The sequence below is a fragment of the Electrona antarctica genome (genome assembly GCF_951216825.1).
Source record: "Electrona antarctica genome assembly, chromosome: 6".
NCBI lineage: Eukaryota > Metazoa > Chordata > Actinopteri > Myctophiformes > Myctophidae > Electrona > Electrona antarctica.
In genome coordinates, this window is record NC_136811.1 from 48,853,619 (window position 1) to 48,914,566 (window position 60,948).

At 42.4% G+C, this 60,948-nt stretch overlaps 1 protein-coding gene and 1 long non-coding RNA gene across 2 annotated transcripts in view; both read left to right on the plus strand.

Annotated features, from left to right (window-relative positions):
• Positions 1-1,935, plus strand: part of LOC306924510 — an 8,385-nt gene extending 6,450 nt beyond the window's left edge. Inside the window, exon 2 of the long non-coding RNA XR_013790173.1 lies at positions 1-1,935. This exon is cut by the window's left edge and continues 4,360 nt beyond it. This is a non-coding gene — a long non-coding RNA (uncharacterized lncRNA).
• Positions 1,936-5,968: 4,033 nt separating this feature from the next.
• On the plus strand, positions 5,969-60,103 carry cep162 (centrosomal protein 162). Its single transcript, XM_079502662.1, is given in 30 exon segments — positions 5,969-6,106; positions 7,138-7,226; positions 8,665-8,827; positions 12,452-12,607; positions 14,619-14,802; positions 15,437-15,504; positions 15,985-16,046; positions 16,310-16,340; positions 16,573-16,665; positions 17,529-17,741; positions 18,103-18,184; positions 18,297-18,564; positions 18,789-19,005; positions 19,148-19,287; positions 20,626-20,796; positions 22,489-22,617; positions 25,682-25,788; positions 29,122-29,230; positions 29,746-29,872; positions 30,183-30,391; positions 32,052-32,156; positions 35,248-35,496; positions 46,220-46,426; positions 46,968-47,117; positions 47,965-48,107; positions 48,109-48,312; positions 49,765-49,906; positions 51,924-52,022; positions 54,783-54,917; positions 59,438-60,103. Coding segments are annotated over 29 exon segments (4,257 nt in total). The 5' UTR covers positions 5,969-6,106; positions 7,138-7,157; the 3' UTR covers positions 59,663-60,103.
• The last annotated feature ends 845 nt before the right edge of the window (positions 60,104-60,948 follow it).

Sequence of the window (60,948 nt, forward strand, 5' to 3'; positions counted from 1 at the left end):
ACACTGGCGAAGCTAGACGATACTGGCGCTCCCTTCTCCCACCCCCTCTGCAGCTGGTACCCTCGAATCACTGGCTGGCTGGCTCTGGGACAACTGGACTGCTCCACTGGTGGCCATGCTGTGCTGCTACGGACAACTGGACTGCTCCACTGGTGGCCATGCTGTGCTGCTACCCTGCCCTGCGACTCTGGCTCCTTCTGCGGTACCCCCGGCTGATTCTTCCCGCTCATCTGGATCCCCTCTGGTCCTGCCCGGCAAAGCGCCTTCCCCGATCCCCTCTGGTCCTGCCCGCTTCCTATGGCCTCGTTGCCCACTGGTCCTGTGATGATCTTCTAATGACTAAGTCCATTTTCCTCAAATGACAACTCAGTCCTTCTCTCCCCGGGAAAAAAAAAAATCTTCTGTCTTCGCTAAAGCAAGTGTAAAAAAAAAATATACCAATAACCCAAAGCAAAAGTCCACATGGGTTAAACTGAGCATGTGGGCTTCTAGAGCTACCACTAAAGGCTCTTAGTTAACAAGTTTACATGAGATAAATGCAGATATCTAATGGCTTGTTTTACATTTGACTGAAACATGACAAAATCTTCTGTCTTCGCTAAAGCAAGTGTAAGAAAAAAAAATACCAATAACCCAAAGCAAAAGTCCACATGGGTTAAACTGAGCATGTGGGCTTCTAGAGCTACCACTAAAGGCTCTTAGTTAACAAGTTTACATGAGATAAATGCAGATATCTAATGGCTTGTTTTACATTTGACTGAAACATGACAATTTCAACATGACAGTTAGAAAACTTGTATTCTGAAACCGCTGCATAGGGAAGCAACTTTTCATTTTTTTTTTGTTCTCTTGGAATCTTTTTTTTTTTTTTATAATCTTTTTCTCCTTCAAACAATACTTCAATTTTGAGATTCTTTTGTTTAATATCTTTTGGTAATATGTTGCTTCTTTTTTCTTCAATTTTTTTTTTTTTAATATGTTGCTTCTTTTTTTTTTTTATATATATATATATATATATTTTGGCAATATGTTGCTTCTTTTTTTTGTAATCTTTTGGCAATATGTTGCTTCTTTTTTCTTCATTTTTTTTTTTTTTTTTTAATATGTTGCTTCTTTTTTTTTTTTTTTTTTTTTTTTTTTAAATCTTTTGGCAATATGTTGCTTCTTTTTCTTTCATCCTTTTTTTTTTGGAGTCCATAAGATGTTCCTCGACCGCACACTACCACGACCCACAGCACACACCACAGCAGACACCACGACCACACTCACGTCAGCACACAACAGGAGGGGTGACCCAGTAGGCCGAACGCTATACCCGCCTCGCCTGGAAAAGGAAGAGAGAGCTTGTGCAAGAAATGGTGTTCTACAAAAACGTTTCTGGAAAGTTGGATAAATTATTATACAGAGATACCGCTACCCGACATACAAACCCAATATGCTTTTTTTCTACCACTGGCGAAGCTAGACGATACTGGTGTTCCCTTCTCCCACCCCCTCTGTAGCTGGCCTGGTACCCTCCCATCACTGGCTGGCTCTGGGACAGGACGACTGCTCCACTGGTCTGGTGGCCATGCTGTGCTGCTACCCTGCCCTGCGGCTCTGGCTCCTTCTGGTGTCCCTCTGCTCCTTCCCCGATCCCCTCTGGTCCTGCCTGGCAACGCCACTGGTCATTCCCGCTTCCTATGGTCTCGCTGCACCCTGGTCCTGTGATCTTCCTCTAACGACTAAGTCCATTTTCCCCTCAATAACACAGTCCTCTCACCGGGAAAAATAAATAAAAAAATCTTCCATCTTCGCTAAAGCAATAGTGTACAAAAAAAAGTAAAAGTCCACATAGGTTGAGCTGAGCTTGTGACTCCTAGAGGTACTACTAAGTTTCATGTTTACGAGAGATATCCAATTTCAGGTACACAAAACTTGAGAATGTATGTGTAATGTAGTACAAAAAATAATAATTTAGCTCTTGAATCTCTTGTACAGCTTGACAATAGATGCCATTTTGTATTCAAACATCTTGGCTAATCAGAGCAAAAATCTTGAATCTTACAGATTGTTACAAGCAAAAAAATAAATAATAATCTTGCTTAATCTTGATCTTACAACTTGAGAATGATTGCTTCAAGTAATTCAGTTGAACTTTGCGCATAGCTTTAAAAACGTTTGTCTTGATAGATGCCATTTTGTTTCAAGTATTAATTTCAACCAATAATCTTGACTATTTTCTTTGTCTTGAATCTTGATCTCATAGCTTGACAATAGAATAGGCTGCTCAGAGCAAAACAAAACGTTGAATGGTTTATTTTTCTTACTGATAGATGCTATTGTTACAACTGTCTTGAATCTTGATCTCATAGCTTGACAATTATATTTCATTTGATAAAAGAAAAAAGAAAGAAAACTTGAACCTTACAGCTTGATGGATGCTATGGTTAAGATGCTAAGTGTAATTCGCAAAATAAAAGAGATAATCTTGAAATCTTGCTTATGCTCTTTTTTTAATGCTTCTTGGTCTTGTTTTCTTTTTCTTGACCGTAAAACTTGATAGATGCCTTCTTTGTTTAATGCGTCTTGGTCTTTTGTCTTGGCCTTAAAATTAGATTTAGGTTACATAATTCATTTAAGGAATGGCGTTAGATTGTTGAAGCTTTTTCCTCTTTATCGTGAATGATATTATAGAGCGTTGCTACAATGGAAGCCATTTTAAATTGTTTGCCTGTCACCATCTTGCTGAAAAATAAATTGTCCTCCGTCGCTACATGTCTAACCTAGTGAGTTGACCAAGTTGATCTTCTCTTCACGGTTCAAACGTAGATAACCTAGTCAGTTGAATAAATTAATCTACGGTTTAAACATGTCTATTGTCTAACCTAGTCAGTTGACCAAGTGAATCTACTAGTCACGATTTAAACAAGTCTAACATAGTCAGTTGACTAAGTTAATCATCTCGTCGGTGTTAAAAAAAAAAAGTATAGGCATCCATTTCTGAATGAACTGCAACTTGCAGTGTTAAGAGTGTGCAATGCCTTACATTTGGTTAGCGTTTGGTTCACTATAATTCTTATAATGAATCAAAAGTTTGATTTACTGTTCTTATTATCGTGAATTAAATGCCATGTATGTTCAAATCTATAACAGCTGCTAACAGCTGGCATCATGCCTCCCTGGACGCTCCCTAATCGACGCCTGGGCGCCATTTTGATTTGACTCGATAAGAGAACAATCTAGCAACTTCGACACTTTCTAGCCCGAATCATCGATAATGTCTCAAACAAATAACTGCAACGTCATCTATCCACAATAGACACATGACTAGTCCTTTTCATAACCGGATAGTATCAACAATCTATTGTTTGCTGCATGAACACGCATAGATAAGATATATAGCCTACACACATCTGTATTTAAGCCATTTACAGTAAATAATAAAGAAGCCTCACTTACTGTACGACATTTGTAGGTAAGTGCAATAATAAACCTTCCACTACTTACGACACGTCAGCAAACTTTAGTGGCCTACTCGCCTTACGCCCTGGTACTGCGCAGCAACCATTATGTAAAGCTACTGCCAGTCAAAAGAAAAGACAAAACTGTGCCTGTGGCTTCAAATTCAGTGAAATAAAATGAAAAGAAATGCATATCTTTCGGTTACAGCTGCTAAAGATACGATACCCGACCACATAAAGAAAGAATTAAAAAAGAACGCTATGACCCGCGTGAAGAGCTCGCATCACGCAGTGTATGGTGAGTGTAGTGTAATGAAAAACGAGTCACATACGGAATTTATACCAAAGCGGTGGTGAGGCCACGTATACATCCGCCAAGAAAGTAGATCCATGCCAGAATGTTCTTTTCCTTCTCGGCTTCCAGCGGACAGGTGCCCGTTGGCATATTGCTGCCTCCCACTGTTGGCGGCCTGGTACTGCCCATTGTTGATGCGGTAAATGCGCCACAAAACTTTTTTTTAACCAAAATGACGAGACCAAGTATTAATGCGCCAAGAAAGAAGACCCATTTCGACAATCTTCCTTTTCCAGACGTGTCATGCCTGTTGGCAAATTTCTGCCCCCCACTGTTGGGTAAGAGTAGATGTAGGCTAGTTATCAATACTCACTACTAGTAATAAGTCTGATGTCTCTGCAGACAAAAGCAGTGTTTTAGCTGAGAACTCAACTGTTGTGGGACTAGTTCCTGTATCCAGTGTAGGCTAATTTAGTCTCTCTTTCACTAGTATTGATTTATTGGATACTTTATTGATTGTTAACAGCCTGCATTAGCACATTCAAAAGTCGTGGGATGACACAAAAGGTCATGGGAGCTTGTTTCCATTGTGGTCCATGGTCCATTACTCAATGTATCACGCACTATTCATATAATATAGTCTACATTACATATCAGTAAAAGCTCCAGTAGCAGAAACATGCCTATTTGCAGAGAAGGGAAGGGGCAAGATGGGGGTAGCACTCTAAAAAGACCAGTTGTAATTTGAGCCTGAGTGCTAAACCTGTATGTCTCTTCTTTAAACCAATACTCCTCGTCTCCCTGTCCCCAAATTCAAAGAGCCTTTTTCTTTTGTCCTGGGATACATTTACATTGTTGCCAAAGCAAAGTGTGAAATGGAATTATACATACTGTAAGTAACCCAGGGAGGGGGTGACTCACTCAACTAGGCCTATTCACACACACACACACACACACACACACACACACACAGACACACACACACGCGAGCGCACGCACACACATAGACACACACAGAAACACACACACACACACACACACACACACACACACACACACACACACATGCATTGACTGCACACTTCCAATGTGACGCAGGCAGCTGTTTGAATTAACACATTTTATTCATTTTAATTGCACATTCATTACATTGTATCAATTTCCTGAAATGTAACAGTTTTGGACAAACAAGTTTTCCCATTAATCCACATGCCATACAGTACAACATATCTTTCAAATGCACAATTATTTTGCGAACTCGCTTTTTTCCACAATGACTGCACAATTGCAATGTGACACATGGGCAGCTCTGTTTACACATTTCATTCCTTTTAATTGTACATACATTTTAGTTTTGATTGTTTTATTTCACACTTTCACACTCGCTTTGGCAATACTTATGTTTCTCATGCCAATAAAGGCCCTTTGAACAGAACAGACTGAAATAGAATATAGAGAGACCCACAACAGACAACCCCCACACTGGATTTCGTGTTTGTGGCTTTGTGTGTGTGTGCTAAATTCCTCAGATGGGGGATGTGTAGTCAGTCAGTGGTGGGAAAAGCTACTTCCTTAAAATGGACGGTTATGCAGAATGTAGGCTTATCATTTGTCAAGTTTTCAAAAATAATAAAATGTATACAAATCTAAATAGCAGATCTACAAGCTCACAATACATCACAATATAACATAGCCTATTGTGAGGTTAGTTAGGTTGTAGATCGTCTATTTTCAAATGGCTCACATGTATAGGCCTATAGGGCTGTAGGCCTATAAATGGTTAATTACTAAAGTTGTCAAATTATTGTATTATTTTCCTTTGAGATGTAGTAGAAGAAGTAGAAGTACAGAAATTGGAAATAATCCAGTAAAGTAAAAAAAAACATCTCAAAATTGTAGTAAATACAGTACTTGAGGAGGGTAGGCCTACATGCCTACTTTACACCATTGTGTAGCATAGCATCCCAGGGTGTATCATGAGTGAATCAAGTCAATTCAATTCAAAGGGCTTTATTGGCACAATGAGCTATAGAAAACATTATGCATACATTGACAACGCAAACATGAAACATTATGTTACAGTTTTTGAAAATAAACAAGTGAATCACTGAATCACTGCAGTCTGTTGGTCATGTGACTGGTGTTAGTCACGTGACTGATGGTGGTCACGTGACTTGCCTCCGAGGCAAATGTTTCTAACCAATCAGCTTGCTTATCTCACCCGGCTGTTGTCGCGGGAACACGCAAGCCAGCCCAGAGCCCACCTAACAATAATAACAAACAAACTGCTGTATGCATTGCTAACCGTAACACTCAAACAAGTTGGACAGTTTATGTGAGGTTCACTGACTTGTTTTTGTATCAACCGGTACGTATGCGTGATGAAAAGCATCTAGAGTGAAGTTGAATGATTGTTGTACTTGTTAGCTTCTCTTGCTAAGTGGTCTTGGGCTACAGTAGATTAGCTGCTGTAGCTAAGCCACTTTGCTTGTGAACAGATGACTGTTGGCTGTCGACAGCAGTTGTCACTGTCAGTCTCAACAACCTAATATGGTCAGTGGTTATGGTTCTCAAACGTTTCAGGCCGCCAAACGTTTCAGACCCCCCAAATAATCATAATTCGAACTGGGGGGTCCCCACCCTGTCAGTCATTCGAATTGTAGGAGTTTAGACATTACATTTTGTTTGGGGACCCCCGAAAATAATTTGGGGACCCGCAGTTTGAGAAACTCTAAACATGCATCGAAACTATGAGTCAAGTCTGATGTGTGACGTACTTTTGATCATGTGATCTTTCTGGTACTGAGTCTGACTGATAGCAAATTGTCCATTACTAATAGTTTAATCTTAATCAGATTTCCTCTGTGGGTGATCTGTTTAGAGACAGTGATTTATCTGGTGCTAATCAGGCCGGCAGGGTAATCAAAACCCAGCATGTGTTCTTACATTAACAGGGTTATTGGTGGTTAAAAGTTATTTCCTGTATCATCAATACTTGTATCGCTACTGCCATACTGGCACTATGAAATATGAAACTTTCCTCTTCTACACCGGATTTGAACCCGGTTTCCTGTGCCGACATTTTTACCATTGAGCTAATAGAGCCGGCCTGCTTGCTCAGACGTTAAATTGAATCTTGATCATCATCAGATCCTGTCTAGATGACATAATCTAAATGTCCCAATAGAAGAGCATGGAGCCAAAATACAACCACCCCAATTGTATGAGTTATATTATATTAACATACTCTACCATACAGATTGGGCAAAATGTAATTTTATGAATAAATAAAAAAAGCTACATAGTGTGGCTGTAGCTACAGATCCACTGGACAAGCTGTAGCTGCCTGGATTATGAATGACTAAATTGATTGTCTCTGCATAATGTTACATCACATAGATGGTGCACTCGTGATCACCATGTCTCGTCGGAGTCGTCGACACACCAAAGCGGAGCTTGATGAGCAGTTTGAGCAGTTCTTGAAGGAGGTGAGATGGGTTTTATGACACCGGTTTCATCACACTTTGAGTTTCTATTCTCAGGGCGACCTTGGAGGATCACAGATAAGAGTGGCTATGAGCCTGGAACCTCTGTGTTTATGTTGATTGCATTGAGATAATGTGGGTAAAATGTACATAAAATACTTGGTATGATAATGTAACTAGCATCTAAATGCTGTTATATATAGCTTTTTATTGCACAGTATGCACAGCACATTTTGTTCACAAATTCATATAGCAAGAACTAACGAGAGCCATGTACTAGGAAGGGCTAGACAGAATATATACTGATTGATTGATTGAAATATTTATTAACAGTTTGCAGAATTACAGTACATTTCAAGCACAAACTCAATACAAAGACTGTTAACTGTGAGTGGACGACCCAATTAAGCATTACACTTGTTTACAAGAGGGTCCACCATGTTCAATTCATCAAAACATTTAGAGACGTACAAATAGACACTTCTATATAGTCAAAGAACAGAACAGGAATTCATCATAAAGGAGGTACAAAGGGAAAAGAAACATATACAGTGAGGGGAAACATTCAGATTTTACGGGGGCCAGTTTCGAATTGCAGCCATCAAGAGATTTGCATGTCTTAATGACTGTCGGTAGGGCTTTCCACATTTTGATGGCATAGGAGCGAAAAGATAGTAACTATGAAGTATGTATTCTGTATAACCCATCCATATATATTTGCATTCCGTCACTGTCGGCCAGAAACATTGTATTTCTTTTAATTTTGTAAATAACTACTTCATTGTACAAGAGTGTCACACAAACGTAGGAAGATTTGCTTATCTACATTAAGATCATAATTGACACAGCATCACATCACTTGAGCTTGTAGACCGGCAATTGTTCTTTTTTTGAGAGATTTATAACTATTTAACCACTGAAAAGGATTAAATAAAAACTACATTGGATTGAAATATAACAGTTTTGAACAAACAAGGTTTCCCATTACAATGATGCAAATATTACAGTATATCTTTGAAATGCACAATTATTATGTGAACTCGCCTTTTTCACATTGACTGCACAATTGCATTGTGACACAGGCTCTGTTTACACATTTCATCTCTTTTTAGTTTTAATTGTACATACATTTTAGTTTTGATGGTTTTATTTCACACATGCTTTGGCAATGTAAACATGTTTCTCATGCCAACAAAGCCCATTTGAATAGAAGAATAGAATAGAATAAAGAGAGACCATCTTGCCAGACGACCCCCTTGCTGGATTTCGTGGTGGATGCGTGACCTAAATTCCTCAGATGCTATGTGTAACATAGCATCTTCAGGGTGTGTCAAACTATAGTATATAAGAAGTGTGAGTGAATCAATTAAATTCAAATCAATTCAAAGGGGCTTTTTTGGCACGATGATAAAACATGGCATAACTTACGTCATGCTATCAGTCTATTTCAGATGACTCTGTGGACCTGGGTGCCATTCCTAAGAGGCCCAGTGTCCTGGAAAGCCTTGGAAGAGCCAATCAGAAGCCAGCCAAGAAGCCAGCTGTCAGCGTTTCACCATGGTGGCAACATGATGATGATGACAGTGACCAAGGACAAGGGAGAGGTACTAATTAGAGCCCTGACCGATGCCCAGTTTTTGGGTCGAATCTTGATTGTGGAGAGTCCTAACGATGGTAACCCATTAAGACCTGAGGCCGATACGAATGCCTTCTAAATCAGTACTTCTCACACTTGACTTTAACGATAAAAATACTACATTTAAATTAGTATATGTGCTGTAAACTTGTACATCTGCTATTTTTAACTTGCCAACGCTAAAATCTTTAATAATTTTTATCCCACGATTTTGCAACCCATTTTTTTCACCCAGTGTCAATTATCTAATGTAATCCTGGGCGCTACACTTCCTCTGCCAACCTGGGGGGGCAGCGGACTGACCTCATGCTTCCTTCTATACATGAGGAGTCCAAGCTGCTTCTTTTCACCTGACAGTGAGGAATTTCCCCAGCCAGACATAGCGCGAGGAAGGAACACGTTATTCCGACCAGTTCCTTTCCCCTCCATCGGGCTGGCCAGGAGGAGGTAGTTTAGAGACCATGATTACTGCATGTTTTTTGTGAGGGTACCTACCCTAGGGGACACAGGGAGAACATGCAAACTCCACACAGAAAGGCCCTTTCGCCAAGCCCGCCTCGGGTATGGGCACTGGTGACGCGGAGGAGAGAACACAGCGTCCCCAGCGGGAATCGAACCCAGGACCTTCTAGCTGTGAGGCGACAGCACTACCGTCTGTGACACCGTGCCCCTCGCTTTCCTGGTTTTAATGGGTGTTGACATTTTTTTTTAAATGTTTTTTTTTGTGGCTTTCGCCTTTATTTTATATTTTTTATGGAGGGACAGACAGTGGGCTGACAGGAAATGGGGAGAGAGATGGGGGGGGGGGGTGACATGCAGTAAAGGCCGTCGGGAGTCGAGCCCGCGGCACACTGCCAGACTGGATTACCAGCCAAGGTGCCTGTACCGCTGAGCCACGGCACAGGCGGTGTTGACAATTTTAAGTGCAATGTGTTGAGAGCTTGTATGAACTTTGGAAAATGTTTCAAAAGGTTCAACTTTGGGACTCATCGGCTGCATCATTTCCCAAAACCAAAAATCTCTGTACAGTATATGGAGTATGGTCAGTATGACATCATATAGCCTCCTCCTGGTTATGCCTGACACCGAACTCTATATACAGTCAGATACAGAAATCCCCATATATGACCATTCCAATTTCCAAGGCATGGAGTCAAGGAGTGTTCTCAAATTGCCCCTTTATATCAATTATATAACATGCCCTTTACCCATTTGAGAACAAATGTTATATAATGCATGACTGACTTTAGAACTTCACAGAGAATCAAGTTAGATAATGGCTCGACTGGTTGGTTGGAAGTGCTGTTATGGCCCGAGGAGGTTGGAGTGATCAGATGGAATATGTTGTGATATGATTAACTGGTGTCAGGTCAGGACAGTGCTTTAGTTAAAAAATGAAACTAAGATACTCATTATTTATCAGGAATAATATTAAAGTTCCAACCACGCCAGACTCCTCAGTACTTGGAAACCCTCTTGGAATCTGAAACTGAGTTTCACAACAATGACTGACTACTTTTTCAAAAAGGCTATAAGCAACATTGACTTTTCAATACCTGGATTTTATTACGTCTCTTTTAATGAATTTTCCACATTAATTCACATTTTTATATGTGGATATGAAAGTTTGTTCTAGAGGTTTCATAACATTCCCTGATATTAATGCACTGAGTCTGTGTAGCCAGCAGAGGGTGGTGTAGGTCTCTCAAACGCCATGTTTGCCAGCATGTATTCAGACTGCTTTTAATGAGAATTTCCTGCTACTACCTTTACATTTCTGCTTGTTTGTGTTTACACTTCTTTTCTCCATCTTTTTCCAGCACGCAAACGCAGATTTATTAAAGTAAAAAAGTTACAGGCTGGGGACACTGAGGAGGATGAGCGCAAGCCAAGGAAAAGCACACCTACACAGGGTATCGGCACCACTGTGCTCCATTAGAACCGTAGTGCTAACCGTTTAAAGTACAGCCTAGATTAGGTTTAAGTAGTTAAGCTGTCCAATTAAACCCCTGTGGTGTGCTTTATTTCTAATGTGTGTTCACACAGGCGGCAAGGATACCCCCCAAATTACATGCAAAGTCAATGAAAAGATACAAAATGACGCACCGCATCGGAAATATCCCACCTTGAGCCAAGTTTGCTTTACCATCTTTTTAGATCCAGTGAATATTCATTGATTTTGACACACCAATAATGAAACGGTCTGCACCTCAACCGAAACATATAGGCACGTGGCCCCCAGCTTGGTTAGAGCTCCCACTAAACAAAATAAGAGGTCGGGCTCGGGAGTAAATAGAAAGCAGTTTATTGAGTCAAAGGCCAGACCAGCTGCTCGCACATTAAAGCAGTAAGAGACTTGTTGGGACTTGTTTATTTAGCATTACCAATGTGTCAATTTAACTCGGGAGTGTATTGGTATTCACTATTCAGAACTGTTTCCAGTGATTGAGAGCATTTGCGTCAATTGTGCTAATAGGCAAACTATTAACGCATTTGCCTCAGGGGCCAAAATCACGCAACACGACAAATATCTTCGCCTGCTGTGTGAGAACCGTCTGTCTTTCAACTCCCATCTTAGCCAGCCTTTTCTCTTTAACGTTTCCTCTCACTAATGAACTGCCTCTCTTATCATGGTCTTTCTTCTGTCCTCCTTTCACGGCGCTGTCGCTTTTTGGCTTTCTATCAGCTGTCAGTGCGGAGCTCCCTCACAAGCCTAGCCCCACGCCTCGTAGCAAAGCTCCAGAGAGGCATGTTAAATCGGACAACAGCCGGACATGCAATCTAGAAGCTTATTCTCAAGCAGCTGATGACTCCCAAAGTCCCCACAGTACGTCAGGGTGTAGGAGGACCCCTGATGACTCTTCTGTCACGCCATCGGCCGGCAGCGATACCGGTTCCCAGTACAGCAGTGGAGATGGTAGAAGTCTCCCTTTCATACTCACTTTCTGCCCCTCTATGACTGTTGGTATGGCTACCAGTGGCAGGCTAATGCCAGGCAACCCTTTCATTAATTTAATATTTTTTGTTTAATAATGTTTTTCACTGCTTCCTTTTCACTGGGAGATATGAACTATGGAAATCTGTAAAGGGAGGATAATACATTTTATAATAATTATAAAACACTAAAAACATGTATTTCTCTGACAAAGCTTTGAATTCTTGTGCTGCTTTCTGTTAAGCTTTCTCCCCTGAATGATATTTTAAACAAGGTTTCTTTGTTGTGAGACTGAGGACATAGAAGGTAATTCTGCGACAGTTGGATAATTTTAAGATGAAAGCACCTTAAAAAAACACCTTTTCTTGAACTGTGCCTAATAACAATGTAGCCCTCGCTGTGCCAGAGATGAGACATTACTGGAATTGGTCCTCCTCTTTGAAGTTTTTTCCTTCCCTTCCTCCAGCTACATTTACCAGACTGGACCTCCATGTAGTGCTGCAACTATCCATTATTTCCTTATTCCATCAATTGCTTTTTTTTATTGAAAAAACGAAATTCCCCAAAAAACTTGATAAACTTTTGCAGCTCTGCAACAGTTGCATAAATCTACATAATTAGTTTCATCTAAAATAAATAATGCTCTGATTTGTCCAGGGCTGCTGGGATCTGGTAAGACGTTCATGAAGTCTCTAAGAAAATCCCAATCGATCCAAGAGGAGGCAGAGGAACAGCGGCCAGGAGACCAGGCCTTCAGACGAGAAGAAAGGACAGAGCCGGCCCTTATCAGCAGGGACAGTCTAGAGGCTGAGGGTAAAGTCTGAGTCATGCTTTTTTTGTGCGCCATGTTCATGCACCGAAAATAGCCAATCAACAAGCTCACAAGGCTTCCATTTGTGGGACATGTACAGGAAACAAAGCTAAAGTAAATACAATGACATATTCGTATGCAGTCTCCTGTGGCTGGCATATCTCATTTTGCAGCTGTCACTTTCAACACTGGGACCTAAAACGATACATAAGAGACTCTATAGTGTGTACCAAAATCTCCTGGAGGGGGCGTCAACATATGTGTCACGGGGTAGCGGCCGCCATACTTGTTGGCTTGTCTGGTTTGTTTACATTGAGCGACTATCCGGTGTGCTTGTATACGTTCTTTTTTTAAACTGACCTCACAATGGTGCAGACTTGCTCAGTAAATAAGTGCCACAGCAGGTCACGTCGAGGGAATGAGCCAGAAAACGGAATTAGATTTTCAGCTTTCCAGCATGGAGACAGCAACAAGGAACCCAGATTGACGAGTTTACAAAAAGACGTAGAATGGCTTGGATCTCGGCTGTACGGCGCACGGGCGCAGAGACATAACGTTCAACAAAGTATCTAAGCACAGCCGTGTTTGTTCACAACATTTTCCTTGTCCTTGTAATGTATTTGGGCCCGACGTTCTTTCTATCCATCCTGGTGTTGGTTCAGGTTCACTATGTTGTCGCCAAGAACGAGCTCACTCTATTCTGAGTGATGTGGGCTAGAATTGAATGCCCACAAGAGGGCCGTCCCTAGCTTTTCAGACGCCGCCCCCCCTCTTGGTGACCTATAAGCACTTATGTGATAATGCCTTTATTGAAGACTTGCAGAACATAAAGTGGGACAGCTTATTTGAGTCTACGCATACTGAAGCTGCTCTGCATGAATTCACAAAGTTATTTTCCTTTTGTCTGTGATAAAGCATGCACCCATCAAGAAGCTCACGGTCAGATCTGTCAAAGCCCCTTGGCTAGACTGACCTGAGAAGCTTGATGAAAGATAGAGATCAACTGAAAAGAGTTGCTGTAGATTCAGGTAGCTCAGAGGACTGGCTAATATATCACTCTTTAAGAAACAAAGTGACCAAATTAAATACACAAAAAAGGCTATAGGGGGGGGGGCAGCAGACTCCGCCAGATGGGGCAGCAGAGAGTACACTGGGTTCCCAGGAGGGGGAACCCAGTGTACTCTCTGCTGCCAGGTTAGGCTTCATCACCAAGCCCCAAGAAATTGCTGATTATTTCAACAATTATTTCATAAGTATAGTTGATAATATACGAAATGGCATGTTGCCTGCAAAGGGCCATCTATCGGAATAAATTATTCAAAATGATATAATGCAGGACAAAGTATGCACATTTGAATTTTCAGTCACTAATGTATCTGAAATTGAAAATCTATTGTCTGAATTGAAATCTGACAAACCCTGTGGTCATGATATTCTAGACAGTAGACTCTTAAAGCTGTCAGATTTTCAACACGCATATAAAACTGGTTATTCGACATGCACAGCTCTCACAATTGACAGATGACACAGTTATTTTTTAAATGTTGTTTTTTTTGTGGCTTTCGCCTTTATTTTATATTTTTTTATGGAGGGACAGACAGTAGGCTGACAGGAAATGGGGAGAGAGTTGGGGGGAAGACATGCAGTAAAGGCCGTCGGGATCGGGAGTCGAACCCGCGGCACACTGCCAGACTGGATTACCAGCCAAGGTGCCTGGACCACTGAGCCATGGCCCAGGCCAACATATGACAAAGTTAAAACAAATTGACAGTAAATTATTGGTTGGAACTTGGAACAGAGCTATTGTATTTTAGTGCAGCTTTTGATATTATTGACCATAGACCATTTACCATTTATCGTTGGTTACCTACCAATGTGGCTAGTAGCTCCAACAAAAATGTACCCTGGGGAGCTTGATGCTTCGATGATCATTGTCCTCTTCTGATTGGTTCCTGTGACTCCCGGACAGTACTAGATACACTTGTTCCTTTGTTTCTCCCTTTGTGTGTGAAGAGTCGGTGATGGCATCGGGTCCAGTTGTGGTCACGGCGAGCGTTTGCATGGACACCCTGGAAGAAGAAGAGGAGAAAGCCAGGTTCTTTGCACAGCTAGAAGCGGGGGCAACCTCTAGCATCGATTACTCCAAGCTAAACAGAGAGCTGGACTCTCCAGGCACCAACACCGGCCTCACACTCGGGTATGGCTTAGGGCGATTGTATTATATTTGTATTTATTTATTCAGCACAGTATAAACAACAACACAGTGAACATATAAATATAAGAAGGGTAAAGCTCTAGGCTGAGGCAAAAAAGCCCAAGGGGCTTATACGAGGCCTCTAGCTATGTAAATCAAAATGAAACTTTGTACAAGAGATATAGAATATCCAGAAGACATAATTGCAGTATATAAAACAGTATATGTCTTTCACTGACTGTGACTGTGGCTCAGGAGGTAGAGCAGGTCGTCCAATGATCCATGGGTCGGCGGTTCGAATCCCGGCTCCTCCTGTCTACATGTCAAAGTGTCCTTGGGCAAGACACTGAACCCCAAATTGCTCCCGATGTGCTGGTTGGTACCTTGCATGGCTTCCGCCGCAATCGGTGTATGAATGGGTGAATGTAATGCACAATCTATGTAAAGCGCCTTGGATAAAGGCGCTATATAAATGCACCATTTACCATTTATTTACCACTTCCCAGCCCTAGGCGTATGTCCCATGGAGATTCCACTACACACTAATATACATGTAATGTGTGATCTCCACTTACAGATGCAAAGCCTGTTTCTTTGCTCATGCTACTCTAATGAAGATGGATTTACTTTTCCCCAGGAAAGTTGAGCATGCTGAAGAAGATAAACGGGATGACAGATTCATGGAGACTGACAGAAGCTGTCCAGGTACGAGGGAAGAAACCAAGGGCTATAACCCTCTTGTAAACAAGTGTAATGCTTAATTAAGTCGTCCACTCACAGTTAACAGTTTTTGTATTGAGTTTGTGCTTGAAATGTACTGTAATTCTGCAAACTGTTAATAAATATTTCAATAAATCAATCAATACCCCTTATCCCTAAACTTGTTTGCCATTTTTTACTAATTTGAAAAACATTTTAAAATAGTTCAAATAGCCGAACTAGAAGCCCACAACGTTTCGGTGTAGATCGGCTAGTTGAACTATTTTAAAATGTTTTTCAAAATAGTAAAAAATGGCATAAGTTTAGAGATAAGGGCTAAGGGGCACAACATAGGGCCCCAAGTCTTTCTTTGTTTTTGTCTCTTGCGTGCCCCCTTACCTCCCCGCCTCCCATCTTCCTTCCTCTGTGCATGGTCATGCATCTTCACTCATTTGAGTAACTGTCTCCACTTACTGACACCTGCAGCCTCCCCACACTACAGTGAGGACTTTGAAGATGAAGGGAGCGGGAAGGAGACGCCAGTGGAGGTAAAGTCAGATCAGAGTGGTGAAGGTGAACGGTTTGTCCCGTCTGACTGTTAACGGTGCCACGGCACTATAACACTAAACTGTGAGCAGTTGTTAAGCTGTTGTGGTGGTGGGACAGACCACTGTTACACTTCAGCATTTTTCCAAATCTTTGGATTTGATTTTCAAATGAAATTAGATTATCTTTCAATGTGTGTGACAGACCATGATACAGTAGGTGACCAGGTGACTCAGTAGTTGTTTGTCTCCTCTCTTATTTTCAGAAACCTGAAAGTTCTCCCCTCCAGGCCAAAGGTAAAAACACTATCAGGAATTGTAATTATGACTGGGTCCTTATTCACACAGTGGCCATTTTGCTTTTACTTTTTATAACCCCCAAACAAGTATGAAAGCATGGCTGCTGTGTGACTATAGACAATAGTGGGTGGGGTCTGGCAGCAGTTACACCTATGATCATCTCCCAATATGACTATGTATTGAACCAGGACAGTAGTGGTTGGTTATTCTCACTGGAGTTGTGTCTCAGTTTCTCTGGACAGTTTGCTGGACTCCACCAGTAGAGGCCCTACACCTGCAGAAGACAAGAGGGAGCCAGTGGACACTGAGGCTATATTACCAGGTAAAAATGGGTCTCTAGACTAGTACATCAATCATACAGTAGCACTTCTGATATACACATGATGTACTCACAAGTAAGACGAGCGAACACGGGAAGCGAACGCAGCTCGTAAATTGCAATAACAACAATTAGAATAAATTACGTACTTTTTTAAGGTTTTTTTTTTAGTTCTCTTTTTTTAATTATTTTATTTTTTAATTGTTTTTTTAAAGTTTTTTTTAAGTTACGTTTTTTTAAGTTACGTTTTTTTTAGTGTGTGTGTGTGTGTGTGTGTGTGATACAGCTGCGCCCTCTGGTGGCGGGCAGGTGGTGTTACAGCGTGACACACAGACACACACACACACAGACAGACATGTTCTGCTAGGTCTCATAGTTAGTGCTCACTGCGTTCACAACAAAGAAGTCCAGCACACTTCAGCCGGTGTTGGTAGAAGGGCTCGACGTTGTACAAACTGAATATAAAAAGAAAAATACCTGGGCACTTCAAACGCAAGTTGAAACATCAGTCACCCCTGCAAATAAACCGTGCCACTGCAGGCCCTGTCGAATGCTTTGAAGTGAAGTGCCCAGGTATCAGATCAAAGTGTTTTATTTTTGTTCTATGCATTTTTTATGCTGTAATGATGCAGTCAGTGAAGGGCTGGGCGATAGAGACAGAATGGCTGATGAGATGTTGACACTAGGAGGCTCTAGGCACTGTGGGTTGCCTCCGGGCCTGGCTCAAAAGTGTGGAATCCTTATGGGCGATTGGGCGTTAAGTTGTCTTTGCTGCTGAACGACAAACATCTCAGCCTCGGTGTAACTCTCGGTGTTGCAGCCCCTAAGTCGGTGCTATATTTAGTGAATCGGCCTCCTTTTCCCAGCGGGCCAGTCCTATGTGCAGAGTGGAGGTAGTGAGTTGGAGGCCCTCCATGAGGCCTACAGGAACATCAGTCACTCTGTAGAGAACTCGGAGGACCACGGCGAACACCGCCGGGCTTCCCCAGAGAGGAGTGGCGGGAGGAAGAGCAGCAGGCCATCTCCCCCCACCTCCCCCCCTGAGAGGACTCTACAACACGCCTCCACCACGGAGTCAGGTAGGCCAGGGGCTCCCGCACCCTAGAAAAGAAAATTATGATAATTGACAAATGTGAAAACCGCAAAACGTTTTTAATTTTTTTTAAAAATATATCATATAATGAAATATTAAATGTATCTTTTTCATATAATCAGATGTTTTGTGGTCATGGATGGGAGACATGGCCAAAGCATTTCTGCGGGTCCCCAGCCAAAAAACGTTGAGAACCCCTGGTATAGAGTACAATAATTATCACTATACATTGGGACACCACTACGAAGTGGTGTAGCCATATAAGTGCACTATATAGTGCTATAGTGCACACACAGGCTCGGCTTCTAGGCACACTAGTATCTGAATGTGTTTGTGTGTTTTCTCAGAGCTGCCCACTGCAGAAGAGCTGATGAGGCCAATCAGACCAGAGATGGAGCACATCAGAGGCTTCACCCTCCAGCCCGCCACGTCAGTACACAGTTACACACACAACCTTTTAGCTTTTAGAGTATGCTCGTCATTTGAAATCCAACGGTCGACTGCCATTGACGAGTATACTCGTCATTTGCTTTTCTTTTAGTGGTGTAGAACTTTACCCAGACAAGGCAGACATCTCGTCGGAGAGGAGATCCCCAGGGCCGAGTCCCGAGCAGCGGTCAAGAGAGCCTGTGTCTGCCGTGGGGAGGAGGGAGGCGGGCAGGCCGAGCAGCCCAACCTCCTCGGCGCTTCCTCTCCAGGCGTTGACGTGGAACATCAGGGAGGAGATGGAGAGACTGATGCAGGACCAGGAGGACGGCGCTTCTCAAGGACCCTCGTCCACTCAGGCCAGCAAAGATAAGAAACAACAGGTGAGAGAAACGTGGGGTGCAGCAGTAAATCGAACAAATCGATTTGATTCATTATACAAATTAATATTGTTTTTAATAGAATAATTGATTAGTAGTCCATTAGGGCTGCAGCATTTAACCACTTTTTTATTATTATCATTGTTTTTGTATTGTCTTCCGGCCTTTACAGTGTTCTTGTAGCATACATATGTTGCCTTTAATCAAATAAATGTGTTTTGGTGCAGCCCCAGGGTGGACCACCCAATTCTTCAGCCAGGAAACCCTCTGTGGCTCCCGCTAGAGGCAGAAGAGTGGAGGGCAGACCGACGACAGCTTCCAGGTTCTCCAGACCTGGAAGTGCAGGAACCACATCCTCTCTCGGCCAGAGGAAGCCACAGGCCCCCAGACAGGCCTCGCACCGCAGCCCCGGACCCAAACCCAAACCCACAGAGAAAACCCAAGGTCAGAAATGAGGACCTACTACAAATGTCTTGTTATCTGTGTTCTCTCGCACGCACGCACGCACGCATGCACGCACGCTTGTCACATTATAGTGCAAGGCGCTCAGCTATTGAAATTAGTGTTTTGGTTGTGTCATTTTCAGAGGTGCAGGCGAGCAGTGAGCTGATAGCATTCCTACAGCACCAGATTGACACAGGCAGTCTCCACATCCCTACTACAGCTACCCAGGATACCCAAGTTCAACAAGATAGCAGACAGACAAAGCATGCTACAGAGAAGAACGTAGGCGTATGTGTATTATGTGTATTTTGTATTATGTGTAGGCATGCTATTATGTGCATTATGTGTATTATGTTTAGGCATGCTATTATGTGTAATGTATTGTGTATTATGTGTAGGCATGCTATTATGTTTTCCCATAGAGGAAGCAATTGATTCTTTCTTACAATGTCATGTTTGAAGCTTATACCATGCACTGTGGTATAAGCCGCTATTGATTTCATCATTGCGATGAAAAGAGAAAGAGAAAAGAACCCACGCACTCATCTGCTCCAAAAGTCATACTTTATTGACGACGTTTCGAGCCAAGGCTCTTCATCTGGTCAAAGAGCCTTTAATCCATTGAGACCTGGAACGCATCCATGTCACGTTAGCGTTTAACCACATTAACCATTAACCCATTTTGGGCGGGAACCCCTTTTGGTGTTTTAAACATTGTTATAATTTAGCTATTGAAAAATAGCAGATCTACAAGCTCATAGCGCGCCACCGAGTGGCGCGCCATGAACTTGTAGGTCTGCTATTTTTGAAAAAAAGTTAAAATCAAAATCTTTCCGAAAATTGTCATGATTTAGAAAACTTTTTTTTTGTAAGCCTGAATGGGTTAATGGCTCGAAACGTTATATAAAGTATAACATTTTGGAGCGTGCGTGAGTGTGCGGGTTCTTTTCTCTTTTTCTGTCACTTTTGAACCCAGCACCTCTACTAAGTGATGTGCATATTTTATTAATTTGACTTAGGATACCTTTTCACATTTAATATAATGCATTATAAACATACTTAATGCATTGTAATTGGCTTTTAACACTGTATAATTATATTTATACAAATTCCTAATTACTCAATGTTATATTCCAACAATCGTAAAACATTAAACATTTTACAATGACTTATTCAAAGACCTATTCAAAGAAGAGACACTGAAAGGTATTTGTAAATAGGTTGGAAGCTGTAAAATGCTCCTCTGGGCTTCTTCCAGCGGTGAACCTCTGTTGTATGTTTGCCCTTTAGCCAGAGAAGGAAGCCTTTCCTATTATTTGGACGGGAAATGTACTACTATTTTACTTTGCTAAATGGTGTCAGACCCCGGGTGTTTAAAATGAACCGGGCAGCTATTTGAGGCAGGGCTACTGTTTGGAAATATACGCTACGTCTGTAAATCTGTATTAGTCTTGATCCAAGGCTATGTCTGTATCAGAAATGACTTTGGACAGGTGGATAACTTTAGTTAAAGTTGCAGAGTGACGCATTACTTTGCCTGGGTTACATCTTCTCTTCTTGTAACAACCACCAGCGAGTCAGGTCAGGCCGTCTCATATTGATCTGGTTGTTCCCTGCTAGATGGAGCCCAGGGAGGAGGAGGAGAAGGAGGCTGACGAGGAGCGCCCCCTGCTGAGAGCCCAGCTGGCCCAGAAGGACAAGGAGCTGCTCCTCAGAGAGGAACAGCTGAAACGGTGCCACAACGAGGAGCTCAGCTCCCTCAGACAGGAGAACTTCGTGCTCCAGAGCAAGGTATGAATTAACCCGCATGCCCACAGTCGGACACTTGCACAACACAGGCACGCACACACAGTCCATGACTCCACATCACCTTGCCCTAACACAGAGACTAACTAGCCACCTCCTATCTCGATCTCGAACAAACACAGGATTAGGAACATTGTTCATTTCAGATAACTTTTTGAAATCCATGTATTGTTGGGGGCGACTGTGGCTCAGGAGGTAGAGCAGGTCGTCCAATGATCCATGGGTCGGCGGTTCGAATCCCGGCTCCTCCTGTCTACATGTCGAAGTGTCCTTGGGCAAGACACTGAACCCCAAATTGCTCCCGATGTGCTGGTTGGTACCTTGCATGGCTTCCGCCGCCATCGGTGTATGAATGTGTGTGTGAATGTAATGCACAATCTATGTAAAGCGCCTTGGATAAAGGCGCTATATAAATGCACCATTTACTGTTACCATTTATTGTTATTTAGTACGGTATGGCTGCCACAGTCATTATATTTTACAATCATTATTGACATTGGTGGTAACAATTGTGATGCTAATAATTGTGATTTGCGCTTGCCTAGAATTGTCTTTTTGCTGTTAATCTTATGCTACAATTTTTTAGTATGAACTTAATCATAGATAGGTTGATAGAGCTGTCAAAACGCACTGCTGCATCCATCAGGGAGACTCTCCTCTGTAATTAAAATCAATATCAGTTCAGGCAAGACGTTTGGTCTCGCCTGAGCTGGCAGGAAATAATCTGTTAAATTGCAGTCAAGCAGCCTCCAGAAACATACTCTTTTATGGAACCTGCGCTCCACAAACATGGACCTGTGTACTATTTGACGTACCAATACCATGTACCGATTCTGATACCCATAACTTGTGTATCAGTCGATATTGAGTACCGATTTGATACCAGGCTGTAATTTAAACAAATCTAGGACGGTGGTACTAACTGGGTTCCTTGAGGGGGTTCCAAATGGACTCTTACAGGTCTGTAACTCAGGCCTGAGAGTTATGGGGGTCCTTTCCTTGAAATTAAAAGGTTTGGGAACCACTGATCTAGGAATAAATTAATTGTTGTTCATCAATGTGTATAGTACATTTAATATAAATAGTACAGTAAGAGTTTAAAACAGTCATGCAACATCAACTGAAGCAATCAAAATATGACTGTAATAAAATAGCATCATAAATTACCTGTTATCGGAATGACATAGACTGGCAAACTCACCGATACCAGTATTTTAGGCGGTACCGTCAGCCATTCCGATACTGGTATGTATTGGATGGGAAGTGCATAACGTCAGACACAAAGGTGGTCGTGGTGGCACTCCGCTATAGGTCTACCGTCCACATATGAGCAAGTACTGCATGTACATGAGATAATCACATCATATCCTCCCAAAGCATTTGCTGACAATTGAGGCATCAATGGCCTGGGAAACTGTAGAGGTTGAACACATCCATTGGTCTTCAGTCAGCAGCACGTGCTCTGAGGATGCATTACCATACACAAGACTATGGAAACCCATTTGGTACAAAAGGGACTCGGTTTGGCTCCTTCCCTTTCTTAGTCCACTTCCTTCCGTGTGCTTCCGACGCGTTTATTCCTACTATCATCAACACATGTTTTGTTCAGTGGTACCACCTGTCCTGAGAGAGGATACAGAGAGAGGTACAGTTGGGAATCTTCCTTTTCTTCCTCAGCTGCGCAGTGTTGATGCGGACCAGAAGAGGAGATGGGGCGAAGCCACGGATCCTGTGACCCAGGAGAAACTCGGACTCCTTGAGAAAGAAATGCAGGAGCAGGAAACACTCATCCAGGGTTACCAGCAGGTGAGCATGTGTCAACATGTGATTAGGTTATGCCATAACCCAAACTTTGCAGACACCCCAAGATAATATTATTTCAACTGGGGACCCTCCGACCCCGACAAGAATTTGGAATTGTGAATTGTCTGTATTACATTCAGCCCACTCGGTTCCACAGATATTATGAAAATAGCCGAACGCCTCGTGTGTTGTGATCGATCGGCTGTTTGCCTCTTTCTTACATAATATTTGAAAATCTGGGCAATTTGGTATTAAAAAGGCCCTAAACAAAACATACCACGTACCACTACCTAAGTAGTACCCTGTATGCACTTATCCCGGTAGGCGGTTAATTGATTATTTTGATGGAATCCTATCTTTTTGTTGTGAGAAGAACATGATGAAAATCGATCGACAACAACTGGAGGTATGATTAATTCTACCGCGACTAGCGAGGGACCGCTACGGGCCGTCTAACACATAATCTTTTCTTATAATTGGACAGAATGATTTAGCTCAAGAGTTATTCACGCTTTAAAATTTTCGGTCTCGTCGACTAAAATGGGGGGGAACATTTTCGATGATGTCCCACCAGAAAATAACATTGAATGTTGCGCAACAGACGCTCCCAGCCTGTGGAGCGATGCGATCGGTTTTGATATCAATAATCTCTGTCCTTTTATCAATCTCCGTCCAGAGCGCTGGGCGTTACTACTTGATTGAACGGAGAACTCCGTCCTTTCCGCTCAGGGTGTTAATCTCTATTCCTTGAGCCTGTGGCTCCCTGGATATGAAGAGCTCCTGTCCTCATCAGAGCACATGTCCTCCTCACAATAGAACCGTATGATAGAGTTCAGGTGAAATCACCCTTCAGAAATGAACTTGAACTTTTACAGCAATTACTGTTAAAATCATTCCCATTGTCATTCCCACCTCTGAAATTGGTTCTGTAGCCTGTAAGTATGAAAACAGCAGGGAGCTGACCAGGGATCAGATCAGATTACTGTAGCGAAACATATGGGGGAACAAGTTTCTCCGTAAATTAAAGTGAAAGCAGAGAGACTACGCACGCACACATTTAATGTCATTCCGGTGCGTGGTTACATCTTTTTTGTCGGCTCCACTTTGATCTCAGAACCAATTTCAGAGGTCCATAATGTCCATTATGGTTTGTGTCCATCATTTTGAACCAGTGAAGAGCTATCCTATATGTTCATTTCTGACTTCCTAATATAACTTTTAAAGTGATGTCTATGCAATCCAATGTTTCATGTTGTATTTGTAACTTTCACAAGGCCTATATGAGCTTGAATGTCAGAAGTCAGAAAACTACAATCTAGTCTTTATAACCAGCGAAATAGTCAGCTTATTAAATTCTGACGAGCCAGCCGGAGGACTCATCCATTTGATTTGGTTACACTTTTCGGAGCTACATAAAAACAAACAGCGAACGCCATGACGTCCCCCACACTTTTGGCTCACCTAACTACAAGGCTATAGCCGCATGCTTGAGGTTGCATATACAGTGGTTGACACTAACACTAAATAACCTAAATAAAATGGTCGGGCAGGTGAAGTTTGCTACCAGATAGCCTGACCGGGCAGGTGCACATTTTCAGTGTGAATGCAACCGTCTTTAGTTCGCTTAGCTATAAACATAACACGAGATATAAGAAGTTTTCTCAAGCCAGGGCTCAAAATTGCAACCAATTTGGTCGCAAATGCACCCGAAATTCTATCTGTGGTCCTTGAAATGATATCTTATCTTTTCAAATGGGGGGCTAATAAGTGTAAATGTTGGGGTCCTTGCCATTAAATAGTTTTCCTACCATGCATTTGTAAGGCTACTTCATGTTATAATGCTGTTTTTATTCATTAAAACACGCACACGCACACACACACACACACGGCTGTGTAAAAGTAAAATTCAGTCATTAGCTTTCGTATGAAGATAATACTTTACTTCAGGCCAGACCTAAAACTGCAGATACAAACTTTCAAAACTGATAACAACTAAACATGCCCCTGATTTTGTATCAAGTAATATATTCATAGAAAGCTATAGCCCCGCATAAATCATTTAAACACGGAAAGTTATAACTTGAATTTGGGAACTTTCCGCGAATGTGCTGAATACGTGTTCACTGGCTTGTTTATGCTTTATGTATTTATTTTAATATAATGTCCTGCTCTGTTTTATGATGTGAATATATACTTCTGATGAATTTTTCATTATGTTACTGCATTAACCCATTTTAGGCGGAAATCCCATAGCTCCTCCCATAGTGCCAGAATCATTCCCATAGCTCCTCCCATAGTGCCAGAATGATTCCCATAGCTCCTCCCATAGTGCCAGAATGATTCCCATAGCTCCTCCCATAGTGCCAGAATGATTCCCATAGCTCCTCCTCCTCCAGAATGATTCCCATAGCTCCTCCTCCTCCAGAATGATTCCCATAGCTCCTCCTCCTCCAGAATGATTCCCATAGCTCCTCCTCCTCCAGAATGATTCCCATAGCTCCTCTGTCTCTCCTCTGACATGTACCTGTGCGTTTAGATATTGTCCTGTCCACGGGGCACCTGGCCGGGAGTTCATTTTTAAGAGAAACGCTGAGATTGTGAGTCCAGGTGGGAACAAAGCTCACTCTTTACCAAATGTGCTTTTATCCATTGGCGGATCGATGGAAGGCCCCAGTGATATTATCGAGTTTCCCCCTGGGGGTGCATCCAGGACTGCAGCCATTGTCTCTGTAACGGCCTGTACTCTGCTATGGGTCAATAGAACAAGCTCTGTTGGAGACGAGCATTGGCCCCACACTTGACCTCTCTCTGAACTACTTGTTTGTGGTTGTGTGGTTGCATTATCGTCTGCATGTGCTTCAGCGCTGCGTTATCATCAGAGGCATAATAAACATTCACACCTGAGTGTTCATTTAACACTCTGCTGTTGCGTCTTTTATACATCTCAAGCATGCTTGAGATGCACCCGTAAGTGTCCATTTGGTTCCATTTGTACACCCTCAAAGTTAGAGACCATTGAATATGGGGCCATTGTCTGCTCTCTGCACTGTGCTGATGTGTCTGACAGGAGAATGAGAAGCTCTATCTGCAGATGAAGGCCCAGCAGGCCAAGACTAAAGCCAATGAGGAGGCCATGTTTACTGAAAACCAGAGGCTGCTCATCCAGCTGACCAAGTGAGTTCATTCAACAACAACATCATCACATCGCATTCTCAAGTGCAGACTTAACCACTTTGTACTTTGTTGTCCAGGGTCTCCCAGGTGTCTGTACCTTGACAGGCCTCGAGTTGAACTAATTAAATGTGATAAAAGTAAACATACCTACACATTGGTTGCCTTGTAGATTGTTTATTTTCACCTAACTTTCAAATGTTTGCCTATTATGACAAGCCCCGAATAGGTACACTAGTGTTCATGTGGTTAAATGGGAAATGGAAACCCATTTCTTACACCCTATGCGCTGAACAACAAAGTATATGTAGATGTAAAAAAAGAAAAGAAGGAAAGTACATGTAAAAGTAGTTAAAAGAGTCAACTACTGTATAGTCCAATAGTCCAGGAATATTCCAGTTGAAGAATTCTTGTTTTTTTGTTGTTGTGGAAATTCGAGACTCTGCTTCCCTAATAGGGTGTAATGGACGGTTAGAGACTGCTTCCCTAATAGGGTGTAATGGACGGTTAGAGACTCTGCTTCCCTAATAGGGTGTAATGGACGGTTAGAGACTCTGCTTCCCTAATAGGGTGTATTGGACGGTTAGAGACTCTGCTTCCCTAATAGGGTGTAATGGACGGTTCGGTTAGAGACTCTGCTTCCCTAATAGGGTGTAATGGACGGTTAGAGACTCTGCTTCCCTAATAGGGTGTAATGGACGGTTAGAGACTCTGCTTCCCTAATAGGGTGTAATGGACGGTTAGAGACTCTGCTTCCCTAATAGGGTGTAATGGACGGTTAGAGACTCTGCTTCCCTAATAGGGTGTAATGGACGGTTAGAGACTCTGCTTCCCTAATAGGGTGTAATGGACGGTTAGAGACTCTGCTTCCCTAATAGGGTGTAATGGACTGTTAGAGACTCTGCTTCCCTAATAGGGTGTAATGGACTGTTAGAGACTCTGCTTCCCTAATAGGGTGTAATGGACGGTTAGAGACTCTGCTTCCCTAATAGGGTGTAATGGACGGTTAGAGACTCTGCTTCCCTAATAGGGTGTAATGGACGGTTAGAGACTCTGCTTCCCTAATAGGGTGTAATGGACGGTTAGAGACTCTGCTTCCCTAATAGGGTGTAATGGACGGTTAGAGACTCTGCTTCCCTAATAGGGTGTAATGGACGGTTAGAGACTCTGCTTCCCTAATAGGGTGTAATGGACGGTTAGAGACTCTGCTTCCCTAATAGGGTGTAATGGACGGTTAGAGACTCTGCTTCCCTAATAGGGTGTAATGGACGGTTAGAGACTCTGCTTCCTTAATAGGGTGTAATGGACGGTTAGAGACTCTGCTTCCCTAATAGGGTGTAATGGACGGTTAGAGACTGCTTCCCTAATAGGGTGTAATGGACGGTTAGAGACTCTGCTTCCCTAATAGGGTGTAATGGACGGTTAGAGACTCTGCTTCCCTAATAGGGTGTAATGGACGGTTAGAGACTCTGCTTCCTTAATAGGGTGTAATGGACGGTTAGAGACTCTGCTTCCCTAATAGGGTGTAATGGACGGTTAGAGACTGCTTCCCTAATAGGGTGTAATGGACGGTTAGAGACTCTGCTTCCCTAATAGGGTGTAATGGACGGTTCGGTTAGAGACCCTGCTTCCCTAATGGGGTGTAATGGACGGTTCGGTTAGAGACTCTGCTTCCCTAATAGGGTGTAATGGACGGTTAGAGACTCTGCTTCCCTAATAGGGTGTAATGGACGGTTAGAGACTCTGCTTCCCTAATAGGGTGTAATGGACGGTTAGAGACTCTGCTTCCCTAATAGGGTGTAATGGACGGTTAGAGACTCTGCTTCCCTAATAGGGTGTAATGGACGGTTAGAGACTCTGCTTCCCTAATAGGGTGTAATGGACGGTTAGAGACTCTGCTTCCCTAATAGGGTGTAATGGACGGTTAGAGACTCTGATTCCCTAATAGGGTGTAATGGACGGTTAGAGACTCTGCTTCCCTAATAGGGTGTAATGGACGGTTAGAGACTCTGATTCCCTAATAGGGTGTAATGGACGGTTAGAGACTCTGATTCCCTAATAGGGTGTAATGGACGGTTAGAGACTCTGCTTCCCTAATAGGGTGTAATGGACGGTTAGAGACTCTGCTTCCCTAATAGGGTGTAATGGACGGTTAGAGACTCTGCTTCCCTAATAGGGTGTAATGGACGGTTGACTGTAACAAATGTGACCAGATTTGACAGAGCCTGCCATCGTGCAGCCTCCAGCCTACTAGCATGTCTGAAATAAATGTCAGAGCTGAAATCGACATATAAATATGAAACAAATGCTTAACCCATTTAGGCCTGACCTCAAAATTTAAAAAAAATCTTCTAAATCCTCCAGTTTTCTGAAAATAATATTTTCACGATTTAAAAAAAATAGCAGACCTACAAGCTCGTAGCGCGCCACTCGGTGGCGCGCTATGAGCTTGTAGGTCTGCTATTTTTCAATAGCTAAATTATAACATGTTAAACATGTGTAATGTGTAAGTGAATCTACATTCCTACTGTATTGGAAAGAAATCATTTCATCACCCCAATATGACCAAACTGTGAATTAAGCCATGGCTTAAATATGTGGTGGTTTATTTCCAACATTACATTTACTCATTTATAACAGTTTCTTGCTGTCTTCCCCTCCCACTTAACCTTTGTCACCTCCCTCCACTGGTGGAACGCATTTCCAATTTTCAATACTTTTATTTCTACTCCACTACATCTCAGAGGCAAGATATTTGTACTTTTACTCCACTACAATTATTTGAAAACTTAAGTTACTACTGTAGTTACTAGTTTGTAGATTTTTATGAATATTACAAAACGTACATTAACTGGTGTACAAGCTCAGTCTGTCGCTTTGCTTTGTTGCTTTGTTTACTTTATTTGGTGTAGGAGAAAACGCACACCTAGCAATCAGGCGTATGCACAGGTGCGTAGGCCAGTGGACATCAAAGAAAGCAATAAGGTACACCCGTACACTGTGTATCTGCTCGGCACAAGCCTGAGGAAGGCTAGTGACCGAAACGTTGCTTCATTAAATAAGACAATACTCTTGTGCCGAGCAGATACACAGTGTGTGGGTGTACCTTATTGCTTTCATTACTTTATTTGGAAAATGCGGTGTACAATAATTTATCACAACCCTTGTGTAAAAGGAATTCCTTGGTGCAATTCCTAAAGTTTTTAGTTTCTACCCCTTTTCCTGCGATGTCCTTTTACTTTTGTACTTTTACTCAAGTAAGATTTATACCTGTAACAGAGTATTTCTACACTGTGGTATTGATACTTTTAATGATGTGAGTACTTCTAACTCCAGGGAGCAGTTACAGCAGAGTGAGCAGACCCCTAGACCCATGGGAAATGTTTGCTCCATGGGTCACACTCAACGCATCACAGAACTGCTGGCTCACATAGAAACATTTCAGGTGAGTTAGACGCTCATAGCGTGTCGCTTCGTTGTGAGTTTGTAGATCTGCTATTTTCACTACTTTTTTATTATTATGAATTATTTGTGTGTGTGTGAGTGTGTTTGTGTGAGAGAGAGAGAGAGAAGAGAAAGGGCATTGTGAGCATGTAGGTCGGTTACACCGGCAAGAAAGTACAACTTTTTGATTGATTGATTGATAGTTTGCAGAATTACAGTACATTTCAAGTACAACTCAATACAAAAACTGTTAACAGTGAGTGGACGACACCATAAAGCATTACACTTGTTTACAATAGGGCCCACCATTTTCAATTCATCAAAACATTTAGAGACGTATGAATATACACAACTATATAGTCAAAAATAAATCATCATAGGAGGTAAAAAGGGAAAAGAAATATATACAGTGAGGGGAAACAGGGGTGGCTATGACTAAACTAAAATCTAAATTTGCTGCCAAAATCAACACAGCTGCGTGGGAATCCATGTTGTTTTGTATGTGTGCGTGTGCAGCGGAATGAGGCCAATCTGACAGAGGAAAGCCAAAGTCTGCAACAGGAGAAGAAGGCTCTTGAAGAAGACCTCCAGCTGATGAAGAAAGAGAAAGACCTGGCGAGAACCCAGCTCAGCTCCACCTCGGGTAAAAACCCACATAGTGGAGCGGCACATGGCGTGTGGTCATGCACGTGTGCATATTCATTTTGTGTGCAAATTCTGCGTTCTGCATGTGACATCACATTACACCAGTGACTCAAGTCTCAACGTACTCACATTTTTGAGTGGTGCAACCACTCCTATAGACAGCTATGTGTGTCCCTGGCTGGCTGGCTGGCTGTGTCCGACGGCACGGCACCCAAATTGTTAAGTAAATGTTCTTAGTTACTTTCCACCACTACATTACACTCTGTGGGTGTGCGTGTGCGTGTGTGTGCATGCAATTCCTCTTGCAGGCGACATGGGCGCTGAGATGCGTGCGCAGGAAGAGAGGCACAGAGCCGAGGTGTCCGCCCTGCAGAAGAAGCAGGAAGACAGGCACAGAGCCGAGGTGTCCGCCCTGCAGAATAAGCTGCAGTGGTACGCAGAGAACCAGGAGCTTCTGGACAGAGATGCGGCCAGGCTGAGGGCCGCTACAGCTCAGACACACAAGCTCAAAGAGCAGGTAGACAGACCCGAGTTGCACTTGGCCACGCGCATAATGAATATTTATACTTTCGCTACTATTCAAACTGTTATCCAAAGCAATTGGCACACAACTGAGTATGAGGCTCACCTGCTGCTTTCCCTTCATGCCCGGCAGCTTCCCTGTTCACTTTAATTATAGGAGAAAAGAGGCGGAGCGCGTGTTGACGGCGGTGAAGCATGTGAATTCTGGCTGCTTTGTAGTTAAATTAATGTCAGTGAGCCAACAACACTCCATCGTAAGTTAAAGAACCTACACACCAGCAAACTGGCACTGCTGCCCACCACCCACAAGACAATGGGAATTGTGGACAACTGGCTCCCAAACTGGAATAATAATAATAATAATAATTTATACGATTTATATAGCGTTTTTCTAGGTACCCAAAGTCGCTTTACAGAACAGAAGTAAAAACAATTGTATTAGAAAAACTAGTTAAAAGGTTAAAAACTAGAAATCAGAATAAGAAATGGACAAACCAAGAAGGGTGTGTGTGTGTGTGTGTGTGTGTGTGTGTGTGTGTGTGTGTGTGTGTGTGTGTGTGTGTGTGTGTGTGTGTGTGTGTGTGTGTGTGTGTGTGTGTGTGTGTGTGTGTGTGTGTGTGTGTGTGTGTGTGTGTGTGTGTGTGGGGGGGGGGTTGTGTGTGTGTGTGTGTGTGTGTGTGTGTGTGGGGGGGGGGGGGTTATGTAGGGAAAGCCAGTCTGAAAAGGTGGGGTTTGACTGTAGGGGCGGCCACTGCAAAGGCCCTGTCTCCCCAAGTTCGTTTGTTGGACTTGTGGCTGGGTTCCAGTTGGTTGGCAGTGCTTGACCTGAGGGAGCGAGAGGGGACATGGCGGTTGATGAGTTCAGAGAGGTAGAGGGGGCCATGAACTCCCCATTGCAATTAGAACTGCAGACTCACTCCCAATCTTCTACCATAATCTGAAGACACTTCAGACTCCACCTTAGCCCATAGCACTTGCCCTAGCCTCAACCACCTTGCAAGCTTATGCAAAGGCTAACATGTAATTTAGATAGCATGTTATGTAGACAGATGCCAGATTCATTTATAGAACTGGCATCTATGGGGGGGGGGTTATTCTACTGTTAGACATGATAAGTTATTGTTTTACCTATGATCCTAGATTACTATTTCTATGCATTTGATGTACAGTATTACCTTGTGTTGTCTTGCTTACTGTGAGTCTCTCTGGATTTAGTGTCTGCTAAAAAGCTAAATGACTGCAAATTGTATGTGACATATTTTGTGTTAGTGTATGCCCAAAGTGATGCAAATGGAGTCATCGATGCAAGTTGTAAAAATGTTCAACTCACGCAATTTTTTGCCAAATTGAGCAAGAGCCATTCAGCCATCTAACACAGACCCTTTCAAGACCCTTTCAAGAGCCATTCAGCCATCTAACACAGACCCTTTCAAGCGGAAATGTGTGGTTTCTGGCCGTGCAGTGTGAAATCAGCGGAGTTGGAAGCACCGGCTGTGGTCACAGAGACACATCTGTTGGAAGCACCGGCTGTGGTCACAGAGACACATCTGTTGGAAGAACAGGCCAGACCTGCCTGTTCCATCAACACAGCAATTAAAAGGTGTACTGATGCTGGTATAATTATATGTAATACAAATGTGTTTGCTCCATCTCAGTTAGAGAAGCTGCAGTCGGAGGTGGGGAGGAGAGGCCAACAGCAGCAGACCAAGGCCAGGGAGAGAGCTGCGGACGCCAAGAGGATACAGGACTTGGAGCGGCAGGTAAACACAATACACTTTGTGTTATTTATTTAAAAAAGTATTAGCAGCATTGTTAGTCAGCTTCTGACCAGACCTTCTGATACGTACAAATTAAGATAAGATAAATACGTTTTAAATATTACTCGATAACCAAAGGAATCCAATGAATATTAACTATAACCTCAAATAGTAACAATCAGGAAGAAATTAGTACCTTTAAAGACCTTAAGTTACCAAGGCAGAGAATACTTTTAGAAATAACCCAAAAATAGTCATTTAGAAAATAATTGAGACCACAACAAATCCTAAGGTCGGATAATTTTGTGAAGAATAATTCAATTAGAGAATACAAGTATTGTGAGATTCAGAAATTACATAGCATAATTTGGTTACAAAAATATAGTTCAGAATAGAGTCCTGAATGCTGAATTCTGAATAAGTTCCGAAGCATTGTCCATGGCTTTTAACAAGATCAGTTTGTTGTTGTTAGTTTAGAATTGTTGGACTGTCGTGATTGGATGCTGTCGTGTCCTGGTTGGTCCCGGACGTTGCTGGCGATGGTTCATGAGGCCTCATTCACAAGTACCAAACACCAATCAAGCAATGTTTGGTTGTTTTTTTGTTTTTTTGGGCCACCACAATGCTTTTCCAATGGGAGTCACATGGTTTGATCCAACATTTGTGTTTGATCGCTGATTGCTCCCCCCTCATCAAACAAAAATGTTTGGTCAAACCATGTGACTCCCATTGAAAATGAATTGGAGCAGCAATCAAAAAGCAATCAGGCATCACACACGGACCGAACATTTAATAATAATAATAATAATAATAATAATAATAATAATAAAACTTTATTTGTATAGCACCTTTCATGACATGAAATGCAGCTCAATCAATTAAAAGCAAGGGTGTAAAAGTGGGTCTTGAGCTGAGCTTTAAAAATGTCTACAGAGGCTGCCTGTCGAAGGTACAGTGGGAGTTTGTTCCACGCCGTCGGCCCGTAGAAGCAAAAAGCTGCTTCCCCGTATTTTTTAGTTGCCATTTTTTTAGGCAAAGCGAGCAGGCCAGCAGTGGAAGACCTTAGGGGGCGGTTTGGGACATATTTCGGCAGGCAGTCATGTAGGTAGGAAGGTGCGAGACCATTGAGAGCTTTATAAACAAGTAAAAGAATTTTAAAATCAATCCTAAAAACAACCGGAAGCCAGTGCAATGAGGCCAAGACTGGAGTAATATGTTCTCTCATCTTAGTTCTAGTTAAGACTCTGGCTGCTGCATTTTGGACAAGTTGTAATCTGTCAGTTGATTTCTTAGGCAATCCAGAAAAAAGTGCATTGCAGTAATCAAGCCGAGAAAAAACAAAGGCGTGGATTAGCGTTTTTGCATCGTCCAGTGACAAATAGGCTCTGATTCGTGCAATATTTCTAAGATGAAAAAAGGCAATCTTGGTAACATGATTAATGTGTGAATTAAAATTCAGTTCAGAATCAATAGTGATCCCCAAGTTCTTTACTGTACTGTTACTTTCTACAGTCAGGTTGCCAAGTCTGCTTTTTATCGATTCTTTCTGCTCACTAGAACAGATTATGAGAACTTCTGTCTTATCCTCATTTAGCTTGAGAAAGTTCTCACTCATCCAGCATTTAATGCTAGACAGACAGGTCAACAGCGGGTCTAAGGCACAGAGATCATCTGGATCTACAGAAAGATATAGTTGGATATCATCAGCATAGAAATGAAAATTGACTCCGTGATTGGTAATGAGTTCTCCCAATGGCAGTATGTACAGGGAGAATAACAGAGGACCAAGAATTGAGCCCTGTGGAATACCAGAACTGATGTTGTGTTTGTCTGAGTCAAACTCAGCTAGATTGACAAAATAGCTTCTGTTTGTTAGGTAGGAGGAAAACCAGGACAGGGCCGTGCCAGACAGGCCTACCCAGTGCTCCAGACGCTGTATTCAAATTGAATGGTCATTTGTGGTGTAGGTGTGAACTAGGCCTGAGACGACGATGTTGAAGTCTTCATACAGGGAGAGTCGCTGTCATTGGTCTTCATACACGGAGAGTCGCTGTCATTGCGAGCTGTAGATACAGTATGATAGTTGCTCTCTTCTCACAGTTGACGATGTTTTTGTTGTTTGCCTATTACATGATGTGTTCGATTCGTGGCTCACACAAGTGGCTATTATGGCAAACCATAATACAAAGCGGCTATTATGACAAAACACTATCTTAAATGCAAGGTCACTGTTGTAGAGAACTCAGGTTAAAGGGCCTTGCAAACGTGAAGCGAGGAACGTAGGCGTTGTTGCCTGGAATCAATACAGGTCTGTTGAAGAGAGGCGCAACAATGCAAGCGTAAAAAAAAAAGCTAAATAGAATCCAGATCTGGTGAGTCGTGGGCGTGTGCACGCAACGAGCACGCGCACAACAATTGAAAATGAACTATAGGCGCGTTTCCAAGGTCCTTTAGGCATCCATCTAGTATTGTGTTGAGCCATGGCCATCAAGAACTTGACCATCTAGTATTGTGTTGAGCCATGGCCATCAAGAACATGACCATCTAGTATTGTGTTGAGCCATGGCCATCAAGAACATGACCATCTAGTATTGTGTTGAGCCATGGCCATCAAGAACATGACCATCTAGTATTGTGTTGAGCCATGGCCATCAAGAACATGACCATCTAGTATTGTGTTGAGCCATGGCCATCAAGAACATGACCATCTAGTATTGTGTTGAGCCATGGCCATCAAGAACATGACAACAATGTTTCCAACCATTTTCAACATTTTACTATGTCATTAATATATTTTAGAGCTGTTGTGTGGAAATAATAAACAAGCTCGTAGCGCGGCACCGAGTGCCGCGCTACGAGCTTGTAGGTCTGCTGCATTTGTTTGTAATGTCCATTGATATACATTGTCCCGTCGAAATCAATCTGAGAATCCCATCGGGCAAATAAATGGAAAACAGCAACCCCTGTCTTGAGAGACTACGTCAAAATAAACAAATAAAGTCAAAGTAAAGTAAAAGGTAATTCCCATAAAAGTGTCACTGTGTTTTAGCTGTGTTTTAGCTGATGATGATGGGTCCTTTTCTCCGTCCGCCAGGTGAAGGAGTTGGAGCAAACACTACGGCGGCGACACCCCAACTCCCTGCCGGCTCTCATCCACGCGGCCGCAGCCTGTGGACCACCGGAGACGCAGCAGGACCCCGCCGTGGCAAAGAGCTGCCCGCCCTCCCAGGTCAACGCCCTATTGGAGCGCAGGATCCAGCGTCTGGAGGCAGAGCTGGAGAGCTGCGACGAGGAGGCCAAACGCAGCCTGAGGGCCATGGATCAACAGTTCCAGAGGATCAAAGTATGTCTGTACAGTTGTCTCACTTTGTGTACTATTACAGTTATTTCACTGTGTGTACTAATTGTTATTTCACTTTGTGTACTAATGATGTCATTCATCTTGAAAGAAACCAGCAGATATACACGCTCATAGCGTGTCACTTCGTGCCGCGCTGCGAGCTTATATATCTGCTCTTTTTTTTTTAATCGTTAACATTTGTCCAAACCTTTTGAATACATATACTTTTTAAGCGAACATTTTTAACTGAAATCTTACCTGACTCACTCTCTGGGCGTACCTGGTATAATATATTTTGTGATACGGGTCCGCGGCCAAATTCAATATCATTTTGGGTGACCTTGACATGAAAAGGTTTGAGAACGACTGATTGAATGCTGTCTGACTGGACCAATCAGTTGTTCTGTTCTAAATCAACCATTAGAGACTGGTGATGAGAGACTGATCACTCCACTTCTGTGATTAGATGTGCACTAATTAGCAGGCCCCCACTCTCTTCCTCCTTTTTGCCCTTGCTGCATATTTGCACATACGTAAATGTTGTCCCCTGCATTCACTCAGCCTAGTACTACTAGGAGCAGTGAGCAGCCAATCCACAGCACTCAGGGAGCAATTAGGGGCTCAGACCGGGACACACATGGACACATTGCTGGCTGGGTCCTGCATTGAACCTGGGACATCCAGGGGCTCTGCCTCCCCATGCGGGCTCACTAACCGCATTGAACCTGGGACATCCAGGGGCTCTGCCTCCCCATGCGGGCTCACTAACCGCATTGAACCTGGGACATCCAGCAATATAATTAAGGGGCTGTCCACTATGTCTCAGTCCAGCTGCCTTAGCATGGATCTAGTTAGCAGACCAGTGACAAAAATAAACTAGCGCAAGTCAGTATTCCTACTGAGCAGCGCTTAAAACTATGCGTTCTGTCGCCTGCAGTTAAGTAAACCGGTGCCAGCTTACCGGTAAATAAAATGTTTGCTCAAAGCTAAAGCATTCTTCACACATTCAAGTTTGGAGGGGAACGCTCACCAAACGTCGCTGAACGAAATTGCAACAATGGCTTCCCCTGGAAGCCATTGTTGCAATCAAGCGCCACATTCGTGGTAGATGGAGCGTCTGCGACAGAGCGAAAAAACACTCCTCTTGCAGAGAGCGATGAAAGGACTCAGAGGAGCAATCAGTCAACATGATCAATCCTCAATCAGTCAAACAAGCGTTGCGGTGGTTTCTCTACCGAGGCGAAAAACACCTGTGAGCCACAGCGACGTCAGTACCCATCAAGGTAACAATCAAACAAAGTTGGGTTTCAGCGAGTACACTGTCTGTCACCAATCCCATGTAACGCCACACAGCAAAGCGAGCATAGCGCTAGGCTGTGGCGGGCGCTATGCAGCCTCTGGAGGACGCAAGGTAGCTCCAACCAAACGGTTACGAGGCTTAGGCTGCGGGTATAGCTCGGGAGCTCCCGCATGCAGCCTCGAAGGGCTAGCAGGAGCTCGGCAAATCGACCTGCGCTTCGAGAGCGAAACGAGGAAAGAGGATGACCCCTGCCCTACCGGGCTACTATATTGGCAGCTCACGCCCACAGGGGCTGACTCTAGCCAATGTCTGTCTGGAGGTCGACTATCGATTCATGAGGTCGATTCATGCACAGACTCCATTATATAAAATGGTAAATGGTGCATTTATATAGCGCCTTTATCCAACGCGCTTTACATAGATTGTGCATTACATTCACCCATTCACACACACATTCATACACCGATTGCGGCGGAAGCCATGCAAGGTACCAACCAGCACATCGGGAGCAATTTGGGGTTCAGTGTCTTGCCCAAGGACACTTCGACATGTAGACAGGAGGAGCCGGGATTCAAACCGCCGACCCTTGGATCATTGGGTGACCTGCTCTACCTCTTGAGCCAGTCGCCCCGACTGATATATAAATGTGTTGTCAGTGTTATGCACAGACACTGACAAATTATGTTAAGCCAGGATAGTAGTAGCAGCAGCAGAGGAGCACTGTGTGACTACTTAATTACTGTACAGTATGTAGCCCAGGGTTCCCAAATTAATTTTCCTCAAGGGCCATATTTTGACTAGGGTACCAGGCTGCGGGTCGAGTCCGTGCGTGCGAAAAATTGGGGTTTTTATTTTTTCATTAATTAATTATGCTTAGAATAGATGTATAACTGTGGTTCTCAACCAGTGGTCCGGTGACCACCAGTGATCCTTAAGGGGGTTCCAGGTGGTCCCCAGCTAAATGATGGAGAGTTGGTAACCAAATGGACCCTTTTAGATCTTTAACTCTTGAGAGGGTAAAATTAATTCATTTTCACGGCAAGACCCCATTTTAAAATATATGGCAGGGCTCTAGCAGTGATTCTCATCATTTTCATTTGAAGGATGCCCAGTTTGACATGCATAGGCTACTGACCCACATTTAAGTAAGGGATAATATCTGGCTAGGTGGTCATTGTCGGGAGATAATTCACCGACAGGGAGTTTAACCACCGAGGCGAAGCCGAGGTGGTTACACTCCCTGAAGGTGAATTATCTCCCGACAATGACCACCTAGCCAGATATTATCCCGCTTATTACATGGCTAACTAACATAAATTAATCCATTGATCCAAAACACAACAAAAAAAGTATTCCATAACTTCGCGCTGGCTGAGTCTGCCCAGCTGCAGGGCTGAAGCACTGTCGGAAAACAAGGAAGTGAGTTGATCAAATAGAATCCATTTTCGGGTCCAGCTGCTTCGTCTATTTCTCGCTCAAATGTTTTCAAAAACATTTTTAAGAGCAATGTTTAGCTGTAAATTACATTGTGTGTCAGTAGTGTGTGTGTTTACATGGCTGTTATGTTGGAAACGGCAGTAAATCAAGCGGGCGCAGCCGCGCAGCTGGTGGTGCTCAGAGGGTTTGATTAGGCAGCGGTCATTATACAGCGGAGCGGTCATTATCATGAGATAACTCACCGCTGAATTAAGCGATTGACCAATCAGAATCAAGCATTCAACCAAGCCATGTAATAATGCCATTTATATCTGGGACCTCAATTTATTATAACTTTTATTTTTATTTTTTATATCATAAAATCAATGTCAACTTAACTCTGAGAGAGTACAAATGGAACCAAATGGACCTGTTATGGTCCATTTAGTTCCATTTGTACACTCCATTTTTACACACTCTGCCAAAAGCCCTTGAATATGATTAAGGAGTATTGTCATGATGGTATTATCACACTTCATATCGAAAATTGAGCCATGAGATGAATAGGCTATGTTGCCACGGAAACGGTCGACAGCGTGATGTCAGTCCATGACGTCACGTCACTCTATATAGTATGGCGAGCAGAGCAGTAGAGTAGAGTTAATATCATTAAGACTATAAGAAAGGAGGTATCTAGAGACAGGCTTTAGACTCAAACGTGACCAGCTCCGTTCCCTCCCCAGTTCCTAAGAAGACATACAGATCCTTAGACTATAAGACCTCCCTGAATACGAGCCCTTATAGACTCCCCTGACCGTCCCCCATAAGCATAGGAGATCTCGGTTACAGGCTATTTAAAGAAACACATAATAGTACCTCACTGGAATACGAGACTGCTCGCCCCTTTACCAACTCGCCCCGGGCGTACAGCCGGCGGAACAGCGCGGCCCGGTATTCCTAAAGTAATCTAAGTAAATTATGCTTAAACGGTTAAACCTAACCTTATTTCTAACCTTATTCTCAGTAAAACAAAATAAAGAATACAAGAACCGCCGCACCGAGCTGTCGGCGTGAGGTCGGCGGAAAAAATCTGGGGCGAGATGGAATTGGGGCGACCTGTTACCCCTCACTGTGCATGTGTATAGCCCTTATAATACAATACAACAGAGTGCATGTGTATAGCCCTTATAGCACAATACAACAGCGTGCATGTGTATAGCCCTTATAGCACAATGCAACAGAGTGCATGTGTATAGCCCTTATAACACAATGCAACAGAGTGCATGTGTATAGCCCTTATAACACAATGCAACAGAGTGCATGTGTATAGCCCTTATAATACAATACAACAGAGTGCATGTGTATAGCCCTTATAACACAATACAACAGAGTGCATGTGTATAGCCCTTATAACACAATACAACAGAGTGCATGTGTATAGCCCTTATAACACAATACAACAGAGTGCATGTGTATAGCCCTTATAGCACAATACAACAGAGTGCATGTGTATAGCCCTTATAGCACAATACAACAGAGTGCATGTGTATAGCCCTTATAGCACAATGCAACAGAGTGCATGTGTATAGCCCTTATAGCACAATACAACAGAGTGCATGTGTATAGCCCTTATAGCACAATGCAACAGAGTGCATGTGTATAGCCCTTATAACACAATACAACAGAGTGCATGTGTATAGCCCTTATAATACAATACAACAGAGTGCATGTGTATAGCCCTTATAGCACAATACAACAGAGTGCATGTGTATAGCCCTTATAGCACAATACAACAGAGTGCATGTGTATAGCCCTTACAATACAACAGAGTGCATGTGTATAGCCCTTATAACACAATACAACAGAGTGCATGTGTATAGCCCTTATAATACAATACAACAGAGTGCATGTGTATAGCCCTTATAGCACAATACAACAGAGTGCATGTGTATAGCCCTTATAGTACAATACAACAGAGTGCATGTGTATAGCCCTTATAATACAATACAACAGAGTGCATGTGTATAGCCCTTACAATACAACAGAGTGCATGTGTATAGCCCTTATAATACAATACAACAGAGTGCATGTGTATAGCCCTTATAATACAATACAACAGAGTGCATGTGTATAGCCCTTACAATACAACAGAGTGCATGTGTATAGCCCTTATAATACAATACAACAGAGTGCATGTGTATAGCCCTTATAGTGCAATACAACAGAGTGCATGTGTATAGCCCTTATAGCACAATACAACAGAGTGCATGTGTATAGCCCTTATAATACAATACAACAGAGTGCATGTGTATAGCCCTTATAACACAATACAACAGAGTGCATGTGTATAGCCCTTATAACACAATACAACAGAGTGCATGTGTATAGCCCTTATAACACAATACAACAGAGTGCATGTGTATAGCCCTTATAGCACAATACAACAGAGTGCATGTGTATAGCCCTTATAATACAATACAACAGAGTGCATGTGTATAGCCCTTATAACACAATACAACAGAGTGCATGTGTATAGCCCTTATAGCACAATACAACAGAGTGCATGTGTATAGCCCTTATAACACAATACAACAGAGTGCATGTGTATAGCCCTTATAACACAATACAACAGAGTGCATGTGTATAGCCCTTATAGCACAATACAACAGAGTGCATGTGTATAGCCCTTATAGCACAATGCAACAGAGTGCATGTGTATAGCCCTTATAGCACAATACAACAGAGTGCATGTGTATAGCCCTTATAGCACAATGCAACAGAGTGCATGTGTATAGCCCTTATAACACAATACAACAGAGTGCATGTGTATAGCCCTTATAATACAATACAACAGAGTGCATGTGTATAGCCCTTATAGTGCAATACAACAGAGTGCATGTGTATAGCCCTTATAGCACAATACAACAGAGTGCATGTGTATAGCCCTTATAATACAATACAACAGAGTGCATGTGTATAGCCCTTATAACACAATACAACAGAGTGCATGTGTATAGCCCTTATAGCACAATACAACAGAGTGCATGTGTATAGCCCTTATAACACAATACAACAGAGTGCATGTGTATAGCCCTTATAACACAATACAACAGAGTGCATGTGTATAGCCCTTATAGCACAATACAACAGAGTGCATGTGTATAGCCCTTATAGCACAATGCAACAGAGTGCATGTGTATAGCCCTTATAGCACAATACAACAGAGTGCATGTGTATAGCCCTTATAGCACAATGCAACAGAGTGCATGTGTATAGCCCTTATAACACAATACAACAGAGTGCATGTGTATAGCCCTTATAGCACAATACAACAGAGTGCATGTGTATAGCCCTTATAACACAATACAACAGAGTGCATGTGTATAGCCCTTATAATACAATACAACAGAGTGCATGTGTATAGCCCTTATAGCACAATACAACAGAGTGCATGTGTATAGCCCTTACAATACAACAGAGTGCATGTGTATAGCCCTTATAACACAATACAACAGAGTGCATGTGTATAGCCCTTATAATACAATACAACAGAGTGCATGTGTATAGCCCTTATAGCACAATACAACAGAGTGCATGTGTATAGCCCTTATAGTACAATACAACAGAGTGCATGTGTATAGCCCTTATAATACAATACAACAGAGTGCATGTGTATAGCCCTTACAATACAACAGAGTGCATGTGTATAGCCCTTATAATACAATACAACAGAGTGCATGTGTATAGCCCTTATAGTGCAATACAACAGAGTGCATGTGTATAGCCCTTATAGCACAATACAACAGAGTGCATGTGTATAGCCCTTATAATACAATACAACAGAGTGCATGTGTATAGCCCTTATAGCACAATACAACAGAGTGCATGTGTATAGCCCTTATAATACAATACAACAGAGTGCATGTGTATAGCCCTTATAGCACAATACAACAGAGTGCATGTGTATAGCCCTTATAATACAATACAACAGAGTGCATGTGTATAGCCCTTATAGTGCAATACAACAGAGTGCATGTGTATAGCCCTTATAGCACAATACAACAGAGTGCATGTGTATAGCCCTTATAATACAATACAACAGAGTGCATGTGTATAGCCCTTATAGTGCAATACAACAGAGTGCATGTGTATAGCCCCTATAGCACAATACAACAGAGTGCATGTGTATAGCCCTTATAGCACAATACAACAGAGTGCATGTGTATAGCCCTTATAATACAATACAACAGAGTGCATGTGTATAGCCCTTATAGTGCAATACAACAGAGTGCATGTGTATAGCCCTTATAGTGCAATACAACAGAGTGCATGTGTATAGCCCTTATAGTGCAATACAACGGAGTGCATGTGTATAGCCCTTATAATACAATACAACAGAGTGCATGTGTATAGCCCTTATAGCACAATACAACAGAGTGCATGTGTATAGCCCTTATAGTGCAATACAACAGAGTGCATGTGTATAGCCCTTATAGCACAATACAACAGAGTGCATGTGTATAGCCCTTATAGCACAATACAACAGAGTGCATGTGTATAGCCCTTATAATACAATACAACAGAGTGCATGTGTATAGCCCTTATAGTGCAATACAACAGAGTGCATGTGTATAGCCCTTATAATACAATACAACAGAGTGCATGTGTATAGCCCTTATAGCACAATACAACAGAGTGCATGTGTATAGCCCTTATAGTACAATAAAACAGAGTGCATGTGTATAGCCCTTATAGCACAATACAACAGAGTGCATGTGTATAGCCCTTATAATACAATACAACAGAGTGCATGTGTATAGCCCTTATAATACAATACAACAGAGTGCATGTGTATAGCCCTTATAGCACAATACAACAGAGTGCATGTGTATAGCCCTTATAGTACAATACAACAGAGTGCATGTGTATAGCCCTTATAACACAATACAACAGAGTGCATGTGTATAGCCCTCATAGCACAATACAACAGAGTGCATGTGTATAGCCCTTATAGCACAATACAACAGAGTGCATGTGTATAGCCCTTATAACACAATACAACAGAGTGCATGTGTATAGCCCTTATAGCACAATACAACAGAGTGCATGTGTATAGCCCTTATAACACAATACAGCAGAGTGCATGTGTATAGCCCTTATAATACAATACAACAGAGTGCATGTGTATAGCCCTTATAATACAATACAACAGAGTGCATGTGTATAGCCCTTATAGCACAATGCAACAGAGTGCATGTGTATAGCCCTTATAACACAATACAACAGAGTGCATGTGTATAGCCCTTATAACACAATACAACAGAGTGCATGTGTATAGCCCTTATAATACAATACAACAGAGTGCATGTGTATAGCCCTTATAGCACAATGCAACAGAGTGCATGTGTATAGCCCTTATAACACAATACAACAGAGTGCATGTGTATAGCCCTTATAACACAATACAACAGAGTGCATGTGTATAGCCCTTATAACACAATACAACAGAGTGCATGTGTATAGCCCTTATAATACAATACAACAGAGTGCATGTGTATAGCCCTCACAGCACAATACAACAGAGTGCATGTGTATAGCCCTTATATCACAATACAACAGAGTGCATGTGTATAGCCCTTATAACACAATACAACAGCGAGAGCCTTCCTCAGCGTGTCGCGTCACTCGCGTTCCTTTCAGTGATTTGTTCAAGAGACATTTTAGCCAACATTACCAATCAGTGTTAATTTTGTCAATTAAAAACTGTGATGAAGAATGTTGGTCGACTACCTTTTTTCACTGACGAAAATTAAATAAAAACTAGGATGACTAAAACTACTTTATTGACAATTTCGTTAACAAATAAAAACTGGACCCAGTAGAACTAAGACAAGTCATTTTGTATTTGGTTGTGCTCAGGTGTATATTAGTGATCTATAGTATCTATATAGATCAGGAATTACGACGCCATCAAGGCCTGCCAAAAGCAACTGTAGATTTAGTTGACTAAAACTAAAACATTTCAGATGACTAAAATATGACGTCCCGATCACGTTTTTTTGCTCCCGAACCGATTCCGATCATTTGATTTTGAGCATCTGCTAAAACCGATTTTTCCCGATCCGATATTTATATTTTATAGAACATACTTTATGCCATTATAGAACAATATTATGCCATAATATCATAACTAAAAATACATCGCATGGATGCACCTGGGACGTATCCTCAGTGATGTATCCTGAGGTCAACGGGGTTTCGGGTCTACCAACATCATACCCCTCACTCAGGCGACCCAGCCGGGGTTGATTAAATAAGTCCCAGTAGCTACCCTCGATCAGTCCATCAGGGAATGAGCAAGGCCACACAATCCGTTACTCCGGAACTACTCTGCCGGGACTGGGAGAACCAGATTCTGGCTCGTGGAAGGACTAGGCTCTGTGGGTTGACTCCTGTCCGGGCCCCTCCTACGTCTCACCAGGTCCACTCCTGCTCTCACCAGGCCCAGGACCTGTGCGTTGCACCAGACTCCCAGCACCAGGCACTTCATTCAGGAGTATCACAATAGTACAACAATATCCCAAATCACAGACAGTCTAATATCATGATATGGATATAATATTGATACTAGGGATGTCCCGATCACGTTTTTTGGCTACCGATCCGATTCCGATAATTTGAAAATGACGTGATCGGCCCCGATTTCCGATCACCCGATCCGATCGGGACAACCATGACATGTTTTCTTTTTAAATTATTATGACTAAAATGAAATCAAAATTTGCTGTCAAAATGAACACTGGTGCCAATCTACTCCATTGCATCACTTAAGGTTCAGGTTCAGGTTTATTTGTCATATGTATAAATACAAGTATAAATACAATGAAAATCATTTTGCTCAGAGCATTCTCAGTCTTACATACACAGGACAAATCTATAGTGCAAAGAAAAATACAAAAACACAGAAAAAGTGCAAGTGGGTGACAATACAGTGCAATACAGTTCAAGGTCAGCTGTTCAGCAGCCTGACTGCCTGGGGGAAGAAACTGTTACTGAGACGGGTGGTGCGAGATTTGGTGACGGGTGTTGTAGATGTTGTGGAGACTGGGTAGTTCTGTGTTACCGGTGATTTTAGCTGCTGTTTTAATGGTCCTCTGCAACCTGTTGCGGTCCTGAGCGGTCGTGTTACCGTACCACACTGTGATACAGCCAGTTAAGACACTTTCAATTATACAGCGATAAAAGTTCACTAGTCCTTTTGTACTTAGGCCAAACTTTTGAAGGCGCCTCAGAAAGTACAGTCGCTGCTGCGCCTTCTTGAGGATGTACTCGGTGTTGAGTGACCATGTGAATGTGTCTGTGATGTGTATGCCCAGGAATTTAAAGTTATCAACTATGTCGACAGATGACCCTTTGATGGAAATGGGGGTGTGGATACCTTTGGACTTCCTGAAGTCTACAATGATTTCTTTGGTCTTATTGGTGTTAAGTGAGAGGTTGTTGTTATCGCACCATAGAGTTAGATCTTCTATCTCCCTCCTATAGGCCCTCTCATCACCGTCGGTTATTAAACCGATCACTGTGGTATCATCCGCAAATTTAATTATGGTGTTATTCCCACATCTGGCGACACAATCAAACGTAAACAAACTGTACAACAGAGGACTGAGGCAGCAGCCTTGGGGCGCACCGGTTCTGGTGAGAACGGATGAGCATCTCTCTCCTATGCGTACACACTGTGGCCTGCCTGTCAGAAAATCAAATAGCCAATTACAGATGGAGCTGCCCACACCAAGGCCACTGAGTTTCAACAGTACAATAGTGTTGAATGCGGAACTGTAATCTATGAACAGTAGTCTGACATAAGAGTTTTTCTTTTCATGGTGTACCAGGGCATTGTGTAAAGCAAGAGAGATCACGTCGTCCACAGATCTATTTGAACAGTAAGCAAACTGTAATGGATCAATGTTAGCAGGGATGATGCTCTTAACACACCACTTCCCTGTACAGCTGCAGTATGAGCATCAGATCTCCGAGCTGGAGCAACAGCTGGCCCAGAAGCCTCAGTCGGAGCCGGTGTGTGAGTCCCCTCCGGAGGGTCGGCTCCAAACTCTGGAGCTGGAGCAGGAGCTGGAGCGCGTGAAGCAGGCTCACCACAGCACGGAACAAGCCCTGCGCCAACAGCTCCAGTCTCTCCAGCAGCAGCTCTCTCAGAAGGTGTGTGCCTTCCTTTCCACTAGGCCTGGGGTTGACAGTATTAGTTATATATTAGTATATCTATATATGTTTTATATTTGTGATGATTTTTTTTGAGTGGTGTAAAGTACCACTCCTACACCTGGCTTTGTTAGTTTACGTGTCTGTCTGTCTGTTCGTACCAAAAAATGAGCATGGTTGCTATGGTCACCCAGTTCACACAGGTGTGATTTCATTACGTCAGACATTACGTCAGACCACAGCTGATCAGTCTATATAAGACCTTACACCACTCAGTTCACACGGGTGTGATTTTTATGTTATGTTGATGAATTGAATTACATAGGACCCCAAACAAGACCGCAAGGACTTTTTGGTGTTATCCTTTTAGACCAAATGTGTGACTGTACTACAGAGAGAACAGTAGATGAACGTGGCCTGATTCTGTCACGTGTCAAACAAACCTAAACAAATTACTGTAGTTGTAGTTGAGTAAAGTATTTGGCAAAAATATATATATTTTTTTAAATGGACACTTGTAACCCATCTGAACTGCATCCAGCATGCCCAACAACCCAAGGAGCCAGAGAGAGTCCCACGCAGTCCCTCTCGACACCAGCGGCAGGCTGAGGAAGCTGTTGGCGTCCGCATAGAGAGGCTCAACCAGGAGCTGGCCACCAAGACCCGCTCCATCCAGGAGCTGAGCCGCACGGTTGGTAGCACGCTTCATGTCTTCCACTAAAACAGGGGTAGGCAACCTTTATTATCAGAAGAGCCATTTTTGGCCCAAAAAACGTATTACAATTCTATCTGGAGCCGCAAAATATGTTTGCTTTAATTAAGCAAACTTTCATTATTTTTCTGGTCTTTTAATATTACATTTTATTGTTTGCTAATTTCTCAAAGCATATGTCAAGTATACTGTACCAGCAAGCCAGCAGCATTGGTGGTGAAAACAAACATAGGTGTCTTATCATGAATACATTCTTCTATTCTTCTATTTTCCTTCATTAAATTTGATTCTTATTTTTATCTGGTGTATACGTAGGTGTATTGCAATATCAAAATGAAAGAATAACTTTATACCTACTACTAATTCAATAATAAATTATGATTAAATGTTCATACTTCTTTGCCGTAGCAACTGGGAGCCACGGGAGAGGACCACATGAGCCACATGTGTCTCTAGAGCCGCAGGTTGCCTACCCCTATATATATTGACAGTTTTGTCAACAAATGAAAACTAGACTAAATGTTAGGGAGGGACTAGTGGAGAAGAATTCCGGAACAGCCGGATAGAGCTGTTTCTGATTCGTTCCGGTGTTGCACTCTGAAAATGGCCAATCTACAATAAAGCTCACAACTCAACCAAGTGTAAAATCAGCCATTAAGACAGTACACTTGTGTCGACAAAATCAACTGTACATTTAGTCGATTAAGATCTTATGATATTTAGTCTACTAAAACTGAAACCAGATGACAATAAAATAAATGCAATTTCTATTCAAATGACTATGACTAAACCTAAATCCAAATGAACCCATGAATGAATGGGTTAGGTGGAGCGCCTGCAGAAGGAGAGATGCAACCTGCTGTCGAGTCCCAGTCCCAGGCGCGCAGACGTCCGACGGCAGGCGGCCTCGCCTCACAGCAAGACGCCTCCGGCGGTGGCCTCGGCTCATCCCGACGGCGAGGGAGGGGGGGGCGGGGGAGGAGACGACGTTTCCTCTGCCCGCGCAGTGCGAGAAGGCCTACCGGCCCACGGAGTTCTCGGGGAGCCACATCAGCGAGGTGCTGCAGGAGAACGAGGTGCTGCAGGAGCGCCTGGAACAGCTGCGGCTGCACACGGAGCAGCGGGCGGCTGAGCTGCAGGCGGCCGCCTCGCAGGCCCAGGCTGAGCTGTGCAGGTAACGCTACAACGGGAGGTCATGGCGGACATTTTGAGGAAAAGGACTTCTCAGAGCTGTGCGGCGCTGGGGGTAATAAAGCAGTTAACCCATTTTGACCTGAGATCAGATTCTAAAAATGTCTTCTACATCCTGACAGTTTTCTGAAAAAGCTATGTTTCTGTGTCAGTCGTTCTTCGATTTTTCAAAAATAGCAGACCTACAAGCTTGTAGATCTGCTATTTTTCAATAGCTAAAGCATAACATAATGCTAACACCAAAAGGGGTTCCTGCCCAAAATGGGTTAAAAACAGTTAATCGGACTAATCAATTCAATTGATAATACGATGAATAAATAATCCATAATTTGATGAAAATAATCAAATAATAATGGCTATTTTGGGCATGCCGTTATAGGCGACAAGTTGCTAAATTATTATGTAAAAAGAAAAACATCGAAGCATAGCCAAAAATAGTAATAATCACAGTCGTTTGAAGTGAGGGGCGCTCTTATCATCATACATCACATTCCATGGTGAGAGGCGCTTAGGTCTTCATCCTGCGTTTGGCCGCCTCCTCCACAGTATCCAAGACGGTACTCGAGGACAACCAGTTTCCTTGATGAGCCTATTCAGCCTCCTGCTGCCGCCTGCCTTTATCCCATTTTGACCTGAGATCAGATTCTAAAAATGTCTTCTACATCCTGACAGTTTTCTGAAAAAGCTATGTTTCTATGTCAGTCGTTCTTCGATTTTTCAAAAATAGCAGACCTACAAGCTCGTAGCGCGCCACTCGGTGGCGCGCTATGAGCTTGTAGATCTGATATTTTTCAATAGCTAAAGCATAACATAATGCTAACACCAAAAGGGGTTCCCGCCCAAAATGAGTTAAAAGATCTTGCAGAGTTCAACAATAATGCAAAAGACTGTGTAAAGAAATGGGAAACTGCCATCTAACCACATGCTTCAAAGGCACGAAAAGAAGAGGAAGAAGAACTTTATTTAATGAGAATTGTGAAGAAAGTGGCACAGTTGAAATCAATTGTCAATTTGTTTCCGCTACAACGGCTACCAGGGAGCAAGGCCGTCTCCAGTGGTTTATATATTCGGTCAGCTGCACACACACTTGACAGTAATTGCTCTAAAACTCTTAACTCTGAACAAAACAAGCCTTGAATGTAGACTGCATTGTATAAGTAATGCAAGTAGCCTTGTGGACCAACGGTTCCTGAGCCATTTGGCCCATACTAGTAGGTCAGAAGCCTGTCTCCTTAACACCCCAATCGCCCAGGACGAAGTTCACCGTCCTTTCTATTAGTACTGTGCTTGGCAGTCAAGTGTTGGATTGTGTTAATGTCACAAGCCTGTTTGACCAAACTACTATTGTTTTTGTAACAAGTACAGAATAAAAGCCATTAGACATACGATCCCAGCATGAGGATAAAGCATGTTGACGTGTTGTCTGACTCTGCAGCCTGAAGGAGCACTCTGCAGAACAGCTGTCCATTCTGAAGGCTGACCACCAGAGGGAGCTACAGCAGCTGTGTGTCAGCCACGCCCTGGGACACTCCCGGTCCAAAGTGGCTGAACTGACCAACAAGCTGGCCACACAGGAGGTATGTGCCTAGACATGGAAAGGTACGCGCCTCCTCCGGCTCTGGGGAGTCTGTATCCCGGGCGCCATATCAGGGAAGGCAAGCTTAGGGGACGTCCGGTAGGCCAATCAGAGGCAATTTACACGTTTGTTTTCTCATGCCAATAAGGCTCCTTTCAGAGGAATTGAATTGATAAGTCCCAGAAAAGAAGCGCTGTGTTTGGCCAGTAGTCACTTTGAGTGGCAGCGTGCTTAATGCACTTCCACTTGACTTCCGCCTTCCGCTCCAATGAACTGCAATGAGGTATTTAGCTTTTTATATCTTTGGTTATGTGAAGGTAGCATCGTTTGCGTTTAAGGTCATTACAGACCGACCCCTATGCTAATAACACACACATTGCCTGGAGGTATTATTTTTAGCTTTGAACTAAAAATAGAGGGATAACAAGAGGGTGCCTAGAATAGAGAGCGAGCCCTGCAAGGGATGACGGTCAATAATAATAATAATAATACACCTTTATTTATATAGCACCTTTCAAAACGAGGTTACAAAGTGCTTTACAAAAAAATAAGAACAAATGCAGTGCACGCCATAAACAACAGTTTACAATAATACAAATAAAGAACAGGCAATGTACAGAAATGCAGTAGGCAGTGTTGGGTAACTAACACTACGTAACTTAATATATTACGTAATATATTACCGGAATACGGTAACTTGTAATATAATACATTACTTAACAAAAAAAAATTAATATATTCTAAAAGTCTTTCTGTATTACTGCATTACTTTCTGTATTACTTTCTGTCTGTCTGTCTCGTTGCCCGTGGCTCTGTCTTGTGACATTATGTGACAACTGCAGAAGTTAAAGAATTACGTATTTCCGCTCCCTTTCGTGTTTTCAAAGGGATTTGGCTAGGCGGCCGTTTGGCCTCGCCTTATTGTAGATACGCCACTGGTCTACGTAATGTATAATTTATAATTATACTAAATATTTAATTGTTCAATTTGAACATTTAAAAAAAGTAATATGTAATAATAAGTAATATTAATATATTACTCTTGCTCAGACAGTAATATGTAATACAATATATTACTTGACAAATTAAGGTAATAAGTAATAAGAAATATATTCCAAATATAAAGTAATATACCCAACACTGGCAGTAGGACATAAGAACAATAGGGAATGTTTATAAAAGGTTTAGGTGTTAAAAGCAGCTTTATAAAAGTGAGTTTTTAGGAGGGATTTGAAGCGGGGGACGGATTCTGCAAGCCTTATCTCGAGGGGGAGGGCATTCCAAAGAGTTGGGGATGCCGGTCAACATAAGTATAATAGGGTTTAAGTCAGTGGTTCCCAAAGTGGAGTCCCTAACGGGTCCATTTGGTATCCCAGAGAGAGAAATGCCATTAAATGGGGGTCCGTAGACTACTAATGCATGTCAAACTGGGGGTCCTTGAAATGAAACGGGTTGAGAATCACTGCTAGAGCCGGGAAAATATTCTCTTATGGGGGTCCCTGGCATATATTTTCAAATGGGGGTCCCTGGCATATATTTTCAAATGGGGGTCCCTGGCATATATTTTCAAATGGGGGTCCGCAGGCTAATGACTGTCAATTTGGGGGTCCTTGACATGAAAAGGTTTGGGAACCACTGGATTAAGTGGTTAACTGACCAGTATCACTCGCTGACCTTTTGACCTGCAGGTGGCGCTCCAGCAGTTAGGAGAGCAGGCTAAAGAGTTGACCTTTTGACCTGCAGGTGGCGCTCCAGCAGTTAGGAGAGCAGGCTAAAGAGTTGACCTTTTGACCTGCAGGTGGCGCTCCAGCAGTTAGGAGAGCAGGCTAAAGAGTTGACCTTTTGACCTGCAGGTGGTGCTCCAGCAGTTAGGAGAGCAGGCTAAAGAGTTGACCTTTTGACCTGCAGGTGGTGCTCCAGCAGCTAGGAGAGCAGGCTAAAGAGTTGACCTTTTGACCTGCAGGTGGTGCTCCAGCAGTTAGGAGAGCAGGCTAAAGAGTTGACCTTTTGACCTGCAGGTGGTGCTCCAGCAGCTAGGAGAGCAGGCTAAAGAGTTGCAGGGGACCAGAGATTCACTGGCACTGTCCAGGCTGCGAGAAGACACTGTGCAGAACCAGGTACCCAGTGAGCCTCTGCAATGTGGCTGTACCGCTGCCCATTGGTGGGGAAACGTACTTCATGTTTTACTGTCCAGGCTGCGAGAAGACACTGTGCAGAACCAGGTACCCAGTGAGCCTCTGCAATGTGGCTTCACCGCTGCCCATTGGTGGGGAAACGTACTTCATGTTTTACTGTCCAGGCTGCGAGAAGATACTGTGCAGAACCAGGTACCCAGTGAGCCTCTGCAATGTGGCTTCACCGCTGCCCATTGGTGGGGAAACGTACTTCATGTTTTACTTAAGTAAAAGAATCAAAACTACAATGCAGTCCGGTACCAAAGTACCAAAAGTAAAAGTGCTCATTATGCAAAATGTCCTATTTCAGTGTTTGTGTGTTTTGGAATAGAAAGTGGTTAATGCATGTAATATAAACCTACAAAGTAACTAATAACCAACGTTTTTTATTAATTATAGTGGAGTAAAAAGTACAATATTTGAGAGATCTGGAGTAGAAGTAAGTAGTGAACATTTTAAATAATCCAGTATAAAGTATAAAGTCCTCAAATTTACAGTAGGGATGCACTGATGTATCGGCCACATATCGGTATAGGCCAATATTTGCCGTTATTGGTCAAAATATGTATCGGCAAATAATAGTGACATTAACCGATGGCAGTAGCTGATATTTATCTGTTGTTGATAAGCATACATTTTGCATTGGCTTCGTTGGTATGTTGGTTATCTGCAGCCTACTGTACCAAGCTGTAGATTCTGAACATACAAGTATTCCTTGGCACAAAAGAGGGAAATAAAAACAACAAAACTGAATAAACATATCGGCATCAGTACTGGCTATCGGTCTCTGCCAATAATTTCCGTATCGGTGCATCCCTAGTACTTGGTTACTTTCCACCACTGCCGTCGTCTCATACAATGATTCAATTTCTTCACGCACATCTTATATTAGCGATACACCAATGACATGCTTCAGTAGCGCAGATGCCCGGCTAACTTAAATTGAATTCCAGCTGCAATTAAACATTTTACTTGGGGTCAGTATTGAGGACACAGTAAAAAGATATATGTGTGTGCGAGTGAGTGAGTGAGTGTGTGCGTGCGTGCTGCATCTAAAGTCCAATCTCAATGACTAAAAACATCATGCATGCTTACATGTGGCCAAGTTCAACCAATATAATGACATGTTCTGTGTTCATTCATTATTGAAGACACTACAGAGTGCCGTGCTGCACGTTGACTGCATTTCAATGCAAACGATTTAGTTTTAAAGCTAAAGAGTTGCACTAAAAGTGTTTCTCATCTGAAATGATTTCTGTCTTTTAGTCTAAAACATTGTTTTAGAAAACATTTCAGATGAGAAATATGCAATGCAGTAACTGGAATTGATTCAGTGCTGCCTTGCTCCTGGTGGGTCAGGTCAAAATCTGCACATTGTCAGCTCCGGGGCAGTTCACTTCAGACCCACTCATATGTATTATGTAAAATAAGGCAAAATAAGCTTTATGCTTCAGCCCACACCTTTTCGGCCTCTTGCAGAGCCACACCGCAGAGTGTCGTCTCTAAGGTTACTTTCACACTAGCCTCGATACCCAGGCTTTCATTTCGTCTGCGTGAAAAATGAAAGCCTGGATTTACGCATGGGCTGCAGTTGGCCTAAACGTGGGAGTCAACCCTTCCGCGTAGGCGTCGCTTCAAATTATGTGACGTCAGGGCTCTGAGCGGTGTGCACCCGTCAAAATAACGCGCGTGCGCGCTCGTGCGTGAGACGGGAGCGCGCGCGTGCGTGCGTGCGTGCGTGCGTGAGACGGGAGCGCAAAATGAATATTCTGTACACTGCAGTGTTTCCTTAAACCCTGTAAGACCCGGATATATTTCTACTTATATGTATATTTCTCTAAAAAAGAGATTTCAACCTTACTACTACTTTGTACTAGTAGGACTTATGTTAAAAGAATATGTTAATTTTTTTTAAATAATAATAATAAATAATTTACATTCGGTGGATATCTTTCACAATAATACATGATACATGTTCTAGACATTCTAATGATCACACAAATGATATGTATTATATGCATTTGAGTTACTTTTATCAGGGTTAAAGATTAAAGGTCATAGGTCAATTTTGAGTCCAGAGATTTTGAAGTCTCTGGGGGGTATTTATATGCAAATATCATGACCAATGGCATTGCAAGACTAAACAATGAACATCAATGATGATGTTTAGGTGAAAAAAGAGTAAATGAATTACTGAATAAAATAAAAATGTTACCGAGAAGCATCGTTGGGTCTTACCGGGTTAAGCAGTTGATTAATGTGCTCGTTTGACCATATTTTGATGAGGGCTTTGGCCTCCTTATTTGACTACGTCTATCTACGTTAACGGCCCTATCGGGACATATTTGCGCTGCGTAAAATATGCTTTCTCCGTTTACTCCTCATTCATCCGCCACATTGTTGGCTTCATTTCATTTATTTGATGCGGGTTGCTTTCACACCTGCAGTGCATCGAAGGCAGGTGTGCTTGGAAGCGAAGCGAAACCCACGCTTTTGGCGAACTAGAATGCGATTGTTTGATCCGCATCAGAGTTCGAATGAGCCTTCACACCTGCCAAACGAAGAGCACTTTCCGACAATACGCAACTATAACATCCTGGTGTGAAGGCAACCTAAGAGTATAAGTGTAGTTAATGGGATATTTGATTTGATTTGTACTTGTGCTCTCTGTCACCTCCTACCCATACCCACCCCCACCTGTAGCTCACCAGGCTGCTGGGAGAACTGAAGCAAGCGAAAGAGACCCACAGCCCAGAACTCAAACACTTCCTCTCCCTGGAGAGAAAGATCCAGAGCATGGCCCTCCGACACACCCAGAGGGAGAAGGAACTGCAGCAGGTAAACACTGATGACAGTATGACACTCTACACACCACTGGTTCTCCAAACCTTTCATTTCACTGATGACAGTATGACACTCTACACACCACTGGTTCTCCAAACCTTTCATTTATGACACTCTACACACCACTGGTTCTCCAAACCTACACTCTACACACCACTGGTTCTCCAAACCTACACTCTACACACCACTGGTTCTCCAAACCTTTCATTTATGACACTCTACACACCACTGGTTCTCCAAACCTTTCATTATGACACTCTACACACCACTGGTTCTCCAAACCTTTCATTATGACACTCTACACACCACTGGTTCTCCAAACCTACACTCTACACACCACTGGTTCTCCAAACCTTTCATTATGACACTCTACACACCACTGGTTCTCCAAACCTACACTCTACACACCACTGGTTCTCCAAACCTTTCATTATGACACTCTACACACCACTGGTTCTCCAAACCTACACTCTACACACCACTGGTTCTCCAAACCTTTCATTATGACACTCTACACACCACTGGTTCTCCAAACCTACACTCTACACACCACTGGTTCTCCAAACCTTTCATTATGACACTCTACACACCACTGGTTCTCCAAACCTTTCATTTCACTGATGACAGTATGACACTCTACACACCACTGGTTCTCCAAACCTTTCATACTGATGACAGTATGACACTCTACACACCACTGGTTCTCCAAACCTTTCATTATGACACTCTACACACCACTGGTTCTCCAAACCTTTCATTATGACACTCTACACACCACTGGTTCTCCAAACCTTTCATTATGACACTCTACACACCACTGGTTCTCCAAACCTTTCATTTCACTGATGACAGTATGACACTCTACACACCACTGGTTCTCCAAACCTTTCATACTGATGACAGTATGACACTCTACACACCACTGGTTCTCCAAACCTTTCATTATGACACTCTACACACCACTGGTTCTCCAAACCTTTCATTATGACACTCTACACACCACTGGTTCTCCAAACCTTTCATTATGACACTCTACACACCACTGGTTCTCCAAACCTTTCATTTCACTGATGACAGTATGACACTCTACACACCACTGGTTCTCCAAACCTTTCATACTGATGACAGTATGACACTCTACACACCACTGGTTCTCCAAACCTTTCATTATGACACTCTACACACCACTGGTTCTCCAAACCTTTCATTCACTGATGACAGTATGACACTCTACACACCACTGGTTCTCCAAACCTTTCATTCACTGATGACAGTATGACACTCTACACACCACTGGTTCTCCAAACCTTTCATTTCAAGGACCCTCATAACTAGTGATGGGAGATTATAAATTCATTAATTAATAAAAGCCTGAAAAAGCCTTTTATTTGATGAAGGCTGCAAATTGTATCAATGTTTTCTGGGGAAGCTTTCAAAAGAGTCAACAAGTTGGAACATTTTTAAATTCAGAGTTTATAAGCCTTTATCCTTTTTTGTGCAATTGCAAGGATGGTCATTTTATTTCATGCCCTACGTTGATCCATGCCTGCGCTCTCATATCTTAGCCCATAACGTATGCATAAGATCTTGTTCACTGCACTATACAGAGAAAAAACATAAGATCTTGTTCACTGCACTATACAGAGAAAAAACATAAGATCTTGTTCACTGCACTACACGGATAAAAAACATAAGATCTTGTTCACTGCACTACACGGATAAAAAACATAAGATCTTGTTCACTGCACTACACGGATAAAAAACATAAGATCTTGTTCACTGCACTACACGGATAAAAAACATAAGATCTTGTTCACTGCACTACACGGATAAAAAACACAAGATCTTGTTCACTGCACTACACAGATAAAAAACATAAGATCTTGTTCACTGCACTACACAGATAAAAAACATAAGATCTTGTTCACTGCACTACACAGATAAAAAACATAAGATCTTGTTCACTGCACTACACAGATAAAAAACATAAGATCTTGTTCACTGCACTACACAGATAAAAAACATAAGATCTTGTTCACTGCACTACACAGATAAAAAACATAAGATCTTGTTCACTGCACTACACAGATAAAAAACATAAGATCTTGTTCACTGCACTACACAGATAAAAAACATAAGATCTTGTTCACTGCACTACACAGATAAAAAACATAAGATCTTGTTCACTGCACTACACAGATAAAAAACATAAGATCTTGTTCACTGCACTACACAGATAAAAAACATAAGATCTTGTTCACTGCACTACACAGATACAAAACATAAGATCTTGTTCACTGCACTACACAGATAAAAAACATAAGATCTTGTTCACTGCACTACACAGATAAAAAACATAAGATCTTGTTCACTGCACTACACAGATAAAAAACATAAGATCTTGTTCACTGCACTACACAGATAAAAAACATAAGATCTTGTTCACTGCACTACACAGATAAAAAACATAAGATCTTGTTCACTGCACTACACAGATAAAAAACATAAGATCTTGTTCACTGCACTACACAGATAAAAAACATAAGATCTTGTTCACTGCACTACACAGATAAAAAACATAAGATCTTGTTCACTGCACTACACGGATAAAAAACATAAGATCTTGTTCACTGCACTACACAGATAAAAAACATAAGATCTTGTTCACTGCACTACACAGATAAAAAACATAAGATCTTGTTCACTGCACTACACAGATAAAAAACAGATCTTGTTCACTGCACTACACAGATACAAAACTTGAAAAAAGGAAAAGAGGCCACACAGCTCGTAGTCAAGGCCTCTTTTCCCTTTTCACTGCACTACACAAACACTGAGCCTGAAAGTTTTCATTATGCACAACTTCATTAAGTATGACCTCAGTTATACCTCATTATGCACAACTTCATTCAGTATGACCTCAGTTATACCTCATTATGCACAACTTCATTCAGTATGACCTCAGTTATACCTCATTATGCACAACTTCATTCAGTATGACCTCAGTTATACCTCATTATGCACAACTTCATTCAGTATGACCTCAGTTATACCTCATTATGCACAACTTCATTCAGTATGACATTATGCACAACTTCATTCAGTATGACCTCAGTTATACCTCATTATGCACAACTTCATTCAGTATGACCTCAGTTATACCTCATTATGCACAACTTCATTCAGTATGACCTCAGTTATACCTCATTATGCACAACTTCATTCAGTATGACATTATGCACAACTTCATTCAGTATGACCTCAGTTATACCTCATTATGCACAACTTCATTCAGTATGACCTCAGTTTGCATTATGCACAACTTCATTCAGTATGACCTCAGTTGTCCCTCTGCATTATGCACAACTTCATTCAGTATGACCTCAGTTGTCCCTCTGCATTATGCACAACTTCATTCAGTATGACCTCAGTTGTCCCTCTGCATTATGCACAACTTCATTCAGTATGACCTCAGTTGTCCCTCTGCATTATGCACAACTTCATTCAGTATGACCTCAGTTGTCCCTCTGAATTATGCACAACTTCATTCAGTATGACCTCAGTTGTCCCTCTGCATTATGCACAACTTCATTCAGTATGACCTCAGTTATACCTCATTATGCACAACTTCATTCAGTATGACCTCAGTTATACCTCATTATGCACAACTTCATTCAGTATGACCTCAGTTATACCTCATTATGCACAACTTCATTCAGTATGACCTCAGTTATACCTCATTATGCACAACTTCATTCAGTATGACCTCCTTATGCACAACTTCATTCAGTATGACCTCCTTATGCACAACTTCATTCAGTATGACCTCAGTTATACCTCATTATGCACAACTTCATTCAGTATGACCTCCTTATGCACAACTTCATTCAGTATTACCTCAGTTATACCTCATTATGCACAACTTCATTCAGTATGACGTCAGTTATACCTCATTATGCACAACTTCATTCAGTATGACCTCATTATGCACAACTTCATTCAGTATGACCTCAGTTATACCTCATTATGCACAACTTCATTCGGTATGACCTCATTATGCACAACTTCATTCAGTATGACCTCATTATGCACAACTTCATTCAGTATGACCTCAGTTTGCATTATGCACAACTTCATTCAGTATGACCTCAGTTGTCCCTCTGCAAAATAACTGCTGAGATTACACGAGCGGACAAATCAAAGTAGACCAGATTCTACAAATGTCTTCTAAATCCTGACAGTTTTCTGGAAAACCTATGTTTCTATCATTGTGCTCAAACTTTTTCATGTCAAGGACCCACAAAATGATATATATTCGGCCGCCAACCCCCATCTGAAAATGTGTTGTTTCAGGGACCCCCAGAAGCAAACCTTTTTTATTTAACATTTTTCGCTGGGGAATGGCAGATATACAAGCTCATAGCTTGAGCTTGTATATCTGCTATTTTTCCAGGTCTCAATGGGATCAATGGCGCCTGAGAGTCTCAGTAAAACCTCTCTCTCCATCTCTCAAGCTGGTCAGCCAGACGAGACAGGTGGCGGCCGCCGAGCACCAAACGGACCAAACGGCGGAGCGCTGGAGGCTACTGGCCCAGAGCAAGAGCAGGGAGCTGGAGGCCTTCCGCCTGGAGCTGGACTCCATCTTGGACATCCTGAGAGAGCTGCAGAGACAAGGTGTGGTGATTCCTGGTCCCAGTGTCGCCGCCATCAGTGGTGTCCCCGTCACCTGGAAGAGTTGAGGAGGGCATGGGAGTCACACACACACTCGTATCCACTGCAAGGAGTGGTGCTGCTGAGCAGACACCTGAACTGATTTTGTACATTCATTCTTATTTTTGATTTATTTATTTAGTCCCCAGTATTTGGAGTTGCATCATGGCAAGGTAACTAACCCCGAACCTCTATCAAAGTGTAATTGCACTTGAATGCCAGACAAACTACAGGGAGCTGTGACCATTTTGGTCTTCAAACCGGTTGTTTTATCTTCTGGAGAGACACTCTCTTGTACAGTACATGTATGTATATATATTTTTTTTTTCTCCAATGGACTTTTAGAATCTAGTTTTATACAGGTATGCCTTTTTTATATAATTTGTATAATCTGTTATGCCTAATAGTTGAAACAGTGTTTAATTTATTTCATGTACAGAGAAAGATAAATAAATAAATAGTTAAATACATTTTGTGTGGGTTTTTTGCTGCAGTGCTCATTTCACAAATCCCATGTGCTTGCCTTTAGGCTTCGCTCAGTCTAATCAACCTAATCTAATTTATTAGGTTCAATTCAGGTGTGTATAATTCTGTTCATCACTTGACATTGACCTCTGGATTATAGTGCACAAAAACTAACACTAAAACCTGATTCATACTTAGTTGCACAGCAGTCTTTTTGTAATTGTGGGTGAAGCTTTTTGCTCACGTCTTTTGCATTGATTCATTGCCGTCTGCCTTGCAATTTTGTGCTCTGTCAGCCTCTGTGCTTCATGCACAGCAGGTTTTTTGAGGATCTCAGTAGGCGTCCCATGTTGAAATGGAATCATTCACGAGAAGGAGAGAAAAGGCGCTGCAAGCTGAAGCTTTGTAGATAACTAAGGCAGTGTGGTTTGGTTTCTTCAGCTTATCAGGCTGCCTTGGGTTGTGCAGGGAATCTGACTGGCTTTAGAACTACCACAGCAATTATGCATTTTCTATGCATAATGAAGCGCTTTTCGATTTTGGTTCATTCATTCATACATTGGGAGGTGAAGCGGCGAACAGTCGACGCCAGCATCCTCACTTCCCACATTCACACACCAATGGTGGAAAGCTCACACCGACCAACTCATTGGAGGCAATGTAGGGTTCAGTGTCTTGCCCAAGGACACTTCCGACATGTGGACAGGAGGAGCCGGGATTCGAACCGCCGACCCAGGGATCATTGGACGACCTGCTCTACCTCCTGAGCCACAGCTGCCCACTGCATAAGATGAGATGTGTATTGTCACTGTATGGAACATACAACAAAATGGTATTTAGTGCATCCACG